Consider the following 72,089-nt stretch of genomic DNA (forward strand, 5'->3'; position numbering starts at 1 on the left):
TACTTAGAGATAATGAACACCTTGGGAAATTTGACTCTAAATCTGATGAAGGTATTTTCCTAGGTTACTCACTTAACAGTAAAGCATATAGAGTTTTTAATAAAAGAGCATTAACTGTTACTGAATATATTCATGTTGTGTTTGATGAATCTAATCCATTCTTTAAAAGAGATGATGAAGATGATATTGATATTAGAAAGGGATTAGATAAGCTATCTATTGAAAATAATGTGGACAAAAATTCAAAAATCAGTGATAAGTTAATTGAAGAAAATAAAGTTTAAAGTGAGGTCCATGAACTACCTAAGGATTGGAAATTCATTTGGAACCATCCTTTAGATCAAATTATAGGTCAACCTTAACATGGTGTAGCCACCTGATCTTCCTTAAGAAACCTATTAAGTCATTTTGCATTTCTATCCCAGGAAGAACCCAAAAACATTAAGGAAGCCATAGTGGATGAATCTTGGGTAATGTCTATACAGGAAGAGCTTAACCAATTTAAAAGAAGCAAAGTGTGGACCCTAGTTCCTAGGCCCGATATCATACCATTATTGGAACTAAATGGGTTTACAGGAATAAAAAGGATGAAAATGGGTAGTAACAAGAAATAAAGTAGGACTAGTTGCCCAGGGATACAATCAGGAAGAAAGGATAGATTTTGAGGAAACCTATGCTTTCGTAGCTAGAATGGAGACCATCCGTATGTTGCTTGCTTATGCCACTTTTAAGAACTTTAAATTGTACCAAATGGATGTTAAAAGCGTCTTCTTAAGTGGCTATATAAATGAAGAAGTGTATGTAGAACAACCACCCGATTTTGAAAATCATAAGTATCCTGATCATGTATACCAGTTGTCAAAAACCTTGTACAGATTGAAACAAGCTCCTAGAGTATGGTATGAGAGGCTTAGTGGTTTTCTATTAGAAAATGGGTTTACCCAAGGCAAAATTGACACGAAACTTTTCATCAAATCTAAAAAGATGATATGCTACTTTTTCAAATTTATGTTGATGATATTATTTTTGGAGCAACAAATGATGATTTGTGTAATGATTTTGCCAAATGTATGCAAAGTGAATTTGAAATGAGTATGATGGGTGAACTAAGTTTCTTTTTAGGACTTCAAATTAAACAGGCTAAACATAGAACCTTTATATGTCAATCTAAATATGTTTGGGACTTAGTAAAGAAATTAAATATGAAAGATGGTAAAATTCTTGGTACCCCTATGAGTTCTTCCACCAAACATGATAAAGATGAGCAAGGCATCCCCGTTGATGTGAATTTATATTGTGGCATGATTGGTAATCTCATATACCTTATAGCTAGTCGACCTGATATCATGTTTAGTGTGTGTATGTGTGTTAAGTTTCAGGCCACCCCTAAGGAGTCTCACTTGTTCGCCGTCAAAAGAATTCTTAGGTACCTTGTTGGAACTGTTGAATTAGGCTTATGGTACCCTAAGCATATGACATTTGAGATTGTTAGATGCTGACTTTGCCGATAGTAAGGTTGATAGGAAGAGTACTAGCAGCACCTGTCACTATTTAGGGCAATCTCTGGTTTCTTGGTTCTCTAAGAAATAGAACTCAGTTGGCTTATCCACAGCTGAAGCATAATATATTGCGGCTGGAAGTTGTTATGCTCAAACGCTTTACATGTAGTAACAACTCATGGATTTTGGATTGCACTATGATACGGTTCCAATTAAGTGTGATAATACTAGTGCAATTAATATCTCTAAAAACTCTATCTCACATTCACGAACCAAACATATTGAGATTAGACACCATTTCATTCATGATCATGTGTAGAAAGGGGATGTGGCACTTGAGTTTGTGTGTACTAGTGAGCAGTGTGCTGATATTTTCACCAAACCTCTTCAAGAAGATAGGTTCATACAGATTAGATGTGAGTTAGGTCTAATGCATAGTATAGAGGCCACATAGATTTTTAATAGCGTGTATAAACTTAAGGGGAGCTACTCACCTAGAAACATATGGCTCTGAAAACTTTAAATTTATCATAGCCTTATACCTTGTGAATTTATTTGTGTTGCATGGCTATCATATCTCTTGTATGTTGATAATTATACTTATGTTTTCCGTTTTGGTTCATACTGGATTGCTTGGGTTAGTTGGTATGGATTTATTGTAAATATGAACTCAATCAGGTCATTTCTATATAGATATTTTTGGGAAGTACTCTATTTTCAAACGGCATGCTGCTGAAATTCCTAAAATTCTTCCCAACCACATTTTGTATTTAAATGATTCTCACTCAATGTCTTACCTATATGCTTCAAATTTTTTATGGTCTTTTTTACTGTTGCCAAAAGGGGGAGAAGTTAGGCAAAATTGGGTACCTTTGACCTTAGGAAAATGTGTTTGAACTTTTAAAATATTTGTGTTTGAAATATTAAAATCTTTACATTTCTCTTATGCATAGTTTTAGAGGAAGCCCTTCTTGGCTGTACCCACTTTTGTATAAGGTATTTGTCATCATCAAAAAAGGGGAGATTGTTGACCTTATAGGTTATATCCCGTTTTAATTATGAGAAATACTTTGATATTTAATGGTTGATGAGTTTGTGTGCAAGATCAATTGAAAGTATCATATGGTGCACATGGAGTTGAAAGAAAAAGAAGAACCAGAAGATTCATCTATTGTAATTTTAAATTAAGTTTAATTCGGGTCTATAATAGTAAAGTAGGAAAGGTTTGTAATAATTAATGCATTGCATGCATGATAGGATAGATAAGCTCAAAGACCTTAAGCTGAGCATAGGTCCACATATATTGCATGAAAAAAGCCCCATATATCGTAGAAAGCAATAATCATGTGAATATGGATGACTTCAAATGAAATTAGGACCAAAATGCAAAATCTTTGTGTGTTCGGTCAACCGAACCAGAACACACATAGAACTTCAGTCGACCGAACCTCCCCAGGGTCAAAAGTTTGACCACTTGGTCGACCATCCTTAAAATGAATGTCAATGCCCTAGTCAACCAAATTGGCATATGGGAAAATCCCAACACCCTGGTCAACCGAACTTGAAAATGAAAAATGGCCCAATCGACCGAACATCCAAATTCAGTCAACCGAACTTAGCCTGGTCGACCGAATGTTGGAGGTTCCAAAATTGCCTCAAGTATGGTCAACCAACCCCTCAGTTCAAAAACACCCTGGTTAACCAAACTGAGTAACCCGATCGACCAAGCATTAAAAATGGTAGACCAAACCTCTCAGGTTGTTCGAATTTTACCGAGGTTAAACCGTGGTTAATTTTTATTAACCCTATTTAAACTTTCTCAAAAATACCAAATAGGTCCTGAATGGTTATAATTCTCAAGGTGTCTATATATACCCCCTCATTTGGATGGATTAGAAACCAATCAGCAAATATCATTAGCAAATTCTCTCTGAAATTCAAAAAACCTATTTCTCATATTCAAACTCGCCACTTCCATTCTTACTCATTCCCATTGCAAAAATCGTTTAGTAAGAGTGCTCTTGTGATTATCTTATAAGGTTTACACTCTCATCTGCTCTGGTTGATTGAGATTTATTTTTACTTGAGAGTAAACTTAGAGTTTTTCTTGGAGACTTTGTCAATAAGTCTTCCTTGGGAAAACTCCTTAGAGCTTGTGAGTTTTGCATTATCATTGCAATACTCAAGAGTTTGTATTGTATTTTGTTTGTGAAATAATTTTTACAAACCAATCTTAAATATCTCTTGTGCTTATTTTTGAGAAAAATATTTTTGAGATATTTGCTTATGTGTTGAAGATCTTTGTTGCTGCATTTTGTGATTGATATTATTATCTTGACACAAAGATCCTAACACATACACTCACATTTTGATTGGTATACTAGCATTATTTTTTAGAGTAGACATTGAGACTACATTGAGTTTGTTATATCCTATCATACTATAGTGTGTTTATTATATTGGTACAAACCCGCTTGTTTGAGAAGCATATATTTTATACACAAACTGTATTATGAATCTGTTGTATTCCAGGCGTGGCCTGAAGGGGTGATAATCTAACCCGGAATGATTTTATATGTTGAGGTCAGCCCCATTAATTGACCTGATTTTATTAGGTGCTGCTCCACTCGTTAAGTGCGCCGTAGTGGAATCCTTGTGCTTATGAGTCAAGGCGTGGACGTAGGCATATTTGCCGAACCTCGATAGCATATCTGGTGTCCTACTTGACTTACTGTGCTTGCTTGAGTAATTTTATTTATGCAGTTTAATTTCAATTGAATTTATTGATTCATTTAATTATTTGCTTTAGATTGACCCTAGGGTTGGGTAATATTGGTGCTGGATATCTTACCTAGGAGAGAAAAATTTTAAATTTTCAATTCACCCCCCTCTTGGGATTACAGTAAAACCAACAATATATATATATCAATCACAAATATGATTTCAAAGATTTTAAGAACACAATCAAATATCTCAAAAAATAATTTATCAAGTATTAAGTATAAGAAATATTTGAATTTCTAGCTTGTCAAAAATATTTTGCTAAAAGAACAAGACAAGCTCTTGAATCTTGCAACAAGAATGCAAGACTCACAAGCCGTAGAGAGTTTTCCCAGAGAAACTTATGAACAAAATCACAAGGGAAAACTCAAGATTACTCTCAATAAAAATTAATATCAATCAAAGAATATCAAATGAGAGTGTGTAAGCTTATAGTATGGATGATCTCAAAATACTCTCACCAAAAAGATTTTGCAAGAGGAATGTGTAAGAGTAGCATTTTTAAGCTTATATGTGAAAAAATGGGTATTTGAAAATTTAGAGGATTTTTGCTAATAATGTTTGCTAATCTCTACCTAATCTTAGCAAATGAGGAGATATATATAGTTTTTGGAAAAAATATAACCGTTGGGGACATCAAGGGTATTTTAGAAAAAGTTTAATTATGTTTAATGAAAATTAACCTTGTTTACCTACGGTAAAAAGTTTGCCAACCCGAGAGGTTCAGTCGACCATTTTCAAGGTTCGGTCGACCATATTATTAAGTTCAGTCGACCGTGGTGATTTTGAACTACGAAAAATGGTCAACTGTCTCAAGACAATTTTGAACCTTCGTAGGTTCGGTCGACCATGGCTAAGGTTTGGTTGACCGCTCATATGGTTCGGTCGATCGTAGCCAATTTGAACTACACAAACGGTTGGCCGAACAGTTAGGGGTCAAACACGTTCCAATTCGGTCAACCAAAGACGATACGTTCATTTTAGAACAGTCGACCACGTGAAGTCAACATGTTGACTTCTGACCAGTTCGGTCGACCAAGGCTTTTACACTGCCTGGGGTTCAGTCGATCGAGGCTTAGTCTTTTCAGCCAACAATGTATTCGATCGACCAAATTGGTTATTACCAGAAAGGTTCAGTCAACCGGGGCTACTCAAAGGTAAAATTTTAGCCCTCAATTTGACCCTAAAAATCTAACATCAGTTGACTCTAGTTTGGTTCTCTACGGTCAATCTATGGTCATATTGAGCTTTTCGTCCCATCGTGCATGCCATGCACTTATTACAAACCAAAATGCAATACAATGAAACACAAAATGTCTTATTCTTTTGCCCTTCATTTTCCCATGGAATATGCCCGGAGTATGTGTTCTTTAAGGTCTTTCTAGCATCTACTTCACTTTCATATGTGTATTATGAATGATGAACCTGTTTAAGTACTTAGGCACACACATTAGTAACTTGCGATTTGTCAAAATCAAAACCAGGGACCAGACTCAAAAAGTCAACAGGAAGGCATATACAAAGAGAAAACATGAAGAAAACTGCAATTGTGGTTTGCAACAGGTTTCCAGGAGCAAACCGTCGACGGTTTGGCTCAGTTACTTAGCATTTGTTCTCAAATTTTGAATTGGGACATTGGAAAGGTTGGGTTTTCGAGTGAAAGCCTCAGAGAAACTTATATATACATGGTTTATGTTGTAACTATGTAATGTTCAAGTATTTTGTACACAAGATAGTGAAAATTACGTTGTCGATTGCTCCCATAAATGTAGGCATTGTCAAACCACGAAATTCTTTGTGTCATTGTTTTTACTTTCATTATTATCTGCATGATTGTTGTTGTGTACATTTCACTGTTAAGTGCTGCGTTGTAAGATCATTTGTATCCGCTGTGCATTCAATTTTCACAACATCGTGCAAGGAGGAGAGGGGTTCTATGGAGAAGGGAATGGGGGATTTGGGAGTTCAGCATGAAGGGGATGAGGGTTTAGTTCTACATAAGGTTTTTAGTGATAGTTTGAAAAACCATCACTAAAACCCAACTATTATTGGCGGTTTTTAAAAACTGTCACTAAAATATAATTACTAGTGATGGTTTTTAAAAATTGTAACTAATAGTCAAAAAATTGGTGCTAATATTTTTGTGCAATAGTTTGAGTGGGAAACATCCTTTTAGTGACGAGTATTAGTAACAATTCTATTTTCATCACTAATAATGCATTTCTAGTTATAGTTAGTAGTTTCGTCACTAATGTCTTGACTATTAGTGACGAATTTTATTTTTGTCACTAATGGCCCATTATTAATGACGATTTTTGTTCTGTTGCTAATACTTTCGTCACTACAAACACCTTTTTTTGTACTGGGTACAAGAAGTTTGATCAATTTATGAAAGACCATGGCTACATGAGGAGCCAATATGCTCATTGTGTTTATCTTCGGAAATTGAATGATGGTTCTTTCATATATTTTCTCTTGTATGTTGATTGCAGCCAAAAGTACAAAGAAGATTGAAGAATTGACGACCAAATTGAAGAGGAAATTTGAGATGAAAAATCTCAATGATGCCAAAAAAAAAATCTTGGAATGCAAATCACTCGTGACAAGGAAAAAGGTGTTGTGTGCCTAGCCCAGAAGCAATATTGGAAGAAGGTACTACAACAATTTGGCATGAAAGAAAATGCAAAAGTAGTAACTACTCCTTTAGCTCTCCATTTCAAACTTAGCGCAAAACTGTCTCCAATTACTAATAAAAAAAATTAAAAAAAAAAAAAAGAATAGATATGGAACGAATACCATATGCTAGTTTGGTGGGAAGTCTCATGCATTTGATGGTATATATTAGATCTAATATTTCTCAAGTTATTAGTGTAATTAGTATATATATGCATAATCAAGGTAAAAAGCATTGGGAAACAGTTAAGTGGGTTTTGAGGTATCTTAAAGGTATCATGAATACTGGTTTGAAATTTGAAAAAGATCCTAGTAGTTTAGATAACTTTCTTATGGGATATGCAAATTCAGATTATGTAAGTGATCTGTACAATAAACAACATACTACAAGATATTTGTTTACTTTGGCAAAAGGATCAGTCCGTTGGAGGTCTACTTTGCAACTCCTAGTTACATTATCTACTACAAAAGCAGAATATATGATAGCTGGAGATGCTATAAAAGAAGCCATTTGGATTCATGGTTTGATTGCAGAATTGGGAATTCACCAAGAAAGGTGATGGTGTACTGTGATAATCAAATTGCTATCTATTTAGCAAAGAATCATATTTATCATGCTACAACTAAGCACATTGATGTAAGGTATCACTTTCTTCATGATATAATGAATAATGGACAATTTCGACTCCAGAAAATAGACACCTAGGAGAATTCCGCCGATATGTTGACCAAGGTAGTAAATGGAAATAAGTTCAATCACTGCTTAAACTTAGCCAATATTAAACATCCCTAAATTGGTAGTAAGGGAGAGATTTGTGAGGTAAGTAGAGTCCACCACCAATTTGTAGGCCCCATGACAAAAGAATAATAAGGAAAAGAGAAGAGAATATTAAAGAAGGTTAAATTTGGTCAAAAAGGGGTGACAGTCGTTATTGCTACACTACCGCATGATACAGCTACAGTTTCGTATTTTCGTATTTTGATTATAAACAGGTTCGTCTCATCTCATTTCAATCATCCCCAAAAACATAGAATTCCTTGAATTTTGAAGGCTTGTTAACAAATTCTGTATTTGAGTGTGGAGAGAGAATTTGAGAGTTCTTTTGTTTTGTTGTATTCTCCTCATGTGAATTAGTGAATTGCTTTTAACTGTTCCGTGGTTTTTCTCTCGAAATTGGAGAGTTTTCCATGTAAAATTCTCGTGTTGTATTTGTATGGCTTGTTCTTCATTGTCTTTCTCTATATCAATTTGATCTTGAATTGGGTATAAAATAAGTGATATCAGATAAAGTTGAATTTGTTACCATTTGCATATATGTTACTATTCATATATATAGATATCGTTCAACCACACTCCCAACATGTCTATCATCTTCTCCCATGACAAGAAAAAGAAAAAAAAAAGTATCTTTGTGAGTACAAACATCTTTCTTTTTTTCTCTTTTTTCTTTTTTATCAAACCTCAATAGTAAGATTGTGTTTTCAAGCATAATTTTTAAATTATAAATTTAATTTATCTAAATTTTCAGTAGTTATAAATTTAAAGTCAAAATTTTGAGTTTCCAAATGCAAGACAAGTGTCGTGCTAGAACAATTTAATTGGGTTATTTAGTAGATATTTCAGTTGTTGTGTAGTGCTTACATGTTGGGTTGTCAAGTTCAAATCCTAAGAAATATGAGAAAGGGTATCAAATTAAAAATGAATTACTCCTCGTTTGGGTAGTTCAAACTCAAGCCTCCATTAACTCAAGAAAAAACTAAAGGGCAAAAAAAATCAAAGAAAAAGAACTAGATTGAAGCTCCATTAGGTTATAAAATGAGTGCAAACTTGGGATGGGCAAGAAAAATCTAAAAACTGAATCAAACTGTAAAACTAAACCAAAAAATTGGTTTATTCATTTTCGGTTTGGAGTTTTCAATTTTTTTATTAACGGTTCGGTTTCGGTATGTCTCATACAATAACCACAGTTAAAAAACCGAACCTATATATTATAAATATATAAAAACATATTTTGTATAATACTTTAATAATTTAAAATGCAAATTTTTTTTCTTTTAACAACAATTTAAAACCTGGGTTGGTTTCTTTTATATTATTTTATTAGAATTAGAACTTGGAATATAAATTTTATTTATGTTGAATTCATCAGTGAATTTTTTTAAACTAGTCTAGGATACTAATTTAAAATTTATTAATTTAAGACTTGATGCTTGAATTTTAATATTTGAACTTTAAAATTTACAAGTTGATTATGTTGGAAGAAAAAATATATATCAATTTGTAATTTTAAAATTTTAAAGTGAATTTAATGGTTGAGTTTAAGTAAAATTTGGATACCAGCCGAAAAAATAATTTATCGAATTCGATTCATTGCAGTTGGTTCCATTTTACATTTTTTGGTGAATCAAAATTACCAAACTGGCTCAGCTGTAAACATCAAATTGATTAACACCTACCGTGATTTTGGAGCGGGAGCCACAAGACCTAATTTTTTTTCTCATTTCTAAATAAAAGCTAAAGAGCTCCTTACCAACCACTCTTGGACATTGGAATAATCGCATCTAGGGTTGATGAGTTTTTTTCTGATTTATCTTTTTATTAAATAATACCTTATTTAAGAAAATAATTCTTAAAATGACTCTAACGTAATTTCGCTACTTGTTCCAGCGAGATTTGCATGGTGAACAATAGACTTATATGAACATTATTTTTTAAATTTTAACAGTAGGTAAAAAACTCGTTGAAAATGCATGTGGTGGATTGCGTGCAAAGAAACCCCCAAGCACCATCTGCCCCCCAAACCCTAATTTTTGTGGGCCCACTACAAACATTTCTCTCCAATTTATTTATATAAATATAAATGAATATATATATATATATATATATATATATATATATATTTAAAATAAATATATTGTCATTATAACTTTGCAACAGGTCCGGCTTCTTGAGTAACCTCACCTCCCACCACTTTACATATGGTAGGAGGCCCCAAATTCACTTTCTTCTCTTCTTTTTTTTTTTTTTTTTTTTTTTTTTGTGTACATATATATAATCATTTATATTTATACTCAGAATTTATGTAGGCTTTCCTAGCTTGGCTGGAGTATACTCCTACTTTTGAACAAGATTTTTTCTTGGGACAAGAAGTAAACCATGGTTCTTTATTCTACAGTGGAATGGTTGAAAATAGGTATTACCTCTTTTTTAATTGTAATTTTTCAAAGATAATATATGAATGTGTAAATAGGAGATGTTTTCATCTTGGGATGATGAAATTACATGGTTTTCAAGCCTTCCAAGATGTTCAGAAGGTGAGATAAGCAAACTTATTTGGTCTTCATCAGTCTGTTATATCTAATAAGCAAGAAACTCTCCTGCTTTATAACCATACAGCTGGAAAGATTGAAGAGATTTCTACTGCCATCACTCAGGATATTAAGCTTTACCTGCATAAATTGGTATGTTGGTCTTCTGAGCTTTTGAAGCAGATTTCGTATCAGTTGTCATGGGTTAGTGGCTGTAGTTCTGGCTGTTCTGTTCATCAGTCGTGGGCTTATGGTTGAGGGGGGAGTTTGCTGCTTTTTTTTTTTTTTTCTCTCTAGCTTTCTTAATTTCTCTTGTTTTCTGTTTTGTTTGTTGTTGGTGCTCAGCAGCTTGTTTTTCCGTTGCTGCTTCCTCCTGGTGGCCCCGACTTCGTAATTCTATTCTAGTGCTTTAATAAGATCATCTTACCCTTGTTCTGAGAAATGGGGATAAAAACATTTTAAACCAACTACTTGGCTCATTTTTTGCCCTATATATATATATTGTCATTATAACTATTCAATAGGTCCAGCTTCTCGACTCGTCTTGAGTCACCTCACGTCCCACGACTTTACAAATGGCAGCGAGCCCCAAATTTACTTTCTTCTCTTCTTCTTTATATATATATATATATATAAAAGGTGACTCAAGACGAGTCGAGAAGCTGGATATATATATATATATATATATATATTGTCATTATAACTATTCAACAAGTCCAGCTTCTCGACTCGTCATGAGTCACCTCACGCCCCACGACTTTACAAATGGCAGCAGGCCCCAAATTTACTTTCTTCTCTTCTTCTTTATATATATATATATTCAGTAATATTTATATAAATCAATTGAAGAGAAATGTCAGTGGTGGGCCCATGAAAATTGGGATTTGGGGCGGATGATGTTAGGGATTTCTTTACACGCAATTCATCGCATGCATTTTGAACGAATTTTTTTTCTACTGTTTAAATTTTAAAACTAATGCTTGTTGAACCACATGCAAGTCTATTGTCCACCATACAAATTTCGCTGAATTAAGTATCGAGATTAGTTTGAGAATTATTTTTCCAAATAAAATATTTTTTATTTTTTTATTTTTTTTTTAAAAAAAGATAAATCAGGAAAAAAACTCTAAGATTGTTCCATATTTACAAGCCACAGTGACAACTGCTTTCTATTCCCTGACACCACGAATAGTTCTATTGGGAGATGCATGAGAAACCATCTTCCAACGTGACGTCGAGCTAACCATTGGATTGGCTCGGGAAATGTTTTACTTGAAAGAAAAAGAAAGAGAACGGGAAGGCATTCTACCATGCAAACTAAAACAAGTCTCGAGTACAAATGTTCTAACAGAATTAAAGGTTTGGGTAAATTCAAATCTTTCAGCATCTAATTTGCATCAGCTGGTTTCTTGGAACATTGCACAGTTCCTTGCCCAATTGCAAACGAAGGCCTCCAAAGACCATTGATCTGTAAATAAACATAAGCCTAATTGTAGTTAGTCGGACACACACATAATGAGTTTGCAATAAAATCAGCTGATACAAATAATATGGCATCAACAAGGATTTTATATTATGTGATGTAGGAATCAATTTCCTAACCATTGGCGGAAACTTGAGTATAATTAAGTTACCAAAACATCCGAATAACAAGCTTAAGCTGAATTCCTTCCGTTCCGATATCGTCTTCTCGACCTGGCATGCCGACGGAATAGCCGAAAAGCTACCACACAACTGATGAGAACTGCCTGTAGTATTATCACCATCTTCAACCCTGACATCACCAACACCCAGCTTATGTTTGGGGATGATCTTAAGCAGCATAAAACTGTCAAAACAAAAACAAATACCTTTGACTTTCTGAATCAGGTCTTCCAAATTCACTCCATTCTGTGTTTCATTAGCATCAACAGAACCCAGATCAATAATTTTTGAGCTATAAATTTCTGACTTGTACTCAATATTCCCGCCCATGACACAAGTGTTGGGACAATGGATACTACCATCATACTCATCACTTCCATCACAACAATCTATTAAGATATCAAATCATCAACTCAAATTCATATCAGAAGACAATAGAACTAAAATTGCACAGAAAAAGGCATAATTGAATCCTAAATTTGGTAAATCATGATAAAGTGACCTAGAAGTCTTCAGCATAATGTAGTACAAAATTAAGCCAAAGAACCAGCTCAAGTAACATGCTAAGAGCAAGTATACAAAGAAAAGAAGTACAGAAAGTGCCAAGAGAATGCATGCAAAAATTTACATTGTTGGGCTGAAAGTGTACATGGATGGCTACCACGACCAAGGAAATCCATTATGAACAGGAAGAGTACAAATGAGATAAAACTACCCAAAGCTATCGAGTCCCAAATCCCCTAATTACGCCCAAAAACACAAAAAAGAACTGACAAATGGTTTTCACACTAAGAGATCCTAAAGAAACTTCAGTAGAAGTTCAATTAGAGGTTCCCAATCATATGAACTTGAAACAACTGAAATAGACGGTTCAGACTTCAGAGCAGTTTTTCCCAGTAGATTGGTTGTCCAAAAGAGATAACAAGCAACAAACGCTACAGGGCCACAAATTGGTCAGCCTATCCAAACTCATTTGGAACCAGTTAACCTATCTATAAGGAATCAGTTTATGGGTAATGGCTGAACATAAGCCACTATAGTAGATCTCCACCTAGGGAAAATTTTTACCTGAAACTCTTCACAAAAAGGATCATAATGCTATTATCACTTAGTCAAGATGTCAGTCATATTGGGTTCAGTGCCTATCTTCATCACAATTTTCTGATAAACAACTACATCACAAACAAAATGGTTACTGAACGTCAATTTTGTCCTCTTAAGGAACACCTGACCCTTGGTCAAGTTGATAGAACTCTGGCTATTACAATAAGCAAACATCACACCAGGATATGAACCCCTCTCTCCAAATAGACATTTCAACAAAATATCCAGTAGTAGATAATGCAACCATTGACCGCAGAACCCCAACTGTAAATGCAACTATTATGGACCTTCTCTCAAAGTCTCTTACAAAATTGGCTCAATATAACCAACCAGACTACCAATACTCCTTCCAAACAAGAAGCCAACATCTCTAGTATGCTAGTAACAAATACAGAAAAACCAATTTCATGTTCCTTCTTTGGGTTATCCATATATCTGCCCACTACATTCACCGCATGAGAGACACATAAGCAAGCAAAAGCCATGGCATACATAACACTGCCAGCTGCACTACAGTGCAGCACACTCGGCAAATATTCTTCCTCCTCAACTGATGCTGCACATGGAGTGGCCACAAGCTTGGAATTTTACATGCCAAAGCATTCTAATACCTTTTCAATGCACTTCTTTAATAACAAATGCAATTTCCCCATTGCCAATCTCTATTTATCTTATAAATGCACGACTATGCCATTTTCCCCTAGATTACTAAATAGATTAGACCCACCTGAAAGTGCATGGCGCACAACTATGAATTATGTTTAAACTCTTGCAAGGTCTAAATGGTAAGAGCATGCAGAGGATTGGTCACAGAGACGCATCACAAGGTCTTTCTACCAATCCTTGTCATGATAAGTTCGAAGGAGTCTTGGCTTTGTGGGTTCAAATCAAGGCACATTGAGGCGAGTCATGACCCCTTTGCCTTTTCCTAGGCAGCTCAAGCATCCATGTAACAAGCCAAACACTTCACACTGTGTGAGAGCCGTGTGGCACTAGTTGTGGAACACAACCTTTAACTATTCCACCACAAGTTAACCATGGATTTGTCACATTAACACAATCACAATTGAATACAAAGTACACAGCGGGCAGTAAGTATGAAGTAGAAAACTAAATCATATGATGGAGAACAAAGCACCATGGTTCAACTCATTGCACCTTTGTAGTCTTGAGTGTTTATTGAAGGAGGCAAGCAGGCTAAACGCTAATAAAATGCTAGTGAATTATACAAGATTGATGAATAAGGACCTTCCCTAACGAGCTTTTTATACTATTCTCATTCTTGCAGAAGGAAAAATCAATATGTGCTAGTACCCATCTCCACGTATTTACTATGCCAGTCCACTAAAAGCATAACTCTTAAACTACTATTTACATAACAGGCAAATGGACACAAAACAAGTGGCTATAGGCAAGGCCCTGAACAAACATAGCTCATGACATTCTCCCCCACTTACCCAGCCAACGTCCTTATAGACTTTGGCACAAAGTACTAAATTCTTCATCTTTGAGGGCCCTCCACTTCACTAAGAACTCTTTTTATTTATGCATTAAAGATGTATGCTTCAACTTCTTTTCTATCAGGTTGCTTCATCTTTGTTAATGGTTATTTGATCATTTAGCATTATTAGTATGTGTTTATGTTAGTAAGTGTTAGTAAGGGTATTATGGTCACTGGCATTGTACTTGATATATATTACAAATAGAGGGAGAGACCTATCATTGATGTTAGGTCTTCCATTTTACCCAATTATTCAACATGGTGCGTGTATATCTGCAAAACCCCATTAGTAAAGTTCATTGGTGAGTCTCTTGAAGCAGTGGCAGCATTTATACATTGATTATGTAGGGCTGTGGCAGTGCTATGTCCAGTTGTTAGTGACTCATTTGTGGTTGAATCACTCTTGAAGCAGGCAGCATTTATACATTGATTATGTAGGGCTGTGGCAGTGCTATGTCCAGTTGTTAGTGACTCATTTGTGGTTGAATCACTCTTGAAGCAGGCAGCATTTGTACATTGATTATGTAGGGCTGTGGCAGTGCTATGTCCAGTTGTTAGTGACTCATTTGTGGTTGAATCAATGTTGACTCATTTTTGTTTGTTTTAGTTGGTCCAGAGGTTCGCTTTGGGATCCCAAAAGCATTTTGTTCGCTGTGTATGTCTGATTTACAGCTGTATCGAGGTTGTGTGTCTGTGGGGATGGCGTCCTCAAATCCCAGAAATGTGTTTCCCTTGTCAGGCACTTGTTTAGGTGAACAATGCACTATAACTGTCTCGGAGGAAGAGTATTCAAGGATCCTACAGTATCAAGCACCTCAACAAGCATCTGATGACATTGCATCTTTTGCTCAGAGGGGTAATCTTAAAGTTTGTATGTCATCTCATATCTCTCCCACTAGGCCTTGGATTATTGACTCTGCTGCTACTGACCATATGACAGGTGTAACCAACTTCCTTTCTACCCTCCAGTATCCAAAAAATCTACCTTAAGTTACCCTTACCGATGGGTCCACAACTATAGTTAAAGGGGATAGGAATAGTACATCCTACTCCCTCCATTTCTCTTTCTTCTGTTTTCTACATTCCTAAGACCCCTTTCAATCTCATGTTAGTTAATAAACTTACAAAGACAATAAATTGTTTAGTAACCTTCCTTCCTGATCAATGGTTATTCAAGATCTGAAGACAAAGAAGACAATTGGCATAGGACATGAGGCTCGTAGATTTTACTACTTTGAGTCTCTCTTTTCTCCTGTTGCCTACACAACCGTTGCTATACCACTTCAAATCCATTGTCACCTCAATCATCCATCCTTGGACAAATTAAAATAGCAAGTTCCTACCTTGACATATGTGTCTAGTCTTGAGTGTGAGTCTTGTCAGTTGGGAAAATATCATTGTGTTCCCTTTGCTTCCCAGTCAACAAAGGGGCAGATGGTCCTTTCATGCTCATCTATTATGATATTCGAGGTCGTAGTTGTGTCACATCAAAATTGAGGTTTCAGTACTTTGTTACATTTGTCAATGACTAATCTAGTATGACTTGGTCGTATTTAATCAAAGATCATTCTAAGTTGTTTAATATCTTTTGTTCCTTATATTCTCAAATAAGGACTCTGTTTTATATGCCAATCAAGATAATTCGTAGTGATAATGCTGAGTGCTTTTCAATACCAAATTTAGTAACTATATGACTAAATCCATCAACCATCTTGTGCCCACACTCCACAACTAAATGGAGTTGAAAAACAAAAAACAAACATGTTCTCAAAGTCACTTGTACCCTATTGTATCAAATGAATGTCCCTAAAGATTTTTGGAGTGATGTCATGCTCACTGATTGTTCTCTCATTAATAAAATGTCATCCTCTGCCCTTGGTGGTAAAATCCCATATTCAGTTATCTTCCCTAAGGATCCTTTTTCCTCCTTTCCTCTCATATATTTGGTTGTCTTTTGTCCATCAAATATTTTTCTAGGGCATTCCTATACTAAAAAAATGTATACAGATGTTATAGCCATACTTTACATTGATTTTTTGTCTTTGCTAATACCACCTTTTCTGAGTCTACACCATACTATTCTGATTCCTTGAGTTTTTTTTTTTACCTTAATGAGTTCCTTCCTCTACCCTACCTACCAAATTATACCCTAATATATGTGTCCAATCCTCCTTCATCTTCATCTAGTTGAGTCCTTCCCATTGCTTCAATCAATCCCAATTTGTCGGTACACTCACAGCGACTCAAGGGAGGAGAGCCTCCTTTAGTTTCTACTTCTACACCTTTACCCTTGTCAAATGATCCTATTTCCCAAGATGTTGATCCTCCCATTATTGTTTGAAAAGGAAAACATAGCTGTACCCAACATCCAATCTCTATTTTTTTTTTGTTATGATTTCTTGTCACCCTCAAAATACTGTTTTGCTAGTACTTTGTCTTATGTTGCTCTTCCAAAATCTATTTCTAAATCCTTGTCCTATTTTGGGCAGAGGAATGCAATGAATGAAGAGATTCAAGCACTATAAAATAGCGACACTTGGGAGTTGTTACCTCTACCTCCTAATAAGTCTATCATTGGTTGTCGCTAGTTGTATAATGTGAAGGTCAATCCAAATGGTTTTGTGGCTCAACTGAAGGCCTACCTTGTTGCTAAGGAATATACTCAAGTGTATGGCTTGGATTATTCAGACACATTTTCTCCGGTCGCTAAACTTGCTTCAATACATTTCTTCATCTCCTTAACACTAATTGTCATTGGCCTCTGCATCAATTAGATGGGAAGAATATAGTGATCTTCAAGGAGAGGTCTATATAGAGCAACAACCTAGGTTTGTTGCTTATAGGGAGTCAAGCTTAGTGTGTTGGAACAAGAAATCATTATATGGTTTAAAACAATTTTTGAGAGCATGTTTTGATCGATTTAGTGTTGTCATACTTAATTTTGGCCTCCAATGGCGTGCAATAGCTCACTCTGCATTTAATAGTCATACTCCATCCATCAAGATTTTTCTAATTGTGTATATGGATGATATTGTGATTACTTGAGATGATGATCAGGGCATCCAAGATCTAAAGCTTTTCCTAAAAACTAAATTTCAGACCAAGGATTTGGAACCATTGAAGTGCTTGGGAATGGAAGTATCAAGATCTCGTATGGAAACGGTCTAGTCGCAAAAAAGTATGTTCTCGATTTTTTTAGATGAGACTAGGCTATTAGGATCTAAACCTGTTCATACACCATGGATCCTAACAGCAAGTTAGTGCCAAATATGGGTGGTTTGAAGCTTAACCCAGGACGGTGTCAGACACTCATAGAAAGTTGAATTATCTCACAGTCACTCGAGCAGATACATCTTTCACAACATAAGTTGTGAGTCAGTTTCTCGATGCTCCAAGAGCAAGTCACTGGTATGTAGTAATTTGCATTTTGAGATATCTCAAAGGTGCACTAGAGAGAGATATCTTATATCAGGATTGGGTCACACTCATATTTAGGGATATACAAATGCAAATTGGGTCAGATCGGTCAACCAAAGATACACAACCAGGTATTGAACCTTTGTTGGTGGTAATTTGGTTTCTTGGAAGAGTAAGAAACAAGCTGTGGTGGCACAGTCAAGTGTTAAAGTCCAAGCATAGACTATGACTCACACTACATGTGAACTTGTTTGGTTTGAGAATATGTTGGAAGAATTATGTTTTCTACATTCTCAATCTATGGAATAAATATGTGATAATCGAGTTGCTATTCATATTGCCTCCAACCCAATCTTCCATGAACAAACCAAACACATTGAGTTGATTGCCACATGGCTCGAGAGACACTTGTATAAAAGCTCATTACAACGACTCATGGGGAATCTGATTTTCAGCTTGCGGATTTATTTATTGAAGCCTTGGAGGTGGTAGTGTGAAATTCATTTGTAACAAGCTAGGAGCATATACATAAACTTAAAGGGGAGTGTTAATGGTTATTTGGCCATTCAGCATTATTAGTATGTGTTAGAGTTGTGTTAATGTGAGTTCGCAAAGGTATTACAGTCATTTGGCATTGTACTTAGCAGATATTATAAATATAGGGAGAGACCTATCATTGTTGTTAGGTCTTCCATTTTACCCAATTATTCAACAATCTTCAATGACACTTTCATTTGATTTCCTACATGTTGGATATTCATTGTCAATATAGATTTGGCTTGAAACAACTAACACAAAACACTTACTACACTTTCATCCAAGCTGGAAGATCGACCTTGTAACTCTTCCCCGACCTTGACCAAAATGGGGATTGCTCCTTTATATTTGTGAGTAGTCTCCTATCTTGACCCTAAAAAGACTTGACATGTCCTTGATGGAGCTAGACAAGCACCAAATCCCCCACAAAGTGCAACAGTATTCTCTCTTTGTCTACTCATTTCTTTGCTCACTTCCTCCAATTAGGCTTGAGCAATCTCTGCATCTTGTCTCGATTCTATAATGAAGATGTAGGCTCTAAGAATCTTTCCATCCACTTTGTTAGGTAAGAAAATGAAAAGAGATGCCTAATTGTGACAACTTGAGGAGATGTTTAATTGTGATCCAAGGATTTTAAAAATTTCTACCCAATGTTTCCTACGAATGCAGAGTCTCAATCACTGATTATATCTTGGGGAACACCCCAATATTTCGATGTGCTTGAAGAACTGTTGTGCAGTCTCTTGGGCCAACCAATACTTTTGGAATTGTGATAAAAGCATTACTTCAAAAACATATTTATTGCCACAAGTATAGACTCCACATCAGAATGTCACTAACTACATGAGGGTCGGAGACTCCTTATAAGATCAAGGGAGACACTCTCCAATGATCTGCATTAGAATGAGCTCAGCAACTCTACAACCTTCTTTTGGTCAATCTTGTCTCGCTAGAAAATGAGATATGTTTACGTATACTCAATCAAATTTATGATTGGTTTAATCAAATTGAGAATATTTTGATGTATAGAAGGGTTAGGCTAAGGAGGCAGTTAACTTAGCTGTCAATTGTCTCAAGGGCTATGTTAGTAAATGGCTGACATGTATTTAAGGACTCACAAGCCCACCCATAAAGGGAACCAGATTTAAGAGGTGCTGGTACCAAAAAAAATATATATATACCATTTAAATATACCATTTTGTTATGTCCATAACTTAAAGCAGACTCTGTGCACTTAGCCAGAGTGAAAAGACGTTGATGCTAATAGCAGTAACTTCAAAAGCTCATTGCTAGATCTCATTTTTATTAGACCAGCATGTTGTTAAACATATAGGTGAACCTAGACAGAGTATCTAAACCAAACAATAAAGGGATGCGAAAAGTTTTAATTCTGTTGAGCAGCCTGCTTCTTCTGCTAAAACTGTTGAAGAAATTTAAATTAAAAAGAATCTTGAAACCCTGGAGTACATTTTATTCCTATTTTTATGGAGGCTTTAGATTATATGAAGTCTGGTAGGAACCCAGTGAAATGCTGCAAATGCAGTAGAAAGGGGCATAGTTATTGTCACATCCCAAAGATAATTGGTTGAATGTCATAAAAACAAAAGAAGACTAGGATGAAGATTAAAAGGGTGAGACTAACAAGGTGCTGAAGAAGAAGAGGGAGATGCTACTGTTTTATATCAGCAAGTATCAGAGAGAAGTCATAAATCATTTTCTAAACTAAATGCATTGTTCCACCAAACTGGTGGTATTGCAAATAATGAGAAACAAGTGTCGGTTCACATAATTCTATCAAGGAGCTTCCATGAATCTCATCTCTTGGCGAGTTGTTCATCATCTTTAATTACTCAATCCAATTCTGCATTTGTCACTTCTCATAGCGTGTTGATTTATATATGGTTCGACAAGTTGAGCTACCTAGTTCATTCTCATGTTTGTGTCTTAGATACATGTCGAGTATTTTTAGATGACTTCGTAATTCCAAAACCATACGATTTCTGATGATGGTAGGAAGAATTTCTAACGAAAATCCATCATCAGCTTTCATACCTCTTCTCGTTCGTGGCCAAACTCAATTAAAGTGGGGTAGAATGACAAAGAACACCCAGCCTCTAGACAGTGCTCAAGCCCACATAGAAATAGTGCACCTCAGTTAGGAAGAAGATATTTTAATTAATTTTCATTTTTATTGGAATTTTTGTTTTATTTTTATTAGAGAAAGTATCTTGGGATTGAAATGTGTTTCCTAGTAGAAGTACAATTCTATTTCTCAAGCTTCAACTGTAATCAAACGATCAGAATTTAGGAATTGAATTGATCCTGATTAGGATTTTATCCCTTTAATCTGTGAGCATGAGCAGTCCTACATTACAAGTATTTTGCCACATAGAGAATTCAACAATCATAAACTGAAAGTCGAATCATCATAAAGAACCTTTCACATGACTTCATTGATTTGACAAACATAGCCAGGTTGTAAGAGCCTGTTTATCCAAATCTTCTTTTTCATATTAAGTCATGACACTAAGCATTTTCTCTGTCAATATCAAAGGTTTCCCTAAGCCTTGCTAAGCCAAGTGTGTCTTTTATCTCGACTTGTTTGTAGAGCTATTCATGGATCAGGTTGAGGTCGAATTTCCAACCAAATTGACTAATTCAGCTCAACAAAAAACTCAAACGAAGTCAAATCATATTGGAAAAAGTTTGGATCGATTTGATTCTTGGGTCAATTGGGTTGAGTTGGCAATTTTATTCTTTTCAAGGCGCAAATAAAATAGGAAAGTATAACTGAAATTGAAATTTTGCAGACAAATGCAAGTAAGAGCTTCTCTATTGAACTAGGAAGAGCTTCTCTATTGAACCTTAGAGCAGCAGCCACAATATGCAGCCTTGGCCCTCTCCCTCTATTTTTGTTATTTCTTTTACTCTTTTTTCTTTTTTTTTTTTTTTTGTCATAATATTCTGGTCGAATGATTTGTACCCTCAACCCGTCATCTGACCTACAAGTTCAGTTAAGGAATTACAACCGACAACTCAACTCAAACACTTCCAAAACCATTCTTTGCGGGCCTTTTGGATCAACAAGTTGAGCATTTCTATAAACACCCCTACTTGTAGCTCACAATCAAACCTCAAATTCTATAGACATCTCTACACCTAACACAAACTAGAAATCCTCAGCTCTAATACTAGATTGTTGCAAAATGTAGTGAAGAATTAAACAATAGCATCAATGCAACTGACTAGTTTGCACACGCAAATTTATTTGGTTCAACTTGTTAAGCCTACATCCACAGGGCTCTACAATGAATAGAAATGTATTGTGATCAGGACAAAGTACAAAGGAAATGAAATTACACAAGCTACCTAGTCCCAAACCCACAATCACACAAAATCACAATAAATAAATAATTAATTAATTAAAAAATAAAAATAAAAATTAAAACACACACACACACACACACACACAAAATGGTTTTCTCTCATACAAGAAACCATAAACAAACTTCAGAAGAAGCTCCCAGAAGTCCCTAGACAAATCCCCCATAAATTAAGACTAGAACAATTGAAATGGCAGTTTGAAGTGAGATTTTCCAAAATTGTCTGCATCGGTCATCTAAAAGAAATAAAAAGGAAACAAACTTTTCAAGGGCACATGGATCCAACTTGTATAGGCAGACTGATGGTCATTGACCTATCCATGACCCAAAGTGGCAAAATAAGCCACTATAAGTTTGCGGTTTTTTGGACACTATGAAGGGGAGCCTTGGCGCAATAGTAGAGTTGTCGCATTGTGACCTGGAAGGTCACGGGTTCAAGGTGTGGAAACAGCCCCTCACAAAAATGCAAGGTAAGGCTACATACTATAGACTGACCATGATCCGCCCCTTCGCCAAACCTTGCATACACGGGAGCTTTGTTCACTAGGCTGCCTTTTTTGGGTGTTTTAAACACTGCAACTATGTCAACTAGGAGAAATCGAACATGAAGGCAACCTAGATAGGTCAAGAATACAATTAGGTAGGTACAAGCTTATGCAAAAAATAAGATTTTAGAGTCATCCTGTTAGCCAATCAACTCTCTATTTGACATTCAATGAACTGGAAAGAATGTTGTGATTACAAGGAAACATATGGCCCTAGTAGAGGCTGACTGGTTCACCAGACTTGTAACATGAATTAGGAGGCTGCTTAAACCTCACAGAGAGAGAGAGAGAGAGAGAGAGAGAGAGAGAGAGGAGAAGAAGGAGAAGAAGGAGAAGAAGAAGAATGAAGAATGAAGAGGTATTATCAACCATTATGAAGCTTGTAACAAACATGCCTCTGAAACTGGTTTTAACATAAGAAACATATTTTTCATGACAATCAAGAGTGCCAACTTAAACCATGTTTATGCAAGAAAGAAGTAATTAAAGATATATTGACTAGCTGTCCAAGTAAGTAAGAAGGAAATTCACTAATAATGCTTACCACATATATGATCATTTACACGTGAAGAAAACAAAAACCGTGGCGTGCTTCCCACATTCCTACAATAGAATTTACCTGCGGGACAGGCTGAGGTTCCTACAAATTTAACCACAAGTGCAAGACTTCCTGAGCCATTTATAAATAATAACTAAATAAATACATGCACATACAGAGAGAGAGAGAGAGAGAGAGAGAAGGGGGGATGGAGGGAGAGTATATTTGGTAAAAAGACATAAAGAAATGGGATGTTGTTCATAAAAATAATAACCTTGATTCTTGATTTCTAATAAATTTTTAGGGCCTCAGCAAGATAATTTTCATCAGAAAAAATAGGAAGAAATGAAAAAGAACACCTATTCTTATTATTTCAACAGTAGGAAAGATAATAACACTGTCACTGTTCATAAAAATGTCAAGACATAATGAATTGCATCTGAGACTAAATATTATTGAAGATAGCCAAGAATGTACAACAGAAAGTTATTTGGTCCCCACAGGTAATTTCCAACCAAAAAAATTAAAATCTCCATCTAGGCACATCAACCTTTTACAATGTACTGATTCATTTCATTTATCATCAAAGGAAATTCATTTCATTAACTTAACATCTCTTTGTTTTCTGCATAACAACAGAGTATGGATCACATACACCAACAATTCATCCTTTGTAACCATTATAATGGCAAATAATGGGCTTCAGCACAAAGCCCAAGGTCCCAGTCCCTCTTTCACAATATTGCAACGCCAACTGAAACGATTCCCAGCCAAAGCCAACTTCTAGGTTTTTACACTCCCACTCCTAGTTTAGTGCTCCTTGAGTATTCTCGGCTAATGTTTAAAGTGATAAGTCTTTAATTGCAAACCCATATTTCATCACACCCTTACACTCCTTAATTTGACTCAACCCCACCCCCCCCCCCCCCCCACTAACACGTCGATCACTCTTTCTTCTGACAATTGCAGCTGACAGAAAAAGTAATTTTAAAACGTGCTGCCTATATTCCAATGCTAAGACGTTCAGATCACAATTTGAATAATATTCTGATCACTAGAACCATTGAGCTGCAGTTCTCCAGCTAACTTTATTGGCAATGATTCATGCATACGCAATTTAGAAAACCCTAGAATGAATGAAATGCTAAGTTCCCAGCAAAGCGACGGACATGGGATTTGAGAAATACCAGGCTCGTCGGTGCCATCAGGACAATCACAGAAATTGTCGTTAACACGGTCCCGGGTGAATGATTTCGACCCATCCTTGCATTTGATCACCGTGGAAGCAAAGTACTTCTCATCTGCAACAACAGAAAACAATCCCAGTTCAGAAAATTCTAACGAGAAGTAAAATGCAATCCCAGGAGAAAACCATGTGACCCGATGATTGCTTGAAAAGCACATATTTACAGCAATAGTATAACATTTTGAATGGGGCATTGAACCCTTCGAACGCCTATATTTCCAGAACTCAATCCTATTTCACAGTACCAGTCAGTCCCACCATGAGAGAGAGAGAGAGAGAGAGAGAACCTAATGGGTGGATTCCGATGAGAGATGAAGAAGGAAGAGCAGAAGCGGAGCAATAAGGGATGAGGAAACAGGATGTAAGGAGAGAGATGAGGCAGAGACCAGGACTCCTGGTCTCCATGACAGTCGAAAAGACCCGTTGAGAGCCTGTCCCTGGCCTTCATCCGAGCTCCCCCTAATCTTCCCCACCAACATGCTTCTATGTATCGCTCCCTGGGGCTAAGCCTGACCTCACCGTTGACTCGACTCTGCAGAAAGGCAGCTTGGCTTGGGGCCTTGGGCCTCCGGCAATTCGGGTTATTGAATATCATGTTGTTCATAAATTTGGGCCGGCAGATGCGGAAGATGAACTAGAAGTAGTTGGAAACCAAGGAAAGCACTTCTTTTGATTTTTATTTTTTTCCTAAATTTATTCTGCCTTAATACTGAAATCCAACGGGATATATACATGCATGTAGTAATTTCTAGGAACGATTACAAGATGACCCAAATATCACGAATTCATACAAATTTTAAAGTTTAGTAATGCGTTTAATGTAAGTAGGTGCCCAAAACATCTTTTGATGATCTTATGGAGGTTTGTAATTAGTTAAGAATGTGATGTTAATGAAATGAATTTGTTACGTCAATTCCTCCTGAAAGTACTAAGATGGATGTAGACAACCCATTTTGTTTAGGCTAATATAACAAAAAATATGTAAAATGTTTATTCCATAAAATTAGAAAATATAAGAAAAAAATTTCTGAGTACAGTATTTTCACATTGAAAATTTAAAAAAAAAAATAGAAAAGGAAAAATGAAATAAAGTGAACCAGCATCTTGAGCTTCAAAGTCAAACCTGCAAAAGAAAATTCAACATTTAGACATTTGAGAAATGTGAAAAAAAATTGAAATAAATTTGATTGATTAAATTTAGTGCTCATTGACTTAATATGTATTAAACTGAATGAATCCTCGAGCCTATAAATACAGGATTTCTAAGGGTGAGAAGGAAATACACAGACACCGAAATTCAGACACACAAATACACATAGAGAGGAATTGCTTAACAATTGTTAAGAGTATGAGAGCTTGAAGTTGAGAAGATGAAGAAAGATGAAAGATCAAGAAGTTTGAATTACAAAAGCAGTGGAGAAATTGCCAATGAACATTCAAAACAACAGGCTTAGAAATTGGAGCAGTTAGAAGACAAAGGTTGGTTTTCTTTAATTTTGTTTAAGTTCTGTTTTGCTTCTTGAATGATTAAAATTGAAAAAATTGCAAATTTAAAATTTTGAGATTTGAATGTAATTAGGAACTTGTAATCCAAATTTGATTATCTATACTCAGGTTCAATAATCCGAATCTAAGACCCGACCCTGGGTCAGGTCAACTTGACCCAAATCCTGATCATCTTACCTCGAAGACCCAAGATCCAAGTCCAACTTGGACCTGGGTCCATTGACCATTTACCATTGACCTTTAACCTTAAGCCCAAACCCAACTAAACTAAAACCTATAAACATGTTTTCTAGTTTGAGCCTATTGGGCTCGACCCCATTGGCTGACCTCATTTAATTAGATTCAAACCCAAAGCCCAATTGTCCTGCAACCCAACTTACTAAGCCCATCAACCCATACTCCTGACCAACCATAGCCCAAATCCAATCCGGCTAACCAAACCTTGGCTTAGCCTATCTTGATTAAGCCTAACCGAGCCCTAAATTTGACCTAACCCCATCTTGAACAGAATCTCATCCCATTTGGCTCACGCGAAAATTACCAGGAAAATTTAAGAAAACAACCAAATAAATAAATAGATAATACAAAAGAAAATGAACCAATAAGAGGACTTATCTTTGAAATCATTAATCCGAGCTTGGATTTAAAGGTTGAGAGCCCAAAGCTCTCTGCTCATATTTCCTTTTCGATCTAGACTTGCAAAAGGAAGAAAAAAAGTAGTGAGATCTAAAAAGAAAAGAAAGAGAAAAGAGAAAAAGAAATTTGAGAAAGAAAAGAAAGAAACATAAAGAGATGAGAGAGGGTGAAAGAAAGACACAAAGAGAGAGAGAGAGAGAGAGAGAGAGAGAGAGAGAGAGAGAGAGAGAGAGAGAGAGAAGAAGAGATAAAAGAAAGAAAGGAGGAGAGAAAGGAGAGTGCAGGAGAGAGAGAGAGAGAGAGAACGGATAAGGAATAGAGAAGATAGAGGGAAAAAAGGGTTTTATATATAAACCAGTGGGACATGTGTCACAGTGCGGATGGTGACATGTGGCATAACTAGGGCAGTGTATTCAGAAGGCAACATGGCGCAATCCTGGCCATCCAATGTATGTTTTCTCCGAATGGCCGGATTGTTGCCACATTAGTGATTCGTGTCAAATTCCCAGAGCTAACCGGAGCCTGCCACAAGTGGGTGATGTCATGATGACGTCCTCCTGCTTCAGAAAATTTTATAAAAAAAAAATAGAAATAAAAATATAGCCAAGTGGCTCTACTGCTGGCTGACATGTGGCCCACTCATCCAAACCGAGTCAAATTTGGTTCAGACCGATTGAACTTGTTTGACTTTTTTCGAACCACTAGTTCATTTATTTAAATTCAAAATTGATTTTTAATTGGTTTTAAATTTTTTAAAATTGCAAAAAAAAAAAAGTTAAAAATTAGAAAAAATAATTTTAAAAATCATAAAAAAAATAAATAAAAATTATTTGAATTATTTTGACTCAGATAAAAAAATGGGAAAATAAAACTACCAAAAATAAAGAAAAAAAGTCTTCAAAAATCTCAAAAAATTGTACAAAAATGTAGGAGAATTTTTCAGAAAAATCTAAAAAAAAATTGGAAAATTTTGGGAATGCTTTGAAGTCTCTTTTTTATCAAATTTGGTGAATTTATTATCTATATATATATATATATATATATATATATATATATATTATTTTTGTGTGTGTGCATCCCAATAATTAAACAAAGGGTAAAGAGGTATTTCAAACCTCACCTATATTAGTTATGAGGGAGGGTTTATCTAATAAGATCCGCTTCTTTGGAGGTCTTATTAAACATTCCTAAATCACACCTAATTTTTATATTTTAATATTTATTTATTTATTTATTTTTAATGATTTGATTAAATATCATTATATTCATGTTAGGGATAATTCATGGTTAATTAGGTAATGTTAGTAAAACTGGTGTGTAGGGGGTGCTAGTACCTTCCCCTCACATAACTAAACTCCTGATCTCAACTCTAGTAAGTGCAAACCAAGACTACTAGTTCCTTGACCTTAAGATTAGTCTAGAGACTAATTAACGATTAGTAATTAGGTGAACTAACCACGCATAGGAAAATAACAGGTTAGTGGCGAATCCATCGAATTTTAATATTATTATTCCTCGTCATTTTGGACCCTTCTCCGGGACGTTACGACAACTTGACAACTCTACTAGGGACTTAAAGAGTCGAGCCCTTAATTAGTTTTGAATTATCCTTGATTTAAATTTAATGGCCTTTTTTATTACTCCATGATATTTTACCTATAAATATAAATAATTGTTGTGTACTTGTGAATATTTTAACTGTGTATATAACTCTTATATGTATGTTGAATGGATAAGTATGTGCAGGGTGTGATGATATGTTGGGATTAGGGGATAGGCTTTTAAATCTATTTGAGTACACACACTTTCACGAGCCCTCTATTCGAGTTTGACCTTTTTAGGAATAGATAGGGGTGTAGTCACAACAAGAAAAAAGGTTATTAGTGACGATTTTAAACTGTCACTAATAATCAAAAAATTGTTACTAATTGTAGTGACACAAAGAATGATATTATTTAAATAATAAAGAGGGAGGAAAATGGAAATAGGAACAGAAGAAGGTAGTAGACTTCGTCGACGACATCGCATTTTGGAGATAATGATAATAATAATAATTTCAAGGAATTGCCAGAACTCGTCCACGAATACAGGGCTTCGTCGACGAGTGCATAAGGAAATTTATCGATGAAGCTACGTCTCGTCAATGAGAAAATACCGAGAGAGGTTTTGGGGTAGCCTAAATTTCATTGACGAGGGAGCAGGGTTCGTCGACGAAATTACTGAAAGATTCGTTGACTAGATGATGTGTCTCGTCAACGAAGGTCGTAGTATAAAAGTGGAAAACCAAGATTTTTATCCATTTTTAGCGCCGCTCTCTCTCTCTCTCTCTCTCTCTCTCTCTCTCTCTCTATGTCCCTCTCTTACTTCTCTCTTCGTTTCCAGGCCTATTTCTCGCTGGATCGAAGATCTAAGGCTACCACGACGCTCCTGGTAAAGTTCTTTGCAAATCTGCAGAAGCTGATCGTTGGAAAAGTTGGGTTGGATTTCGTCCCAATCTTAGGGTAAGGCATTTTATTCAGTATTTGCCTTTCCCTTAGTTATAATAAATGTTATAGATAAGAAAATACTAATATTTTGTTCTGAGGGATTGTGTTTTCAGGATGTTGAGTTAGGAACCCTGTGGGTATAGAGCCAGAATTTGATAGGGGCTTTTCAAAGTTAAGGTAAGGGAAATATGTTATGCTAGGGTTTTAAGAATATTAACAGAGTTTTCATAGATATATATATACCAATTAATATGCAGTTTCTATAGAATGAATGTTTTAATGTTGTATGGCCTAAGTAGATATTTATCTGACGTGGATTTATATAAATTTTTTTTCAGTTCAGTATATCATAGTTTCACAGAATGTTATGTTTTCCTTAATACCATAACACACAGTTTATAAAGACAGATTATATAGTTATAGCATCGAGATGCTACAGTTTTTCAGATTTTTCAGTATTTATAGTACAGAATTAGAGCGTTATGGTTATTTTGGAAACATAATGAAAACAGCAAAGGTGTATATATATAGATATACTTATATACTATCACATCCCTGTGGAGTTATTACAGATAGATACAGTTTACAGAGCACGGTACCATTGCTATATACAGATAGAGTGCAACCACATATCTCAGATAGTGTGTGGGTACCGTCTAACTGTGCTCGGAGAGGATGCAGCTCCCTAGTATACTGGGTAGAGGGGGCCGGTTAGACGAGGTAGCAGCCAGTCTTGCTCTTAAGAGGGGATGCAGTTTGGCTGGGCTGAGGTAGTGTAGGGTATGATGACTTACCTGGAGGGCAGACCAGGTTAAGTCCCGCCAACGGGCCACACAACCCTGTCATGAGGGGTCAAATCATGACATGCAGAGTCCCAAAGAAAGAACACAGTTATAATATATATATATATATATATATATATATATATATACGTATACAGATTTATAGTTTTCATTGTATATAATATGTTATAGCAGTATGAATAATAAAAAGCTCAGATGATACAGATGTTTTAAGTTTTTATACATGTGTTTTATAGATTTGGAAAATCATGCAGTTTTAAGTATTATTATTATAATTTTATGACTCGGTTGCCACACACTAGTAATAGCATCTTTCCACTTACTGAGCATCGACTCAACCTATAACTTTAACATTTTTTTCAGGTGAGCCAGTTAGGCGAGCAGATCAGGCTCGCGGATAGAGAGTCGTTTGATTACCCTGGTTATAGGGTGAGTTTTTGACAGAGTTGTGTATATCTGTTTTTGAGTAAATGATAATTGACGGGTAGTATTTTTTTGTATGGCTATGGTCTGTATATATTGGATTCTGGTATTGTATAGTGTATATGTGAATGGTTGGATGGTTTATGTTTCCGCTGCTTAGGTATGGATGTAGATATATATATATATATATATATATATATATTAAATGGTACAAATTTTTAGGATGTTATATTTTTTGTATCAGAGCCTAGGTTGCTAGGTTCTGCAAACTTTAAAGTGCAGTGGAAAATAATACCAGAATATAGGAGAAAGATTTAAGCTTTTTTTCTGTGATCTGGATACAGGATTTCGTGATTGTTTATGTGTTTTTCTTGGGGTGACGATTTCAGAAAAACCATAGTAAACTGTCAACGAGTCATGTATTTGGGTTGTAGGAGTAGATTTTGGGGCTAGGATCATGAGGGATAGTTAATAAAGGATTTGGAGGTTTAGTTGAATAAGTTGGGTCTATAGGAAGATAGAATTTTAAAATGATGTTCCATGTATTTGCAAGATGGACCCAGGAGGCAATAGCGCTCATGCTAGTGGGGATGATGGTGCTAGTCCTTTTAGCGCAGCAGGCGGGGATTCAGATGTTGTGCTATGCAGTGTGGCTCAGCAAGCCATGGCTGAGATAGCACAGAGCTTTAAAGAGCAAGGAGGTCCATCCTCAGCTCAGGGATATACCATAGAGAAATTTATGAAGATGAATCCGCCAGCTTTTTCTGGAGTAACTGATCCTGCAGTTGCTGAGAACTAGGTGTAGGAGGTAGAGAAGATTCTGTGAGTGCTTCACTGCACTGATGAGCAGAGGGTCTTATATGCTACATATAGACTGGTAGGGGAGGCTGAGAGATGGTGGATGGCCACTAGATTATTGGAGGAGCATAGAACAACTCCAGTTCCGATGACCCGGGCTCGTTTCAAGGATATATTCTTTGATAGGTATCATTCTGCTTCAGTCAGAGAGGCCCGAATTCAGGAGTTCCTGAGCCTGTCCCAGGGGTCGATGAAAGTCCAGTAGTACGCGGCGAGATTTATCGAGCTCTTGCGTTTCTGCCCATATATCGTCCCCGATGAAGTCAAGAAGGCCAGAATGTTCAAAAGGAATCTGAGGCAAGATATCTACAGGTAGGTGGCGGTACTGAGGATCCAGGATTTTACAGATTTGGTTGACAGGGCCATTATAGCAGAGGAAAGTTTACTGAAAGAGATTCAGACACAGAGTCAGAAGAAGAGGTCCGCACCCTCGAGCTTTCAGGCGGGTCCCAGCCGAGGCCTTTGGAGTGGAGGTAGATTTGGCGGAGGTTAGAGATAGATGCTAGAGCAGGGTGGATCTCAGGGTAGTCCACCTCCCGCCACTTGTACTAGATGTGGACAGAGACACCCGGGTGAATGTCGATTTGGGGAGAATGTTTGCTACTGCTGCAGGAGACCCAGTCATATGGCTCGATCCTGTCAGATGACACCAGGTTATGTACCGGCTCCTAGGCCATTTCAAGGAGGATACCAGGCACCCCGCGGAGGTCAGCAAAGAAACACTACTCCGGCGAGGGTGTCTGTGTTGACACCGGGAGACGTTGAAACGGCTAGAGACGTGGTCATAGGTACCCTTACTGCTTTATCATATACAACTGTTGTTTTGTTTGATACAGGTGCCACCCATTCCTTTATATCGGCAGGGTATGTCAAAATAATTGGGGTAGAGACTCAGCTACTAGATGTAAAACTATCTGTGGGTACGCCAATGGGATCTGTGGTTAGATGTAGGAAGGTACTTCGGAATTTTCCAGTAAGTATTCAAGAGAGAGTGCTATTAGTCGATCTTGTGGTCCTAGATATGCAGGGGTTCGATGTGATACTGGGCATGGATTCGTTAACAACTTATCACGCAAGTAATGATTATCATCTGAAAGAAGTAATTTTTAGACCCCCGAGCGAGTCAGAATTTAGATTCGCGGGTTCATGTGTACATGCCTCACCACAGCTAGTGTCAGCTATTCAAGTGAGGAGATTATTACAAGGTGGTTGCCAGGGGTATGTTGCATACATAAAAGAATTTCCAAAAGAAGAATTGGGACAAGCTGACATACCAGTAGTGCGGGAATTTCCAAATGTATTTTCAGAAGAATTGCCTGGTTTACCACCAGATCATGAGATTGAGTTCACTATATACTTGTTGTTGGGATCTGCACCAATATCGAAAGCACCATACTGTATGGCCCCGGTAGAGTTAAAAGAATTAAAAGAACAGTTACAGGAATTGCTGGATAAAGGTTTTATCAGGCCCAGTGTGTCGCCCTGGGGAGCGCCAGTTTTGTTCGTAAAAAAGAAAGATGGAACCATAAGATTATGCATTGATTATAAGGAGATAAAAAAATTGACAGTCAAGAATAAATATCCTTTTCTTAGAATCGATGATTTATTTGATCAGCTTCAGGGGACCTAGGTTTACTCTAAGATTGATCTGCGGTCAGGCTACCACCAGGTGAAAGTTAAAGTAGAGGACATTTCGAAGACCGCATTTCATACTATGTATGGTCATTACGAGTTTTTAGTGATGCTACTTGGGTTGACGAATGCACCAGCGGTTTTTATGTATTTGATGAATCGGGTGTTCCACCAGTATTTGGACCAGTTCGTAGTTGTATTTATTGATGATATACTGGTCTACTCGAGGAGTTTTTAGGAGCTCGAGCATCATTTAAGGCTAGTATTGCAGATATTGAGAGAAAGGAAATTATATGCAAAATTCAAGAAATGTGAGTTCTGGTTAAGGCAGGTTACTTTCCTCGGCCATGTGATTTCTGAAGTAGGTGTATCAATTGATCCAAGTAAAATAGAGGCAGTGGTGAATTGGGAGAAGCCGAGAAATGTTCAGGAAGTCAGGAGTTTTCTGGGGTTAGCAAGTTATTATCGGCGCTTTGTGGATGGTTTCTTCAGGCTATCAGGCCCATTAACACGATTTACGAGGAAAAATGTAAAATTTGAATGGACTGATGACTGTGAGCAGAGTTTCCAAGAATTAAAGCAGCGGTTAGTTTCAGCTCCAATACTGGCTAATCCATCAGGGGAGGACGATTTTGTAATTTTTAGTGATGCCTCTTTGAAGGGTCTTAGATGCATGTTGATGCAGCATGGCAGGGTTATTGCATATACGTCTAAACAACTTAAAGAATATGAAAAGAATTATCCTATTCATGATTTAGAGCTTGCTGCAGTGGTGTATGCTCTCAAGATTTGGAGGCATTATTTATATGGTGGTAAGTGCAAGATTTTTATGGATCATAAGAGTTTGAAATATTTCTTCACTCAGAGAGAATTGAATATGAGGCAAAGAAGGTGGCTAGAACTTATTAAAGACTATGATTGCACAATTAGTTATCACCCAGGAAAAGCGAACGTAGTGGCAGATGCTTTAAGCATGAAATCATGGGGATCCGTACTGGCAGCTATGGAGATTCAGCACTCGATTCTAGTGGATTTGGAGAGGCTCAGTATAGAATTGGTGGAGGAGAGTCCTTAGGCAGTTATTGCTAGCCTGGTGGTTCAGCCTACAGTTTACGAGAGGATTAAGGTAGCTCAGGGTGATGCCGCAGAGTTGGCAGCGATGATAGCTAGAGTACGTGATGGTCAGAGTGAGGAGTTCGGCATATCAGATGATGGAGCTTTGCGATTCCATATTAGGCTATGTGTTCCTGTAGATACTGAGATCAGGAGGACTATACTGGAGGAGGCTCACAAATCCCTATACACGGTCCATCCTGGCAGTACTAAAATGTATAGAGATTTAAAAGAGTATTTATGGTGGAGTGGAATGAATAGGGAGATAGCTAGGTTTGTTCAGCAATGCTTGACATGTCAGCGTGTTAAAACTGAACACCAGAGACCGGCAGGATAGTTGCAGCCACTGTCCATTCCAGAATAGAAATGGGACCACTTTTCGATGGACTTCGTTACAGGGTTACCACCAGCACGACAGGGACTGAATGCGATTTGGGTGGTTGTAGATCATCTGACAAAAACTGCTCATTTCATCCCTATTAAAATTGGTTATTCCATGGACAGACTGGTAGAGATATATGTTCAGGAGATAGTTCGTGTTAATGGAGTACTAGTATCCATAGTCTCGGACCGAGATCCTCGGTTTACTTCACGATTTTGAAAAAGTTTTTAGGAGGCTATGGGTACGCAGTTAGTTTTTAGCACTACTTTTCATCCCCAGACAGATGGTCAGACTGAAAGAACAGTTCATACATTAGAAGATATGCTTCGTGCTTGATTTTGGGAGCAGTTGGATCCAGTTTATGCCGTTAGTTGAGTTTGCTTACAATAATAGCTATCAGGCTAGTATTGGCATGGCTCTATACGAGGCATTATATGGCAAGAGATGTCGTTCTCCTCTTTTCCTGGATGAAGTAGGTGAAAGATGAGTTTTGGGTCCCGAGATAATACAACAGGCGTCCGACAAAGTCTGATTAATTAAAGAAAGAATCAGTGCAACACAGAATTGGCAGAAAAGCTATGTAGACACTCGCCGTCGGAAGTTAGAATTTGATGTGGGAGATCGAGTATTTTTGAAGATAGCTCCTTTGAAAGGAGTTATGAGGTTTGGAAAGAAGGGCAAGTTGAGCCCTAGGTATATTGGCCATTTTGAGATACTTAAGAGAATAGGGTCAAATGCCTATAGGCTAGCTTTGCCGCCAGCTTTGGCTCGTATTCATGACGTGTTTCATGTTGCCATGTTACGGAAATACATCCCAGACTCATCACACATCATTAGCTAGGCAAAGATAGAGCTTAAGGATTCATTGGCATATGAAGAAGTACCAGCACAAATTTTGGATAGAAAGATACAGGCCTTACGTACTAAAGAAATACAGTTAGTTAAAGTTTTGTGGAGGAATCACGCTATAGAGGAAGCTTCTTGGGAGCTTGAGGAGCAGATTAGATAGAGATACCCGCAGTTGTTCCAAGAGGTATAAAGGTACTCAGGTAAAGTATAATAGTTAGATAAGTTTTCTTGCAGGTACATGTACTGATTTTAGTTAGTAAATAGTTTTTAGTTTATATATGTAATCTCCCAGGATGTAATGCAACCATGGTATTCCTCCGCCACAAGTGAGGGCAAGTAATAAAATAAGTAGACTCTTTTTCTTTACTGAATAATTGAGAGTATAGACAAAGATACAGATAGTAAATTTCGAGGACGAAATTTTATAAGGAGGGGAGAATGCAATGACCCGAAGAATAATATTATTTAAATAATAAAGAGGGAGGAAAATGGAAATAGGAACAGAAGGAGGTAGTAGACTTCGTCGATGACATCGCATTTTGGAGATAATGATAATAAAAATAATTTCAAGGAATTGACAGAACTCGTTGATGAATATAGGGCTTCGTTGATGAGTGCGTAAGGAAATTCGTCGACAAAGCTACGTCTCGTTGATGATAAAATACCGAGAGAGGTTTTGGGGTAGCCTAAATTTCGTCGACAAGGGAGCAGGGTTCGTCGACGAAATTACTGAAAGATTCGTCGACGAGATGACGTGTTTTATCGACGAAGGCCGCAGTATAAAAGTGGAAAACACATATTTTTATCCATTTTTAATGCCGCTCTCTCACTCCTCTCTCTCTTTCTCTCTACATCCCTCTCTTACTTCTCTCTTCGTTTCCGAGCCTATTTCTCGCCGGACCGAAGACTTGAGGTTACCACGACGCTCCTGGTAAAGTTCTTTGCAAATCTGCCGGAGTTGATCGTTGGAAAAGTTGGGTTGGATTTCGTCCCAATCTCAGGGTAAGGCATTTTATTCAGTATTTTCCTTTCCCTTAGTTATAAGAAATGTTGTAGATAAGAAAATACTCATATTTTGTTCTAGGGGATTGTGTTTTCAGGATGTTGAGTTAGGAACCCTGTGGGTATAGAGCTAGAATTTGATAGGGGCTTTTCAAAGTTAAGGTAAGGGAAATATGCTATGCTAGGGTTTTAAGAATATTAACAGAGTTTTGATAGATATATATATATATATATATATACCAATTAATATGCAGTTTCTATAGAATGAATGTTTTAATGTTGTGTGGCCTGAGTAGATATTTTTCTGATGTGGATTTATATAAATTTTTATTCAGTTCAGTATATCATAGTTTCACAGAATGTTATGTTTTCCTTAATACCATAACACACAATTTATAAAGACAGATTATACAGTTATAGCATTGAGATGCTACAGTTATTCAGATTTTTCAGTATTTATAGTACAGAATTATAGCGTTATGGTTATTTTGGAAACATAATGAAAACAGCAAAGGTATATATAGCAAAGGTATATATATATATATAAATGTACTTATATAGTATCAGATCCCTGTGGAGTTATTACAGACAGATACAATTTACAGAACACGGTATCATTGCTATATATAGATAGAGTGCAACTACATATCTCAGATAGTGTGTGGGTACCATCTAACTGTGCTCGGAGAGGATGCAGCTCCCCAGTATACTGGGTAGAAGGGGCCGGTTAGACGAGGTAGCAGCCAGTCCCGCGCTTAGGAGAGGATGTAGTTTGGCCGAGCTGAGCTAGTGTAGAGTATGATGACTTACTTGGAGGGCTGACCAGGTTAAGTCCCGCCTATGGGCCGCACAACCCTGTCATGAGGGGTCAAATCATGACATACAGAGTCCTAGGGAAAGAACATAGCTATATATATATATATATATATATATATATATATATATATATACGTATACAGATTTATAGTTTTCATTGTATATAGTATTTTATAGCAATATGAATAATAGAAAGCTTAGATCATACAAATGTTTTAAGTTTTTATAAATATGTTTTATAGATTTGGAAAATCATGCAGTTTTAAGTATTATTATTATAATTTTATGACTTGGTCGCCACACACTAGTAATAACATATTTTCACTTACTGAGCGTCGACTCACCCTATTACTTTAACATTTTTTTAGGTGAGCCAACTAGGCGAGCAGATCAGGCTCGCGAATAGAGAGTCGTTTGATTACCCTAGTTATAGGGTGAGTTTTTGAAAGAGTTGTGTACATCTATTTTTGAGTAGATGATGATTGAGGGGGAGTATTTTTTTGTATGGCTATGGTCTTTATATACTGGATTCTGGTATTGTATAGTGTATATGTGAATGGTTGGATGGTTTGTGTTTCCGCTGCTTAGGTATGGATGTAGATATATATATATATATATATATATATATATATATATAATGGTAAGAATTTTGAGGATGTTACACTAATAGTATTAATCACGGGTTTTCCGGTATTAGTGATGGTTCCAGCTTTGTCACCATATATGTGGATACTAATACTTATTAGTGACGACATATTCAAACCGTCACTAATAGTGGAGTATTAGTGATGGAAAAAAATCATCACTATTAGACTATGGTCGTCACTATAAATCATACATATTGTCAGATCAAATTTGTCACTAAAGGGCAAGTATTAGTGACGGATTTAATAACCGCCACTAATGTGACACTACTAGTGACGCTCAATAAATTGTCACTAATGTTACACTTTTAGTGACGGTTACAAGAACCGTCACTAATAATATCCTATTAGTAACAATTATAAAACCGTTACTAATATTTTGCCTTGTAACGAAATTGAGCGCAGAAAATGATGATTCTATAGTGACGGTTTTAGACTTTTAGTGATGATTAATTATTAACTTTTTGAGTCTCATCCCTATTTTGATGCTGACAAAGCACCAGTATTTTATATGTGCATTTAGTGGGTGAACAAGTTTTCAATTCAGTACGAACATAGGATACCAAAAAATGGATGCCAACAAGGACATAAAGCTCACACACTTCCATCGAATTCCAAGGAAAATGAAGAGCAAAAAAAGAAGACATTTTGATGTTATTTGTATTGCATTTAATTTCTTTTTATTATTAATTCGTCTATAATAATGTATGCATCTGCATTATATGGATTGATTGCTTAGACGATCTTAGTTTGACCTTAGGAACCTAACTACTCACATAAAACCTTTTTCAAAAATTACCTAAATCACATAAATGTTTTCAAAATAAATTAAGGTAAAAAATTAGGGCTTACTCGGTTGACCGACGTTAGATTTTTTAGGAAAAATATTAATTATTAATGCCCTTGGTCGACCGACCAGTATGAGCTTTAATCAGCTTGATCGACCGAACCGGCTAGAAAGTCAAATGTTTGACTAAACCTCGGTTGACCGACCGATTTGCATTATAAATGCTTCGGTCGACCGAACAGGTCAAAAGTCAACATGTTGACTTCGCTTGGTCAACCGTTTTGTTTTGAACGCATTGTCCTCGGTTGACCGAACCATAAAGTGTCTGACACGCCAACTACTTGGTCGACCAAACCATGTAGTTTAAGTTTACATTGGTCGACTTAACCATATGAGCGGTCAACCGAACCTAAGTCATGGTCAACCGAACCTACAAAGGGTTCAAAATCGCCCTGAGACAATTGACCAAATCCTTAGTCCAAATTTTCCTTGGTCGACCAAACCTTAACCTGGGTCGACCAAACCTCTCGGGTTCTAAATTTTTTAATGGCGTAAACGTAATTAACTTTTAATTAAATAATTTAAAAAATACCCAGCGTGTCCCTAACGGTCATATTTTTCCGAAAAACTATAAATTCCCTTCATTTGCTTTGATTAATAACTTTGATAACTCTAAATTTCTCTCTAATCCTTTGTTAATCAAAGTTCCCCCAAATCAAGTTTTATTACTAAAATCATTCTTTCGGGGCAAAATCTTTAAAGCAAATCTCTCTCAATTCTCTTTTACCTGTTTATTTCAAAATCATTTTTGAAGAGAGAATTTTATTTTGAGCGTTTTATTTGCATATACTCTCACTTGTTATTTATTTCCCGAAAATCATTTTTGAGAGTATTGCTTAGGTTTTCTCCCAGTTATTTCTTTAATAAATATTTTTTGGAGAAAATTATTTATAACACAAATATTTTCTTGAGCTTAAATTCCTAGATTATCCAAATATTTTTATTTGCAAAAATCCTCGTTGGAGAACATACTTATAATATTCACATATATTTTATTTGTGCATTAACTATTTGAAAAAACACCCTTACTCTACTAAGCATATTTCATATCATATTAGAGAGTGCATTGTAGAGCTTTGACGTGTATATATTTGCTTATATTTTCAGAAGTATTATCTTGTACAAAAATATTTTTAATGTATCGGTTCAGTTCATCCCGTTAATTGAATTGGGGAGTCTCAGTCCCATAAGCGAGACTGGTTCGGTTTAACCCGAAAGTTGAACTAGGGAGTCTCCACCCCGTAAGGGAGACAAGTTGGGCTCAGCCATATAATTGAGCTAGGGTTTACCTTACCCCATAGGGAAAGGTTGTAACGGCTTCTGCTCCGTCCATTTAAGTGAGCAGGGATAGTGGAATCCTTAGGGGATATGCCCAAGGCGGGGATGTAGGCTGGTTTGGCTGAACCTCGATAACAAACATCATGTGTTTCTCTCTCCTTATCTCATTTAATTTCCGCACTTTAATTTTCATATGTGTAAATATATTCATTTACAGTTATAATCATTTGCATGTACACATTCAATTTAAATGAGATTTGCGGCACTCATGTATGTATGTATTCATTGTTCAATTGTTTTACATACATGTGTATATTTTGAATGGGATATGAACTGTGGTGAATCAGAAAAAATTTAAATTTAGCCAAAATATTTTAAATCCCAATTCACCCCCCTCTTGGGATCACACCAATTTCAACTATTGGTATTAGAGCCTGGTTGTAATAAGCTTAACCGCTATTTGCACAAAGCTTGCAATGACTTATATATGGTGTATCCCTGTTTTGAGGGTCAATACTTTACAAATCCTCTACTGCTTATATTATATAAATTTTACCGTTTGATTATTGAAAAATGCTTTTGTAAAATCAAATGATTGGAGGATTTGGAAAGCGTTTATCAAAGTCTTTCATATCTCATTGAATATGATTTTTAATACATAGTCTCCCAAACATGAAAATGATTTGAAAGTGCATGACTTGAACTCAATGCATATCATTTGAGTGTCATGCATATTGTATTGTGCATTGGCTGCTAATATTATTGTAAAGCTTATGTTTTATAGTAGTCCTAAGGAATTTTAGAAACAATAAAAATGTTGAAAAATGAGAGAGAGAGAGAGAGAGAGAGAGAGAGAGAGAGAGAGAGAGAGAGAGAGAGAGAGAGAGAGAGAGAGAGAGAGAGAGAGAGAGAGAGAGAGAGAGAGAGGAGAATGCCACCTTGAGCTTAAATGACTAAGTAGGAGTAAAACATACAGGTATATCTATCCTCCTTCTAATTTATTGAATGATTCATGTTATGATTCACATGATATATTTTGTGTTAGATTTTTGTTGTGAATCATATGATAATTCTATGATTATAGCATGCTATCTTATAAGGTGCTTAAAAAAGAATTTCATTTATACTCATAAGATTTTAGGATACAATATAAAAGGGGGTCTTAATGCTTCAAATGTCTAAATAGTGTTTTGTGCTTAAAATTTCAAATTTTAGTATACATTATTGTTTCATTAAGAACCATAGAATAGCATGCCAATATGAAAATTAAAGTGATATGTCCAATTTATGCTTAATATATATCATTATGACTGGTTATTGTATGAAAATATTGGTAATAGCATGCTTGAGTGAATTCCAACATATAAACCATCACTAAAAGTTCCTCCTGCTATTATTTGTAACGGTTTTGTAAACCGTCACTAATACTTTGAAATAATTTTTTTTTTTTGAAAATTCTTGTATAAACCTATAATTACATTTTAGCATACATAAAATTAAACTAGAATTACTAAATCATTCATAAATTATTCAAAATTAAAATACAAATTATTCAAAATTCAAATGCATATATATAAATACAAATTCAAATTAAAAAATAAAAAATAATTCTGATCAGAAAGTCCAGAATATAAGAAAAGTCAAAATAAAAGTTGTAGTGCATCAACCCGACTGTAGTACTTGTCATCATCATAGTGATATGATAGCCGCAAACCCTACAAAATCATAATTGTACAAGAAATTATTACACAATATTTGAACATATAAGTATATACTATAATTAAATATGATTTGATTGCAAAATGATCGAACAATCAGACATAGTGGAAAAAAAATGATATAATTGTAAAATAACTAAATTTGATTAGTCGAAAGTCGGCCCACTCGATTTGGACCTCGTATGACTGAATTGTAAGTTAAGTTTACTAAGTAGTTTGTTTGTATTATAACTTTACTTTTAAGTAGGGAAAAAGCTCTTGGGAAAAAGCTTTTAGGGACCGTCAGATCCAACACTTCTAGTTCGATGTGATGGATGTGTCGGGACTAACCACGCTCAGTGTGGACCTCGTATACCTGATCTGGACACTTGAGTGCTTAAAAATGAACTAAGTGTAGTTAGTTCACCTTTAAACGTATAATTTTCAATTGGCATGGAGTTTTTAGGGACCATCAGATCTAGTATGTCCAATTTGATGTGACGGACGTGTCTGGACTTACCACACTCAGTTTAGACCTCGTATGCCCGATTTGGACACCTAAGTGCTTAAAATGAACTAAGTTTACAAAGTAGTTTGTTTCTATTCTAACTTGGATTCTAAGTGGGAAAAAAGCTTTCGGGAAGGAGTTTTTGGGGACCATCAGATTCGCACGTCCAGTTCGATGTGACGATGTGTCGGGACTAACCACGCTCGGTTTGGACCTTGTATGCCCAATTTGGATAGCTGAGTGCTTAAAAATGAACTAAGTGTACTAAGTTCACCTTTAAGCATATACTTTTCAATTGGCATGGAGTTCATGGGGACCGTCAGATTCGACACGCCCAGTTTGATGTGATGGACGTGTCATGATTGACCAAACTTAGTTTGGACCTCGAATGCCCGATTTGGACACATGGGTGGTTAAATTCAACTAAGTGTACTAAGTTTGCCTCTAAGTGTATAATTTTCAATTGGTATGGAGTTTTTGGGGACTTTCAGATCCGACACATTGAGTTCAATGTGATGAACGTGTCGGGTGTGACCACACTTGGTTTGGACCTCATATGCCTGACTTGGACACCTTAGTGCTTAAAAATGAACTAAGTGTACTAAGTTCGCCTCTAAGCGTATAATTTTAAATTGGCATAGAGTTTATGGGGACCGTCAGATTCGACACATCTAGTTCAATGTGATAGACGTGTCAGGACTAACCAAACCCAGTTTGGATCTCGAATGCCCGAATTGGACACATGGGTCGTTAAATTCAACTAAGTGTACTAAGTTCGCCTCTAAGCCGCCTCTAAGCTTATAATTTTCAATTGGCATGGAGTTTTTTAGGACCATCAAATTCGACATGTCTAGTTCGATGTGATGGATGTGTCAGGACTGACCATGCTCAATTTGGACCTTGTATGCTCGATTTGGACACTTGAGTGCTTAAAATGAACTAAGTTTATTAAGTAGTGTGTTTCTATTCTAACTTTACTTCTAAGTAGGGAAAAAGCCTTCGGGGAGGATTTTTTGGGGACCATTAGATCCGGCACGTCTAGTTCAATTTGACAGACATTTCGGGACTAACCATGCTTAATTTGGACCTCGTATGCCTAATTTGGACACCTAAGTGCTTAAAATGAACCAAGTCTACGAAGTAGTTTGTTTATATTATAACTTGGATTCTAAGTGGGGAAAAAGCTTTTGGGGAGGAATTTTTGGGGACCATCAGATTCAGCACGTCCAATTTGATGTGATGGATGTGTTGGGACTAACCACGCTCTGTTTGGACCACGTATGCCCGATTTGAAACACTGAGTGCTTAAAAAAGAACTAAGTGTAGTAAGTTCACCTCCAAGCGTATAATTTTCAATTGGCATGGAGTTTATGGGTACCATCAGATCCGAAACGTCTAGTTTGATGTGATGGAAGTGTCGTAACTGACCACACTCAGTTTGGACCTCAAATGCTCAATTTAGACACATGGGTGGTTAAATTCAACTAAGTGTACTAAGTTCGCCTCTAAGTGTATAATTTTCAATTGGCACAGAGTTTTTGGAGACCATCAGATCCGGCACGTCGAGTTCAATATGACTAACGTGTCAAGATTGAGCATGCTCGGTTTGGACCTCGTATGCCCGATTTGGACACTTGAGTGCTTAAAAATGAACTAAGTGTACTAAGTTCATCTCTAAGCGTATAATTTTCAATTGGAAAGGAGTTTATGGGCACCATTAGATCTGGAACATCTAGTTTGATGTGATGGACATGTCGGAACTAACCGAACTCAGTTTGGACCTCGAATGCTCGAATTGGACACATGGGTGGTTAAATTCAAGTAAGTGTACTAAGTTCTCCTCTAAGCGTATAATTTTCAATTGGCATGGAGTTTTTGGGGATTTTCAAATTCGACATGTACAACTCTATGTAATGGACGTGTCAGCCTTGACCACACTCGGTTTAGACCACGTATGCCCGATTTGGACATCTGAGTGCTTAAAATGAACTAAGTTTATTAAGTAGTTTGTTTCTATTCTAATTTTACTTTTAAGTAGGGAAAGATCTTTCAGGGAGGGGTTTTTAAGGACCATCAGATCCAACATATCCAGTTCAATTTGACAGATGTGTCGGGACTGACCACACTCGGTTTGGATCTCGTATGCCCAATTTGGACACCTGAGTGCTTAAAAATGAACTAAGTGTAGTAAGTTCGCCTTTAAGCGTATAATTTTAAATTCTCATGGAGTTTTTGGGGACTGTCAGATCTGACATTTCCAATTCGATGTGACGGATGTGTCAGGACTGACCACGCTTGGTTTGGACCACGTATGCCCGATTTGGACACCTGAGTGTTTAAAATGAACAAGTTTACTAAGTAGTTTGTTTCTATTCTAACTTTGTTTCTAAGTAAGGAAAAATATTTTGGGAAAGAGTTTTTGGGAACCATCAGATTCGGCACATCTAGTTTGATGTGACGGATGTGTTGGGACTGACCACGCTCAGTTTGGACCTCGTATGCCCGATTTGGACACTTGAGTGCTTAAAAATGGACTAAGTGTATTAAGTTCGCCTTTAAGCGTATAATTTTCAATTGACATAGTGTTTTTGGGGACCGTAAGATTAGACAAGTCTAGTTCAATGTAATGGACGTGTCAGGACTAACCACACTCGGTTTGGATCTCGTATGCCTGATTTGGACATCTGAGTGCTTAAAATGAGTTAAGTTTACTAAGTAGTTTGTTTCTTTCTAAATTTGATTCTAAGTAGGGAAAAAGCTTTCAAGGATAATTTTCTGGGGATCGTCAGATTTGACACGTCAAGTTCAATGTGACGGATGTGTCGGGACTGACCACGCTCAGTTTGGACCTCATATGCCCGATTTGGACGGTTGAGTGCTTAAAAATGAACTAAGTGTACTAAGTTCGTCTCTAAGCGTCTAATTTTCAATTGGTATAAAGTTTATAAGGATCGTCAGATCCAGCACGTTTAGTTCGGTGTGACGGACGTGTTAGTACTGACCGAACTCAGTTTGGACCTTGAATGCCCGATTTGGACACATGGGCGGTTAAATTCAGCTAAGTGTACTAAGTTCACCTTTAAGCATATAATTTTCAATTGGCATAGAGTTTTTGGTGACCTTCAGATCCGGCACATCAAGTTTGATGCGAGGAATGTGTCGAGACTGACCACACTCCGTTTGGATCTCATATGCTTGGTTTGGACACATGAGTGCTTAAAAATGAACTAAATGTAGTAAGTTCGCCTTTAAGCGTATAATTTTCAATTGGCAAGGATTTTTTTGGGACCATTAGATCCGGTATGTCCAGTTCAATGTGATGGACGTGTTGAGATTGACCATGCTTGGTTTGGACCTCGTATACCCGATTTGGACACATGAGTGCTTAAAATGAACTAAATTTACTAAGTAGTTTGTTTATATTCTAACTTTGCTTCTAAGTAGGGAAGAAGCTTTTGGGAAGGATTTTTTGGGGACCCTCGGATTCGACACATCCAGTTCGATGTGATGGAAGTGTTGAGACTGACCACGCTCGGTTTGGACCTTATATGCTTGATTTGGACACTTAAGTGCGTAAAATGAACTAAGTTTACTAAGTAGTTTGTTTCTATTCTAACTTTGCTTCTAAGTAGGGAAAAAACTTTTGGGGCGGATTTTTTGTTGACCCTCAGATCCAGCACGTCTAGTTCGATGTAATGGACGTATCGGAACTAACCACGCTCAGTTTGAATCTAGTATGCCCGATTTGGACACTTGAGTGTTTAAAAATGAACTAAGTGTACTAAGTTCGCCTTTAAGTGTATAATTTTCAATTGAAATGGAGTTTATAGGGACCATCAGATCCAACACGTCCAGTTGGATGTGATGGACGTGCCAGGACTGACTGAACTCAGTTTGGACCTTGAATGCCCGAATTAGATACATGGGTGATTAAATTCAACTAAGTTTACTAAGCAGTTTGTTTCTATTCTAACTTTGCTTCTAAGTAGGGAAAAAGCTTTTGTAAATTCATTGCATACACAATACATATAATAAAATATGAAAATATAACTACATAATTACATGTGTAATTTAGAACAACTCAATTTCAAAACTCCCAACACAAATTTTTCTACCGCATACTAAGTATACCTGATCTAATGAGAGGAGGAGGCACCCGCAGCATCTAGACAAGATTGGCGCAACATTTGTTCCATCTGCGCTTGCGAGTTCTTTATTGCTTCTAATTGGTGCAAAACTGCAAGTGCACAGTATCATAATTTTATAATACAGTGATGTGAAGAGTATCGTCCTTAGGGATTGATGTCTTAATTTTACCAAGTATTGAAATTGTACTAATCTTAATTTTATTTAGAAAAAATAATAATTTTAGAATGCGAAATTGAAATAAGGCTACTTTAAAAAAAACTATTCAAGGAAAAATAAAACTGGCTGCCACGTATCAAATTAAAGAGGGTGAAAATTTCTAGGAAACCGATTTCACCTAGTTTCACACTATGCTCTACTCATCTAGCTAATTCGACTTTGTTTTCTCTACTTGTTAGCAGATCTTCAATTTTTCCAAAAGCCTATTTCGATAGTCAATCAGAACCTATTTTTGTTTATTTATTTACATAAGAATATGCAAATTAATAATGCAATAACGCAATTAGACCGTTGATTTTTTAATGCTACGTAAGTTCATACAAGTCTTTCGATCTCTATATTCACCTACGCTGAATTATCTAAGATCTATCCTATAATTCCCCCTTTTGGTAGTAAATCACAAGACCAATATCATCTAATTAATGGCCAGTTAATTAAATGTATTAAGCGCAGAATAACTCAGACAAATATTAAAGAAAACTACTTCAGATTAGCATCGAAGAGCAAGCATAATATAAAACTCGGTTACATCATTTTCCTAGAATACAAAAATTTCTTGAGGATGTGCAGTTGCCCCTGGCACGTTTCGATGCGCCACCCATTAGAGAGCAGTCCTCCAATGTTACCCCAAGGCTAACAGAGGATATACCCACTCATCCGATGTTGTTTCGTATGATTAGGCAGACCATGTCGTATGATTACGATAATCCACCTCCGGCAAACATTCCTGACCATTTGCTGCCTTGGGCCCTTAGGCCATGCCCATACAGGGAACCATCACCCTCCCCTCTTACACCTAAATTGTGTTGTCTTCTGGAGGAAATGGCACGGGACCGAGACGCCACTAGAGTAGTAGCCTCATCTTGTTGCTCGTGCAGTTCCGATTCTGATTCTTACTCTAATTAGGATAGACTAGATGCTTGGGATTTTTTTATGCGCTTTCTCTTTTGTTTATGTACTGTGCTCATGCACCCTTTGCTTTTATTTATTTCTTTTTCTTTTATTTATTTTGTATTGTATTCTGTTTTACCATGCTTTTGAATGGCTTTACGTGTGCTTCAATGTGTCTATCTACATTGTATTGCCTCTGAAATTAATAAAAATACATGAAGCTTTTGGTTTCTACCTGTATTTTTTATTTCACAATATCATTACGTTTTTCTAGCTATTTTTGAAATTTATGTGGATGTTACTTACACAGATAAGGTAGGCAGATAAGTGTTCATTTTTTTTATCCTTATTGTGCATTCATTTGAGATTGTGCACGGTTAGAAAATATTTGGAACAACAATGTATAAAATACAATGAAAGGCCAAGAACTAAATGTCATATGAAGTAAACTTCCAAATTAATTACTGTCATTTCTTGTGTTCATTGAAGCTTATACCCTTTCAAGAATGGTTACTATACATTCATGCCTCATCGTACATATGAGACAAAACAATTATTGAAATTCAATTGATTATTAGTCATACTATGTTGACTAATAATTAATTGAACATGTTAATTATTTATTTCACTTACAATTAGTAATGTTTGTATTTCAACCATTCTTAGATTGTCTATCGTGGACAATTCAGGAAGCTGTATTTACATTGTTATCATCGTTCACGCTTTATCAATTGTCATTATATATTTCGAGCGCATCTCTACTTGTGTTCTCTAGGTGCATAGTGGGGTGTCGTGACAATTTGTTAGTGATAAAAAACTAGCAACATGTTCACTTCCCCCATCTCGTGTACTTGGAGAGCCATGGGGAGATGCTGTCGAAATTTATAATGACTACGATGAAGGAATTTGAGCGATTGATTGCAACGTAAATGCAACATTCCTGAATGGGATAGGATTCGTACCCTTTAGACGGAAGGTTGTCAATTATAGGATTCATAATGCATGCGTTATAAACATTATAAGAATGTAATCAACACCATTTACTTGAATATGTTATAGGGTAATTAACGAACATGGATAACAGTTGGATGAATGCTTGGGTAGGTTTTTGCTAGAATACGTGAAAACAGTACATGATTTCATAGAGTTCGCTCATCGTTGTGCAAAAAAAGTCAGTAGAATAAGGTGTCCTTGCAAGAAATGCGAAAACATAACATTCGAACACTTTGATTTGGTCCATTCACATTTATTAGACTTTGGAATGGAGAAAAAGTACATAAGATGGGTGTTCCACAGTGAAGATTATGTAGTTCAGAGCAATGATGATGACGATGAAAATGAGGGAGAAAATACAGTAGGTGGTGATACATGTTCAGAAGGGTTAATCGAAATGTTAGGTGACTTGCAAAGGGGGATTGTAGTGGACACGGGCGATGTCAGTGTGTCACATATTGGTGATGAATTTACTTTAGCAGGTACCATACCTTGCGATCCTAGTATGTTGAATCAACACGGTAAACCATTTACTAATCTCGTGAAGGATGCACGGGTGCCCCTATATCCAAACTGTAAAAAGTTCTCAAAATTAGAGTTTCTGATAAAGTTGCTTCATGCAAGGACAATGCATGTGTTATCTCAGAGTGCATTCAACATACATTTAAGCCTCATTAAGGTGGCACTACTCGATGGTGAAACACTTCGGAAGTCTTTTTATGAGGCAAAGACATACATGCATGAATTGGGTCTCGGTTACACTTTAAGACATGCGTGTAGGTATGATTGTGCACTCTTTTATGGTGAACATGAAAATGCGAATGAGTGCCTAGAATGTGGTGAACCGAGGTATACAATTAATCAGAAAAAGGGTAAAAATATCCCCCAAAAAGTTTTGTGATATTGTCCATTAATCCCGCGACTGCAAAGATTGTACATGTACAGAAAGACGGCTACCGATATGAGATGGCATCAAGAGAAACGTCTTCAAGATGGAAACACCTTTAGCCATCTAACGGACTCCGAAGCTTGGGCCAATTTTGATTAAATGCATCTATGGTTTGCTAGTGATCCTCACAACATCAGACTTGGTCTTGCTTCAGATGGATTCAATCCTTTCAGTAACACGAACAACCCGTATAGAATATGGTCAGTTATGATGATGTCATACAATATGCCGCCATGGAAATGTATGAAAGAACCCTTCATTTATATGTCTCTACTTATTCCCATACCGAGGGCACCTGGTAATGATATTGATGTGTACCTACGTACATTAATTGATGAGTAGATAGAACTATGGGAAAAAGGAGTGGAGACATTCGATGTGGAAAGCGGTACAACCTTTTGGATGCATGCTGCAGTGTTGTGGACAATTAATGATTTCCCTGCTTATGGCAGCCTGTCGGGTTGGAGCACAAAAGGTTACTTAGCATGCCCAATCTGTAATAAGGATGCTAGGTCATTATCCTTGAAGCATGGACGCAAGTTATGGTTTATGTGTCATCGTCGTTTTCTACAACCTGGACATCCTTGGAGGACTCGTGGTGTCCAAGACCAACTATCAAAATGACCCTTTTGTGCTAATGACGCAGGCAGAACAAGTGTTTTACCTTAAAGACACCAAATTGAAGGGTGAATGGCAAGTGACCCAAAAGATTCCTCTGCGAAGTTTGTATGCTATTACAGAAGTTGCAGATGGGGAGAATAGTGCCAGTGAGGTTGCATTCCAAGAAGACGAGCCATCTATCAGTGCAGTAGCGCAATCTACTTTCAATGTTGTCAAAGAAGGAGCCAATCCTATCACATTGAATAAGGATGGTGTCACGGTAGAACACATAGGGACTGCTGACATTACAATTGAACCTTTTGTAAATGTTTACTTCATTGACAATGAGGAAACTAATGGGGAAGATGAAACATGGGTCGAGTACTGTAGTAAAGAGGAAGACACTTTAGAAAGTGAGGATGATATCGATATTGAGGACGCATAGGGGGGTAAGCATGTTATGTTTGTCAATATGTATCTAACATGTGTAAATAACTAAAAATATATGTATTATGCATCCATCTAATATTCATACTTCTTATATTTACATGTCTAATATTTTGTAGACATGGGACCAGGAGGTTGACATGGCCAACTTCCTTCTAGGCACTCGACTACATCGCATGAGGATGATCCGACATCCTCGAGACTGGCGGAACCCATCGGTCCCGATGCAGTGGTACCATTGTCTGAGCCACCGACACCTTGGCCAGATGTGGAGACCTTAGCTCAAGATGACACACAGGGTGAGTTGCCCACCATGATCAGCAGAGTTGGTAATGTCTTCTTTTATTTATTTCGATGTGAACTATTGATTTTTATCCTCGTGTATTATTAAAATATTGTTCTTAATTTAACTCTTTTTTCAGCATTGACATCCACAACCAGGTCAGGTTGTGGTGTCACGAAGAACATGGCATTGAAGAAGCACCTGCAGGGGATGGGGTAGCGAATTAGGATCGACATTCCTCCAGGCTTCACCACCTTGCGTGACGACTAGTGTCTAGTGTGGATGCGAGAGGTCGACATTAAATGCCGACAGTATGCTCCAATCATTACCTTTAGCTGGTTGTAGGTGATTGAGGCGCAGCACATGGTTCTTTACAAGCGCATCTTGGCAAGTAATCCCAAACCCTTTTTTTTTTTTTTATAACTTTTAATATACTAGTCAAACAACTATCTAACATTCCAAATGTATTACCTATGCAGGAGGAGTTTGATATGGACATTCTCCACGTGGACCATGTGAAGAGGGCGGTGGATGTCCAACTTTACAATAAATTTAAGTCCTATCGTGCAAAAATATGTGAACATTTTCGTGCAATGGGAGATGAAGCAGAAACCCACCCATATGATAAGATATCCCAAGAGGATTGGGAGGTGGTGTGTCGCCATTTCCGCAACCCACACTATTAGGTGATGTGTTTGTATTATAATATCTACTTTAAGCTTTTTCATGGCTAATAAGAAGTCTTGACATCTTTTTTGTAGGTTGTATGTGTAAAAAATGCTGCAAACCGTAGCAAACTCCCGACGACGCATTGCGGTGGGTCCAGATTATTTGTAAATCATCGACGGGTAATTGCTATATATAACACTATCTGATGAATACGTACACCATTAATATTAATGATGTTTTTTATGATAATGTAGCATGATCCTGTGACTGGCGTCGAGGAGCCACTACCAGATCTTTATCAGAGAACGCACTAATGGCGATCGGGGGAGTGGTGCGATGGTGTGCAGAGCAAACATGTAAGTCAAATTAAATATGTAGTTTATAATTTGATTCAAAACATCGAAGTTGTATTCTCATTTCTTCTTGATTATCATTTTCATGACTGGAAATAGGCGCGGATGGTCGAGTTGAGAGTTGCACCTATTGAAGAGTGGAGCCAGCAATTGACGGATTACTAGATAACCGATCAGGTGCTTGGGGGATGAGTGGGGGGCTGGGTGAAAGGGCTTGGAAGTGGATAAATCACCCCCATAGCATCCTCTTCGATGGGTGCGGCGGCTCGTGTTGAGCTAGAACAAGCGCGTCGACAGGCAGATGCTCGGGCGGACGAGGTGGATTAGCGGGTGCAAACGATGGAGCTAGAGAACCAGGAGTTGAGACACTTGGTGTCTAACGTCACATTGGAGAACTGGAGTTTGAAAGAAAAGGTGTCCACATTTGAAGCCACACTCGCAACTATAAAGAACAGCCATGTGCAGTTCGAAGAAATGATGCGCCAATCTTGATCAGATGATGCAGGGAGCTCCTCTCATTAGAAGGTATGTCATTGTTCTATTCTTGTGCATTGAAAATTTAGCACCTATACCTTATAGAGTAGGAATTTTTAGATAATACTCTAATACATGGATGTTTGAACTGATAGGTAAATCCGTCCAGAAGCATGTTTGAACTGATAGGTAAAAAAAGGTTTATTTCGTGATATTATAGCATATTCTTACTGCATATTAATTTCAAAGATGAACTTAATTTTGTATGCATGCTGCTGCATATTCTCCTGCACATTAATTAGGCATCTCACTATACAAAAATATATCATCATCACATAAAGATTTGGAATCACACTACACATAATTTATTTGTATAGTGTATGTGTGCACATATATGTATTTGTAGAAGTGGCCTTGAACTTTTAACTATTTTACGACAAGGAGCTTCAAACTTATACATGAAATACATGGGTATGCTAGTCTGCATGTCCTTGAAAATTAATATTAGAAAATTAAAAAAAAAAAAAAAAACTCGGTTAGACCAAGTGGATAAGGGTCTTTCATTCCAACTATATTTTGATGACAACAACCCATTAGCAGTTCTTTAAGGCTACTAACCTTTTTCTCTAGTCATGATCAGCTGCACATAATGGCATCAAAGCAATAAGTTTCAAATAAGCCAGAAGAAACTCATGACATGACCAAAAGTTTAGCCACTCAAAGCGTTTATGGACTCTACGTCATATGCAAGTGTTCTAAAGACTGAGTGTGAGTGTGAGAGTGAGAGAGATTAATTTGTAAAATCCTTTGTATATGGAGTAACTTATATAAAGAGCAAGAAATGGGCATATCACACACACACACACACACACACAAATAAAGCTACTTAAGATGTCTAAAAACCCTTAAAAAGATAAGGACCTTTCTTAGAACTTAAAAAGGATTTTTTCTAAAGAAGTAAGAAGGGACTCGTCGACGAACACAGGGTTTCGTCAATGAGTATAACACAGACCTCGTCAACGAACACAAGGTTCTCATCGACAAAAGAAACCAAGAGGCACCTGAATTCAGAACCAGCATCTCGTCGACAAACATAGGGCTTCATCGACGAATATATTGAATAGCTCATCGACGAACACAGGGTTCTCATCGACGAATAGAAATCAAGACCTGTCTAAATTCAGAACCAGTAACTCGTCAACGAACACAGGGCTTCATCAACGAATTTACTGAAGAGCTTGTCGATGAAGTACAGACCTCGTCGACGAATGTCAGGTTGCATGGCTCATTAAAAAGAGGACATAGTGTGAGGATATTGTTGTGATACTTAGCTCAAAGGAAGCACTTAATATTGTATTCACTTCTCATCAACTTCTTGTAAAGAAAGGCCCTTTGTGAGCCATTGTAGGGTATCTCTAAGTGAGTACCTTGTTGAAACTCTTTGTGAGTAGTTGTGTGTATTGGCTTCTCCACCTGAAGGAGGATCGAATAGTGGATTTTGGGAATCCTTGAGTTGGTCTCAAGGCGTGGACGAAGGTTGGGTGCCGAACCACGTTAATATCACCGTGTTAAGTTTCTCTTCTCCCATCTCTCTTTTATGCTGCTTATTCATTACTATTTGCTGCACTTTTATATTGTGATTTTATGCACTTGTTCTTGGCAAGATTTTTGTGTTTGTAGAAAATTTGCATATCTGTGAAAAATGTCTATTCACCCCCCCTCTAGACGTTCAACCGGGCCAACAAATGGTATCGGAGCGCCAGTCGCTGTACTTCGGAGTAACTCCCAGGTGAAAAGATCAATATCGTAGATATGTTTGCCCAAGGTCAATCCGTGGACCGTCCCCCCAAATTTTGTGGAATTAACTACTCGGCATGGAAAGATCGAAAGTCAATCTTCATCCAGGCCTACGACTACTAAATGTGGAGCATTGTCACTGAAAGAGACTACACCTTCAAGAACGAAGAAGGCGATGAAATACCTATTGGAAAACTTCCCGAGACAGACGCAAAGCTAGCATAATTAAACTTCAAGACCTAGAACTTCCTTTATTGCACTATAAATGATGAAGAGTACAACTGAATATGCGGATGCAACATGGCTAAAGAAATGTGGGAAAAGCTTCAGGTAACATACGAAGGTACAACCCAAGTAAAAAGGTCAAAAATTTATATGTTGGTAAAAGAATATGAGATGTTTAAAATGGAAGAAGGTGAGACAATTACTGCCATGTTTACTCGATTCACACACAGCACAAATGGACTAAAAGCTCTCGGTAGAGAGTTCTCTATAGAGAATAATGTGTAGAAAGTCCTTCGCTCATTACCGGCATCATGGCATGCCAAATCCACAGCAATTAAAGAATCAAAGGATTTTTCAAAGGTCACCCTTGACGAACTGATCGGGTCTCTTATGACCTAATGAGATCAAGAAGAATAATGCTGCCGCAAAAGCTGAAGTACCCAAGAAGGCTACCGGAATTGCTCTAAAATCTAGAAAGCAAAAAGAGGTCGTAGAAGAGGAAGAAAATGATGATGATGATGAAGTTGCCCTCCTTACAAGAATATTTAGGAATTTTCTGATGAACAAACGAAATGGCAAACAAAAAGAGAAAGGAGAATCGAGCATAAGATGCTACAATTGCAAAAAGATCGGGCACCACATGGCCGATTGTCCTCTCTTCAAAAATAAAGGCAACAATCAACAGGGAGACAAAAAGAAGTTCAAAGCAATGGATGCAACCGAATGGGATGAACTGGATGGGACTTCAAATGACAAAGAAATCGAGGAAGAAGTTGCTCATTTTTGCCCTATGGCGGACGAACAAAATGAGGTAAACTCTGATGACGAATATCTCCCTTCTTATGATGAACTAGAAGAAAATTGTAGAAAACTCTATATTGAATTAAAAGCATCTAAAAGGAAACTCAAACTCTTAAAAGAAAATCACTCAAGATGCAAGCAAAAACAAATTTGCTCATGTGACACTTTGAAAGAAGAAAATGCATCTCTTAGTCTTGAAAATGAAAAGCTCACTAAGGAATACATAAATTGCAAAGAGTCTTCTCAAAAAAAAGTTGGAAGTTTGAAAAGACAAATAGTCGAAATTCTTCAAGAGAACTCTACATTGAAAAAGAAGGTGGAAGATCAAAACAAAACTTTTTATAAATTTACAAATGGTAGAAAATTTTGATAAGTTACTTGGAGCTTAAAGGTTTGGAATTTTCAAAGAAGGATTAGGATACGGTCTATCATCTTCGGAGTCAATAGGATTTGCAAATCTTTATGCTAAAAGGAGCTTTACATCAAAGAAAAACCCTGCACCTAAACCAAACCCCTCATATGGTAATAAAGTTTGCCTATATTGTGAAAAGATAGGTCACGTACGATTTACTTGTGCCTTCAGGGGAAATAGAGGAAAAAACATAAATTACTAATGGGTGATTAAGAACACTAACCCCATAGGACCCAAGAAAATGTGGGTACCAAAACAAGTCACTTAATGTTGTGTGCAGGTATGCTTGAAGACCGACTCCATAAGAAACAAATGGTTCCTCGATAATGGATGTTCAAGACACATGACGGGAGATGCAAGCAAATTTCTCTCGCTCACCTACAAAAGGGAAGGACTAGTCACATTTGGAGACAATGCCAAAGGAAGAATCATCAGTAAAGGTAAAATAGGTAATTCATCCTTGGCTATTGAAAATGTTGCTCTTGTAGATACTCTCAAGCACAACTTGTTAAGTGTTAGTCAATTGTGTGACAAAGGATTAAACATTATTTTTCAATCCACTAAATGTTTAGTAAATGATTTAAATGGAAAAACCATCTGCATAGGAAAACGTGAATCAAACATATACACAATTGAGTTTGATGACATCAAAACTTGTGACGTTAAATGTTTAGCAGTTACTAATGAAAGTTGTTGGTTATGGCATAGGAGACTAGGTCATGCAAGCATGGATCTACTTCATAAACTTTTATCTAAAGAACTAGTAAATGGCCTACCAAAAGACAATTACGTAAAAGACAAAATTTGTGAAGCATGTCAATATGGAAAACAAGTTAAAACCTCTTTCAAAACCAAGAAAATGATATCTACCTCAAGACCCCTAGAGTTCATTCATCTTGATTTATTTGGCCCTAATGACATAGCTAGTATTAGTGGAAAATTGTATGCATTTGTTATAGTTGATGACTTCTCAAGATATTCATGGGTAATTTTTCTTGCAAACAAAAGTGACACTTGTAATGCATTCATTCATTTTTGTGGAAAAATTCAAAATGAAAAGTGAATGTCAATTGTACACATTAGGAGTGATAGAGGGAAAGAATTTAGGAACAAAGAACTAGAAGAATTTTGCAATGAAAATGACTATTCACACAACTTCTCCGCACCAAAAACTCCACAACAAAATGGAGTAGTTGAAAGAAAAAATAGAACACTCCAAGAAATGGCTAGGACAATGCTCAACAAACAAAACTTGCCAAAATACTTCTGGGCAGAAGCCGTTAGCACAGCTTGCTATGTTAGTAACCACATCATCATTAGATCCAAGTTAGGAAAAACCCCATATGAGATGTGGAAGGTTAGGAAACCTAACATTTCACACTTTAGGGTTTTTGGATGTAAATGTTTCATATTAAATGACAGGGATCATTTGGCCAAATTTGATTCAAAGTCCGATGAGGGAATCTTCATAGGATATGCTATGAATAGCAAAGCATATAGGGTATTCAACAAAAGAATTCAAACTGTTCAAGAATCAACCCATGTTGTGTTTGATGAAATAAACTCTCACGCATCCAAAACACCTGTTGAGATAGATGAAGATAATCAAGTCACCACCTTAAGAATTGAAAGAGAATTAGAACAACTTAAGTTAAATAATGATCAAGATACAAACAATGATCATCTAGAATCATCTCCTCAAAAGTCTAACCAACTAGAAGGAAAAGAGAATCATAAACTACCTAAAGCTTGGAAGTTTGTAAAAAATCACCCAACTGATCTTATCATAGGTAGTCCATCCCAAGGAGTTAGCACCAGATCTCACCTAAGAAGTGGATGTAATCATATCGCTTTCGTATCTCATCTAGAACAAAAAAACTTTGAGGAAGCTGAAAATGATGAAAATTGGATAAATGCCATGCAAGAAGAACTAGATCAATTTGAAAGAAACAAAGTATGACACTTAGTTCCTAAACCCAAAAATACTACAATAATTTGCACAAATTGGGTGTTTAGGAATAAGAAAGAAGAAGATGGGAACATTGTTAGAAACAAAGTTAGATTGGTAGCCCAAGGGTATAACCAATAAGAGAGTATTGACTATGATGAAACTTATGCCCCAGTGGCAAGACTAGAAGCTATTAGAATGCTACTTGCCTTTACTTGCTACAAAAACTTTAAGTTATTTCGAATGGATGTAAAAAGCACATTTTTAAATGGATACCTAAATGAAGAAATTTATATCAAGCAATGTCCAGGATTTGAGAGCCACACTCATCCCGATTACGTATACAAACTCTCAAAAGCCCTTTACGGACTCAAGCAAGCACCAAGAGCTTGGTATGAGCATTTAAGTAAATTTCTCCTAGACAATGGATTCACAAGAGGAAAATTCGACACCACTCTTTTCTTAAAACATAAGAATAATGATATGCTTATCATACAAATTTATGTAGATGATATCATTTTCGGTGCCACCAATGAAACTTCGTGTCAAGATTTTGCTCAAACTATGCAGGAAACATTTGAGATGAGTATGATGGGTGAGCTAACATTCTTCCTAGGAGTACAAATTAAACAAATGAAACATGGACTCTTTATAAATCAAGCTAAATACGTTAAGGACATGTTAAAGAAATTTAGTCTTGAAATGGGTAAGCCTAAAGTAACTCCCATGAGCATCACAATAAAGCTTGACGCTGATGAAAAAGGGAAGAATGTTGACCAAAAACTCTACCGTGGAATGAATGGTAGTTTGTTGTACCTTACCTCTAGCAGACCCAATATAATGTTCAGTGTTTGTTTATGCGCTAGATTCCAATCTTGTCCCAGAGAATCTCATCTTCATGCAGTTAAATGAATCTTTAGATACTTAGTAGGCACCCATGACTTAGGAATCTTCTATCCTAAGAATGCTCCCTTTGACCTCACATGCTACACTGATGCTGACTATGGTGGTTGTAAAACCGATAGAAAAATCACTAGTGGAACATGTCATTTCCTAGGACACTCTCTTGTGTCCTAGTTTTGCAAAAAACAAACCTCCGTAGCTCTCTCAACCACCGAGGCTGAGTATATTGCAGCCGGTAGCTGCTGTGCTCAGGCCTTATACATGAAGCAACTGCTTTAGGACTTCCGAATCTTAGTTAAAGGTACTCCAATCCATTGTGACAATACTAGTACCATTAACATTTCAAAAAATCCATGCCTCCATTCTAGAACTAAGCATATTGAAATTAGGCACCACTTCATTTGAGACCATGTTCAAAAAGGGGACGTTAAGTTGGTTTATGTTCCTACTAAAAATCAACTTGCCAACATTCTAACTAAGCCACTCAACGAAGAAAGATTCCACAAAATCCGACATGCCCTAGGCATGTGTACTCCTTCAGATATATCATAGGATCCTTTTGTTGGTTCTTACCCCATTATTTAGCTCATCCTACGATTAACTAAGTTTTTCTCCTTCTTCCTACTCTCGTTGACGAACACAGGGTATTCGTCGCCGAGAAGTTGAAGAATTCATCAATAAACACAGGGGTCTCGTCATCGAATTTGCCTTAATTTTGTCGATGAACAGAGGGCCTCATAGACAAAAACTGTCGGGAACCTTATATTCCCACTCGCACAACCCTCTCTTTTTGCAAACCTTAGCCCTCCTCTTTCAGTTCCTCTTCTTCCTCTCGCCGCTCTGTCTCTCTCTCTCCCTTCCTCCTCTTACTCCACATTGTCCCACCCACCCTCTCCACCCTCTTCACCTCTCCTCAGCTCTCCAAGCCTCCACCTCTCCTCGATTCTCCAAGCCTCCACTCTCCTCGGCTCTCCACTCATCACTGCGCACACCATCTCTTCCGGCTCTCTCTCTTTCCCCTTAATTCCTTCAATGGCTCCAAGACCCAAGCGTCGCAACCTCCAAACCAAGGTCGATGAAGGCTCCTCTGATCGCCCTCCCACCAGTCCTCCTCCGACTACCCCCACACACTCCAACCCCCGTTTTGTCTCTCCAGAGGCTGCTCATCGCTATCAGAATGACATTCTCAAGCGGCACATCGTTTACGGGAAAATTGTGCCCTTCGACTTTCTTCAGCCCCATTTTCCCACTCTTCTCTCCAAAATTAAAGCCCTCGAGTGGGATGCCCTCTTTGACCTTGATGAGCTCATCTATGAGGACTTAGTTCGTGAGTTTTATGCCAATTTTGTTCCCTCGCATCGCGGCATTGTCGCCTACTCCACCGTTCGCAGGACCGTCATTTGACTCTTCGAGGACACGTTCTCCGCCGTTCTTGGTTGCACCCATTATCCACTCCGAGGCCTTCCCAAGTCTTCTTGGCCCACATGGTTTGATTGGTTTGACTCACACACCACCCTTAAGCTCATTACTGGTAACCTGCACATTCCCCATGTTGCCCGCCCCAAATCTAAGGACCTCACCGTCGAATTTAGGGTCCTCCACCATATGATAACCTACAATCTTTGCCCTCACACTGGTGGTCGGGATTGGGTCACCTTAGGCGACATCTTCAGCATGTACTGCCTCTGGGTTAGACGTGGTATTTACCTTCCCTCCATCATTATTTAGAATATGGAGGAAAGCCTTAAAAGGCAGCAGGGTTGCCTTCCTTACAGTCGTCTCCTCACGACCTTCTTTGATCACTTTGAGCTCATTCGTGCCGACTTGCCTTGCATTCGTATGGCACCGGAGGATTTATACACTAAGGCAACCCTTCATCGCATGCACTTTGAAAAAGATGACGCAACCAACATGTGGGTCAAAGCCCACGAGTAGGGACACGTTCTAATCGATAAGGTTGAGGCTGCCATGGAGACCGAAGGAGAGGAAGGCGAGGATGAGGATACTGTATATGGCTATATCCTGGAACGCCTAGACGGGCTTTAGCATGCCATGACACAATCTAAAATTTGTCACCGTAATCGTTTTGATTCCTTAGATGCGTCTCTTACCTAACAAGAAAACGCTAACCACGCTCGCTTTGACACCCTTGACGCTTCCTTTGCTGCCCTCTTCGACCGTCTTGTCGCCCACGCGAGTAGCGCTCTGTTTCTTCTTTCCCCCAATTTTGATTATGGCAAAGGGGGAGAGATAGATATAGGCTTATATAAGCTTTCTTTTCGGATGTATCTCTAGTTTTTTGGATGTATCTCTAGTTGGTATAGTACCTTGTAGCCACTGCAAGCAATGTAGTAACTTTCTATTTCACTCAGATTATTGTACTTAGCAACTAGTGAAATTGTTGAACATAAATGCACTCTTTTGTACCAACATGCTTTTGATTGATATACTGGATTGTTATATCTTGATCTTATGCAGGAATACTTGGGAAATATCTTACTTACAGATGGCATGCTAACGAAAATTTTAAATAAATTTTTCATTCATATAATGCAAACATTAAGGAGGAGAGTTTATTTAAATACATTTAGTAAGAGGGAGTAGTTATCCCTCAAAAAGAACACTAAAGGATTGTCATCATTAAAAAGGGGGAGAATGTTTGACCAAGTGGATAAGGGTCTTTCATTCCAACTATATTTTGATGACAACAACTCATTAGCAGTTATTTAGGGCTACTAACCTTTTTCTTTAGTCATGATCAGCTGCACATAATGGCATCAAAGCAATAAGTTTCAAATAAGCCAGAAGCAACTCATGACATGACCAAAAGTTCAGCCACTCAAAGCGTTCATGGACTCTACATCATATGCAAGTGTTCTAAAGACTGAGTGTGAGAGTAAGAGGGATTATTTTGTAAAATCCCTTGTATATGGTGTAACTTATATAAAGAGTAAGAAATGGGCATATCACACACACACACAAGTAAAGCTACTTAAGATGTCTAAAAACCCTTAAAAATACAAGGACCTTTCTTAGAACTTAAAAAGGATTTTTTTCTAAAGAAGTAAGAAGGGACTCGTCGACGAACACAGGGCTTTGTCAATGAGTATAACACAGACCTCATCGTTGAACACAAGGTTCTTGTCGATGAAAAGAAACCGAGAGGCACCTGAATTCAGAACCGGCATCTCGTCAACGAACACAGGGCTTCGTCGACGAATATATTGAATAACTCGTCGATGATCACAGGGTTCTCGTCGATGAATATAAACCAAGACCTTCTGAATTCAGAACCAACAACTCATCGATGAACACAAGGCTTCGTCAATGAATTTACTAAAGAGCTCGTCGACGAAGTACAGACCTCGTCGATGAATGTCGAGCTGCAGGGCTCATTAAATGCAGTAAAACGGCTAGTTTGACCCTTGTCTTGCATCAATAAATGTCCAATGGTTCTCCAACGCCCAGTTGGCCCATTTGATGTTTAAATAAGGGTTATTGCACTTACTTCAAACTTAGAAAGCTCATTTACTCATTAAGATCATTCATTGTGCTTTCATTTCTAGGGTTTCCCTAAAACTCACTTGCCCTCTTCTTGCTGCTCTTACTCTTGTTTTTTACTCCGTTAAAAAGAGGACATAGTGTGAGGATATTGTTGTGATACTCAGCTCAAAGGGAGCACTTAATATTGTATTCACTTCTCATCAACTTCTTGTAGAGAAAGGCCCTTTGTGAGCCATTGTAGGGTATCTCTAAGTGACTACCTTGTTGAAGCTCTTTGTGAGCAGTTGTGTGTATTGGCTTCTCCGCTTAAAGGAGGATCGAATAGTGGATTTTTGGAATCCTTGAGTTGGTCTCAAGGTGTGGACGTAGGCTAGGTGCCGAACCACGTTAATATCGTCGTGTTAAGTTTCTCTTCTCCCAGCTCTCTTTTATACTGCTCATTCATTACTATTTGCTGCACTTTTATATTGTGATTTTATGCACTTGTTCTTGGCAAGATTTTTGTGTTTGTAGAAAATTTGCATATCTGTGAAAAACGTTTATTCACCCCCCCCCCTCTAGACGTTCAACCGAGCCAACAAACTCCATTTCAAATATGTTGTGTATGCTTAAAAAAATGAATAAATTCTGTTGGTTTTCAAAATAGAGATGAAAATTATTTTTTGTTTTTTGAGTAAATGAAGAAATGGATAATAGGTAAAAGTTATATCCTTTGTTAGATGGTAATATTTATATCCTTTCTTAGATTCTTAGTATTTCATCGGATGTAATAAATGAGTCCATAGTAAACTCACTATGCATCAACATCATTAGATGCATTTTCTCATTAGATGTGCAAGTCTTACGAGCAATAATAAATTATGTTTTAACGGTTTCCTGGTAATATTTTTCTTGATGGATGGTATTATGTTATATGAATTGTATATTGAACTACTGGAATACATGCTTGTGTTGAATGCCAACTGCATGGCTGATGCAGTACATTGTGAATTGCATGCTGGTAGTGGATTTAGGTTCTCGCATGCTCAAACTCACCGATATTTGCATGATGCATATTATTGTGATTTGTTTGCTTGAATCTATCAAGTTTTAGTGCAGAAATTTTTTGGAAAATGTCCAATTTACGAACGACATGTTGCCGAAATTTCGATAAAGTTTTCCCAGAATAAAACCATGTACAAAGAAACGTATGCATAATCAGTAAAAACTTAAATTCATTCTAACTCGTGCCTCTCACGTGTTGATATTCATAAGAAAAGAGGCGATCTTAGCCTTATCATTCAAAATCTAAAACACTTGACTAAGAACAACAATGTATAGAATACAGTGAAAGGTCAAGAACTAAATGTCATATAAGTAAGTGAAAGCCACTTATGAACATTGAAACCCATCAAAGAATCACAACTTGAAACCTCTTATATATTGAAAACTTTTATAGTCAAACTTAAGTTAGCAAATTAAATCCTAAGGATCAAAGACAAGCTCAAAAATCTCCAACAAAGTAAAGGCAATCTTAAAGCCTTCTAAACCAGGATTCCACCACTATCATTGAATAGAAGAAAAACAAACCATAATCCATTTCCTCAATCTATAACTAAAGCTTTTTATGTGCATAACTGAATTCAAGAAACCCCAACTCAATCTATCACAAGCCTTCTCACAATTTAAGTAACAACTTCATGCACAACCCAAGCTGCATCAAGAATGCTTGAGAAGCAGCCTTCTGGACAAAACTAGAAAACCTTAGCTAAATTGTGTTTTAACGGTTTCCTGTTAATATTTTCTTCATGGATGGTATTATGTTATATGAATTTTATATTGAACTACTGGAATACATGCTTGTGTTGAACGTTAACTGCATGGCTAATGCAGTACATTGTGAATTACATACTGATAGTGGATATAGGTTCTTGCATGCTCAAACTCACTGGTATTTGTATAATGCGTATTATTATGATTTTTTTGCTTAAATATATCAAGTTTTAGTGCAGTAATTTTTTGGGAGTTGTCCAATTTACAAAACGGCATGCTGCCGAAATTTCGGTAAAGTTTTTTTAAGAATAAAACCATGTACAAAGAAACGTATGCATGATCAGTAAAAACTTAAAGTCATTCTAACTCGCGCCTCTCATGTATTGATATTAGTAAGAAAAGAGGCAATCTTAGGCTTATCATTCAAAATCTAAAATACTTGGCTAAGAACAACAATGTATAGTATACAGTGAAAGGTCAAGAACTAAAAGTCATATAAGTAAGTAAAAGCCACTTATAAACATTGAAACCCATTAAAGAATCACAATTCGAAACCTCCTATATATTGAAAACTTTTATAGTCAAACTAAAGTTAGAAAATTAAATCCTAAGGACAAAAGACAAGCTCAAAAATCTCCAACAAAGCTAAGACAATCTTAAAACCTTCTAAATCAGGATTCCACCACTGTCACTGACTAGAAGAAAAACAAACCATAATCCATTTCCTCAATTTATAACCAAAGCTTTTTATGTCCATAAATGAATCCAAGAAACCCCAACTCAATCTATCACAAGTCTTCTCATAATCTAAGTATTGACCTTATAGGTCACACCCGGTTTTGATAATGATAAATACTTAGGTATTTGATGGTTTTCAAGTGTTTGTGTAGGCTTAAATAAGCATCTCAAGGAATGACAGTTGGAGCAAAATGAAGACCCTAAAGATTTTAATTTGTATTGTCAATTCAATTAATGTAATATGGGTCTGTAATAGTAACTTAGGAATATGGTCTGTATTACTTACCTACATATCATGTATATAGGATATATGGTAAGCTTAGTAAGACCATAGTATGACTCTAGGTCCCAACACTCACACACATATCATACAAAATACAAGAGTGTTAAAAAAGCACTAAATTCAATAATATTAGAGAATTTGAGAGAGCTCGGGTGACCGAACCCCAGGAGTTCAAAACTCCTCGGGCGCCCAAACTGTTGAGAAGTAACCAGTTGAATTAGACTCTCGAGGGATCGAACAATTTTGTGCATACCGTCTACGGGCGCCCGAACCCCTTGAAAGGGATATTCTACCAACTCGGGCTACCAAGCTGTTTAGTTCAAACTGAGCCATGGGCGACCGAACACACGAGTTCGGGCTACCGAATCTATGACCGGGCACCCGAAGTTACGAAACAATGTTTTTAACTTTGATTTAGGCCACTGAACTCAAACTCAGGCTGCCGAATTGAATTTAAAGACTTTTATTATTGTGTTTATTCGGGCGACTGAACCACGGTTCAGCCACCCAAACCTCATTGGGTTAAAATTATTTTAATTGTGGTAAAATCGGGTTAAGTTGGGTCAATTGTGTTTAAACTATTTGAAACTTTTCTAATAATTCCCAACAAGTCCCAAATGGTTATAATTTTACCCTTGCCTATAAATATAAGCTCATTTGCAAAGTTTAGTAATAATTAGCAATTTTCATTAGCCAAAATTCTCTCTTTTGAAAACACTCTCTTTGTCCAAATACTCTCAAATTTTCATTTCCTTGATACATTCTGAGATTGAGAGAGCATATTTAGAGTGCTTGTGATTGCTAGACTTGTTAGAAACTCACATTTGTGTGATTGATTGTGATATTATTTTTTGGGGAGTTTAGCTTAGGTTTATCCCATAGATTTTGATACTACAGATCTTGTGTTGGGATAAATTAAGTAAGCTTAGGATATTTGCATTGTTATTGCAAGTGTCCAATAGCTTTGATTTTTGTTGTGCAAAGATATTTTCAACAAGTAAAATATTTTCAAACTAGTAGTGTGCTTATTTCATTCAAGAAAATCTTCTTAAACTAGTTTGAATATCTGATTGATATCTTTGGAATATTGATTTGCTACTGAACTGTGCTTTACTTAAATTCCAAGATATTGCTTGTATTGAACACTCTTGAGCATTTCATTGATTATACCATATTGAGTGTTCATAGCACAACTATTTGTATCACTGAGCTTACACTATATCCATATCATTGATGTGTATGTGACTGCGCGTATTGGGTACATATCTGTTTTATATGAAAGCATAATCACTATACCATTTGATTGAGAAAATACTGTTGTATTTCTAGGCGTGGCCTAAAGGGGTGGTAATCCAACTAGGTAAGGATTGTGTGTAAAGGTTGTAAGAACCCGAACCATGATATATGGGTTAATTATGTAAAAGAAGGGTAAAATGGTAAATTGAGCAGAGTTCATCGACAAGGCCAAGCTACGTCGATGAAGTTTCTTATGTTCTCGTCGACGAAATTTAGAGGCTTGTCGACGAGGGGATGCCGAGAGATTCGAAAAAATCTGAAATATCCGGCTCATAGACGAGGTCACCTCTTCATCGACGAAAGTAATGGCGGACTCGTCGACGAGGACGTCAATTCATCGACGAATCCACCCAGGTCAAAGGCCTTTAAAAGAGATTTTGGGATTGCTTCTTGGCTAAGATTTGGAAATTCTCTCTCTCTCTCTCTAGAATTCGGAGCTCTCTCTCTCTCTCTCCTAGATTTCTTTGCCGTTCGTCGCCTGATTCGTAAATCGGACATTACCGCGAGGATCAGGAAAGGATTCTCTACATTTCTAACGGATCGAAATCTCATTTTGAGCGTTTCGGAGTTTCGGGCTAAAATCGAGGTAAGGCTCGATTGTCATTTCTGATTCAGAATACATGTAGTAGTATGGATTGTAAGCATGTATTGTACTGTGGTTTGTAGGTTTCAGAATCTCGGTTCATAGTTTTGGGAGACCATAGAGTTCGTAGTTGGAATTCGGGTCGAGGTAAGGGGATTCTATTTATATCAGTTTATTTTCGAAATCGGGATCGGTAAGCTTGTAGGCTATGATCGTATGTATGTTTTGGCTACTTATTTGGGGAAATCTATCGAGTAAAAATGCGAGATTTTTGGGTTATAGTTTTCGGAAAAATTGGGGATTTTGGGTATCATCTCTACTTTTTTTGGAAAACTGTTAGTTATGTTGAAACTGTATCATTAAGATGACTGTTATCCATATTTGCATAAACTGTATACTTGAATTGGAAAATGATATGATTTTTCGTAAACCAAATAAGTATGGCATGTATGGTTGTATGTAAATATTCCAAGTATTTGTAAAACAGCTAGTGGCGGCTAATTACTGTACGCTGATATGTATAAGAGTGTGAACTCCAAAATGATTCCAAGTTTTGTGAGATCGGCTAGTGGCGGCTAATTACCGTACGCCGAACAACTATGTGGCAGCTAATTACCGTATGTTGCGCCATGCACCGGTGTGAAAATCGTGGGCGAGAGTGTCCGACTCTATATCCAAGGGTGTGAAATATCACTATGTCATCCGGCTGGTCACTGAAGGGTGTGAGCCACCCTGTATGGCAATGTAATCCCTATGAAGCTTTTAGTTCATGGAGTAGTTGCGTGTATGACAATGTAATCGCTGTGAAACTTGAGTTCATGGAGTAGTTGCTTACTTGTGTGAGCTACATCGTATTGGCAATGTAATCACTGTTGGGCCTCGGTCGTCGTAGTGCAGTTGCGTATGTAGCAATGTAATCGCTGTGAGGCTTAGGTTAACTTTGTGTAGTTGCGTATTAGTGTGACAACACTGACTGTATATCGTATATACTGGAATGCATTTTTGAAAATATTGGAACTGTATGGAATTGTATGAAAATGTTTTGGAACTGTATCGTATTGTATAGTGTTATATTTTATGTAAAATAGCACTAGTATGCCACACACTGATATAACCTACTTTCTTCCTTACTGAGAGGTGTCTCACCCCGAATGTACGTACAATGTTTTTCAGGTCCTTCAAGTAGCCGTAATTAGCATCCTAGCAGTTGGAAACGAGGGTGTCGTTAGCTGCTATTAGTGCCTATTTATGTACAAGTTTTGTAACCAGGTTGTCATGATAGTTTCTGTAGACAACCGGAGTATGTTTTGTAATTATGGGAATGTATATCCTGGCTTTGTATAGACTTTGGTATGGTATTGTACATGTATAGAAAGACCGTATTTCGCTTTGTATTTGATAAGTATGGATGTTTATGTTATGATTGTAAGGGCATCCGTGTACCCCATGGGGTCGGACCCTCTTTTGGTATTGTATCATGTATGTTTGAATTGATACAGAGACAGGTTAGGTTACTATAATCACACCTGGGACCCACCTATGGGTTCGGGGCACGACAAAGGTTGAGGTCAGCCCTGTGCTAATTGACTTGGTTGTTTAGGTGCCGCTCCATCCGTTTAAGTGAGCATTATAGTGGTTATCCCTGTGCTTGTTAGCCAAAGCGAGGACGTAGGCAATTTGCCGAACCTCAATTACACTTCTGTGTATCACTTCTCTTTACTGCTTTCTGGTGCATGCTTAGTTAATTAAATTGCGTTATTTAATTTCTGCTGCATATTACAATTGATTTATTTTACTTGCACTAGATTGACTTTAGGGTTGTGAATATACTGTTGTTAGGATACTGACCTAGGGCATTAATTTTAAAAATACCAATTCACCCCCCCTTTTGGGATCACTGTAAAATTAACACTAAGTAACAACTTCATGCACAACCCAAGTTGCATCAAGAATGCTTGAGAAGCAACTTTCTGGACAAAACTAGAAAACCTTAGTTATATTGTGTTTTAACAGTTTCCTCGTAATATTTTTTTCATGGATGGTATTATGTTATATGAATTGTATATTGAACTACTGAAATACATGCATGTGTTGAACGCCAACTGCATGGCTGATGTAGTATTATGAATTGCATGCTGGTAGTGGATGTAGGTTCTCGCATGCTTGAAATGTTTTATTTTGTGAAAACAATCATGTTTCAGGTACAGGTTTTATAGGAAAATGTCCAATTTACAGACGACATACTGCCAAAATTCCATTAAAATTTTTCAAAAGAAAAAAAAAACCACGTACAAAGATAATCATGATAAAATGAACGTCAAAATATTTTTGAAATGATGAGTGAAAGTTAAATGAAAAATCATTTCATTAAGTCCTAAATTTGCATCTAGTAACATACATGGCATATCATTTGCTTTTAACTATGGATAAACATTATCATATGTCTGCCACCAGGGATACTCTGTTTTGAGAACGAGTTAAAGTGTATTCGTTTAGGGTTGAAAATTATTGTACGACGCACTCTATATTTTTCTTCCTGATTATACTGAGCGCCAACTCTCCATTCTGTTCTCCATTTGTATACTAATTTTTTTTTATGATTCTTAATTTGTAGGATTCGCGACTGTCATAACATTAGCACGATGTCATGCATGCACTATAGTCGTTGGATGCAACTTTTGATTATTTCTTTATATTTTTTATTGTTATTTTAACAAATGGAATTTCTGTATTTTAATTTGAATTTGTATAATGTATTTGTATTTGAATTTTGAATTTTTTGAATTTTTTTCCTTATCTTAACAAATGTTTTTTTTTTTATTTTAATTGAATTTGCATTGAATTCGAAATTTTTAATAATTAATGAATTTTTTAGTAATTATGGTTTCAAGTTATGTATGCGAAAATGTAATTATAAATTTTTATAGGAATTGATGATTCAAAAAAGTTAGTATTAATTTTTTAAATTTTTTAATTATTAGTGAAGAATTCAAATTCGTCACTAATAGTAGGGTATTAGTAACTAATTATAAATTCAACTCCATTATTAGTGACGAATTTAAAATTCGTCACTAATAGTTAGTAGTAACCGTAGATATAACAATTAATTTAAAACTGTCACTAATACTTACAAATTCGTCACTAATTGATCCTTCACTAATACCTTGATTTTTTGTAGTGCACCTTCAATGGATCTTTCTTTAAACCTTTCTTTGTTTTCTTTCCTTTACTTCCAACTACATGACTCATGACATTTACTGAATGTTGTCCTTGTTGTTTGATTCTTGCCTCTTCTTGAACTAACATGCTTGCCAATTCATTCACATTCCATTTTTCTTTAATTGTGTTATGGTGAATTTGAAAATGTTTGTACTGAGGAGGCAGAGAATTTGGAATAAACTGAACAAAGAAGCTTTCATCAACATTCATTCCTAGAGTATTAAGTCTAGTAGTTAGATTAGTCATTTCTAGGACATGTTCATTCATTCCTTTACTACCATCAAATTTCATTATGGTTAGTTTAGCCATCAACCTTCCTGCAAGAGACTTATCTACTGAACAAAATCTATCCTCCACAGCCTTAAGATATTCCTTTGCATTATCTAGTTGAGGGAGTGTTAATTTAATATTATTTATTATACACATCAACATAAACATCATACTTAATCTATTCGACATTTCCCATGACTTATACAAAGTTCGTTGCTTCGAACTGCTGGATTCAATAATAGCAGCCGGTTTATCCGTTCACAAACCTAAGTCCAGATCCAGAACACCAAGGTGAAACTAAATCTGCTCATTCCAGTCAGAATATTTTGTCCAATTGAAGATCGGAACAAAAGAAGCAAGCGAATGCAATGAAACAGGAACAGACACTGCAATAACACAAAATGCTCACTACATTAATGCTTTGAGTTTAAACTTTTAATTAGTAAATTGCGTTCAATCTTTGGATCAACTTATGCAATATACTAACCCTTACATTTACTAGTAATTTTCCTTCAACGAGGTATAATTGATAACCTTTATAAAATTTGACTAGGCAGACATCCCAATCTCATTACCATTCTTTCAATTATCCTGATTAACTCAATAATTATTTGAAAGTTGGTGCACCTTTGGGCCAACCATAATATTCAAATAACCATTCTATTATAATTTTTGCAAGATTATATTTCAATCAATGTTTACAACTTTTCTCAGTAAGATCACTTTGGTGACAACATGCTAACCATAATAGAAATATTGATTGATGCCTTACTCAGCAAAGATTTATCCATAATTTATGGCAAATAATCAATTCCCCAATATAAGAATTTTACTAACTTACTTTCATGTAAAATTCTCTAGCTTATGCATGCATAACATGTGAGTGTTCCATTATTAATCAAGTTATAATAAAATTATTTGCATGCATATCATTCAGCAGTCTTACTTTAATATCACTATACAAGGGAAAATTGTTGACAGTTTCAAGCTGCTTCAAACAAACCATCGACGGTTTTCTGAAGCTCAGAAAATTTGCTCTCAGTATCTCAATCCATTGACGGTTTTCTGAAAGTCCAACAAAACTGTTGACGGTTTTGTTCGAACAACAAGCTCAATATTTCAGAAATATAATTTTCAGTCCACTATTATCCCAAAAATCTAGCAAATAACACATATATTTTCAGTTTGATTCCAAAAAAACCAACATAACCATAAACTTTACCCATAAGATCGTAATCAAATCGAAAAAATATTACTATAAAAGATCTTTATTTTGAAGGAAGTTCATGATAATTTCAACTTGGCTCTGATACCACATGTAAGAATTTTATTTATTTATTTGTTTTTTATGAATAACAACCAACAGATCTTCAATTATCATGAACTTCACGTCGATAACCTTATGTGAAAAATAAATAAGTCATAAACTATAAACTTTACATACTGGCCATATCGAACCTATCAAGAAGAACACCCGAAAAAGTCGAAGAAATCGTTTCTCCCACTTCTCCTCCTTCTCTTTCCTTCACCATATCTATGGGATCTCCTGATGATTAGAGAAGTAAAGGCAGAGAGAGGACAATTCCTTTCTTCCTATCTTTATTTTTTGCAACTAATATCACATACAGTTAAAGCTTATGAGAAGTTACCATACATCTAACTCTTTTGAGTTTTTGCCCTTCTTTCTTTCTTAACTCTCTTTTCTTGGTTTGCCTAATGTTAGCATGCCCCTTACAGCTACTCCCCATAATAGTAGCTAATTATGTATAGGAATACCCTATAAAGATCTCATTAATTCATAAGCTAATTACTTTTAAGTATCCATATATATGTCCATTCATTTAACCTATTATATGTCATTGCCCTTATCATATGAGACATATACCTTTCATGTGGGACCCATGTCATTCATGTGGGACATATCCTTTGGGATATAAATCCTATATTTCATTCTCTCTAGTCATTAAGATCCCATTTGAAACTTAGAAAATATTAACGAAAGAAATAAAAATATCAAAAAATCTACATTTTCATATATGATTATCAAAAAAAGTAATAAAAAAATAAAAAATATATCAAATTCATGAGTAAAATTTTGATTTTACACAACATTAATATTTGAATTTTTAAAATTTTTAAACATATAAAAATAAACTTTTTATATTTTAATAAAAGTTAATATAAAAAAATATAACAAAAAATGAATTTCATCCTTATTATCCTTCCTTATCTCCAAATATTGACTCTTTTTTAAAACCCCCCTTTTATCCCTATTATTTTTGTAGAAGATGCTAAGAAAAGTTGACCCATGAAACCTATGGGCTATTAAAATTAGTAGGGAAAGTGGAGTATCAATCATCTTCTCTTTGCGGGACGACCTTTTGCAAATTTTGTTTTGACAGCATTCAAAATTTTTAGGAAATCCTCCAACTTTTCAAAAGCTCCACGGGACTTCTTGTAAATTTTCCTTCCACTCTTTTGAAAATATTTTTAAAACAAAATTAAAAATTTTTAATTTTTTGTGTTTGACAATAAAGAAAAGTGCAAAAAATTAAAAAAATACATTAAATGAATGAACAAAAATCTAATTTACATGTCATTAACATTTTTTTTTCTTAGTTTTAGTAATTAAAATATTTTTTTTTAAATAGTCGTTGATGTAAACAGTAAAAAATAA

General features: G+C 36.6%; 1 protein-coding gene across 2 annotated transcripts; it reads right to left on the minus strand.

The window, feature by feature from the left end:
* Window positions 1-11,402: 11,402 nt before the first annotated feature.
* On the minus strand, window positions 11,403-24,877 carry LOC131149046 (glucosidase 2 subunit beta). Of its 2 annotated transcripts, XM_058099091.1 has the most exons (6): window positions 24,465-24,877; window positions 24,119-24,232; window positions 22,938-23,033; window positions 12,113-12,152; window positions 11,897-12,036; window positions 11,403-11,730 (listed from the first exon to the last, which is right to left on the minus strand). In XM_058099091.1, the coding sequence occupies exons 1-6, from the start codon at window positions 24,580-24,582 to the stop codon at window positions 11,660-11,662; spliced, it is 579 nt and encodes a 192-aa protein (XP_057955074.1). In that variant the 5' UTR covers window positions 24,583-24,877; the 3' UTR covers window positions 11,403-11,659. The 2 variants fall into 2 exon arrangements, with proteins under 2 accessions (XP_057955074.1, XP_057955073.1); XM_058099090.1 differs by lacking the exon at window positions 11,403-11,730 and having other exon boundaries at window positions 11,734-12,036; window positions 12,113-12,295.
* Window positions 24,878-72,089: the final 47,212 nt, after the last annotated feature.

The sequence above is a fragment of the Malania oleifera genome, chromosome 2, assembly GCF_029873635.1.
Source record: "Malania oleifera isolate guangnan ecotype guangnan chromosome 2, ASM2987363v1, whole genome shotgun sequence".
Classification (NCBI taxonomy): domain Eukaryota; kingdom Viridiplantae; phylum Streptophyta; class Magnoliopsida; order Santalales; family Ximeniaceae; genus Malania; species Malania oleifera.

Coding starts and splice junctions, on each gene's coding strand:
- LOC131149046 (XM_058099090.1), bottom strand. CDS start 24,582: ATGGAGACCAGGAGTCCTGGTCTCTGCCTCATCTCTCTCCTTACATCC. Junction 24,233..24,464: donor CATCGGAATCCACCCATTAG/GTTCTCTCTCTC, acceptor CTGTTGTTGCAG/ATGAGAAGTACTTTGCTTCC. Junction 23,034..24,118: donor TGATGGCACCGACGAGCCTG/GTATTTCTCAAA, acceptor TTAAATTTGTAG/GAACCTCAGCCTGTCCCGCA.